Source organism: Bufo gargarizans, chromosome 10 (genome assembly GCF_014858855.1).
Source record: "Bufo gargarizans isolate SCDJY-AF-19 chromosome 10, ASM1485885v1, whole genome shotgun sequence".
In the NCBI taxonomy this organism is placed as follows: Eukaryota; Metazoa; Chordata; class Amphibia; order Anura; family Bufonidae; genus Bufo; species Bufo gargarizans.
Genome location: NC_058089.1, coordinates 41,744,082 through 41,803,327, shown reverse-complemented (window position 1 = coordinate 41,803,327; position 59,246 = coordinate 41,744,082). Strand labels below are relative to the sequence as shown.

General features: G+C 45.8%; 1 protein-coding gene across 5 annotated transcripts; it reads right to left on the bottom strand.

Annotated features, from left to right (window-relative positions):
* Positions 1-338: 338 nt before the first annotated feature.
* Positions 339-42,731, bottom strand: LGALS12 (galectin 12). 5 transcript variants are annotated; one of them, XM_044270178.1, is made up of 10 exons: positions 42,613-42,731; positions 37,407-37,495; positions 25,896-26,109; positions 22,959-23,078; positions 22,807-22,845; positions 19,668-19,694; positions 4,741-4,832; positions 2,949-3,111; positions 1,798-1,842; positions 339-1,513 (listed from the first exon to the last, which is right to left on the bottom strand). In XM_044270178.1, the coding sequence occupies exons 1-10, from the start codon at positions 42,655-42,657 to the stop codon at positions 1,361-1,363; spliced, it is 987 nt and encodes a 328-aa protein (XP_044126113.1). In that variant the 5' UTR covers positions 42,658-42,731; the 3' UTR covers positions 339-1,360. The 5 variants fall into 5 exon arrangements, with proteins under 5 accessions (XP_044126113.1, XP_044126114.1, XP_044126118.1 ...); XM_044270179.1 differs by having other exon boundaries at positions 4,741-4,829; XM_044270183.1 differs by having other exon boundaries at positions 42,591-42,684.
* Positions 42,732-59,246: the final 16,515 nt, after the last annotated feature.

The following is a 59,246-nucleotide window of genomic DNA, read 5'->3' as shown; positions in this document are numbered from 1 at the left end:
GTAGGGTAATAGGAGGACGCCAAAAGTAAAGGACACTGTATATTTCATAAAGATGTCTATAGGAAAAGAAGAGAGATCTCTCATAAATTGCATCATGCTAAATATTTTGAGAGACCCAGTAGCGTCAAAATAGTTCAGTGGTCATATATAGGCAACCGTTCTTATTCATAATTATAGAAAAAAAATGTAAGGTATATGGTCTACCAGCTTCATAATTGGCATAGACAGCAGAGACCAGTGAGTTTTGACATAACTGGAAATATCCCTATGTGGCTTGTGTGAAGAGATGTATTCATGAGAACAGCAGTTTAAAGATTAAACGGAATTATAATCCTTCATTCACTTAACTCATTTATTACCAAGCACCAATATATTTTTCAAAGGCAAATTCCAATTCCAGGTATAAAATGCACCCAATGAAATACAAATAAATTTCAGTCATACAGCATTTGATATGGGTTATACTTCAGCCCGGTAGGTGAACATAATATGACGCAGACAATGTGTGGAGACATGCTGCCAGCATTGCACTGCTGTAATCCCATAGCATAGGACCTTTGCCAGTGAACAAAGGGTTAAGCAGCACGCTCTCTTGTGAGGAGTACTGAGCCGATTAAGGATGATTAACTGGGAATTGGGGACAGTGTGACAAAGCAGAAAAATACTTAACTGTTTCTTAGCTGATACACAAGTGAAAATCTATCCACAAAATTTAGGATTTATTGCCTCTACCCATTATACATTGTTAAGTAACGTTGGAAAAATATACCTATAATGCTTATAGGATCTTCTACGCAATAGATAATGGGTTTGATTTATAAAAATTTGGGCCTTTGGCTGTCAATTTCAGTTATTTTTCCATCGGGTACAAAATGAATGCAGTTAAACTAATAAACAGACCAGAAGAACCACGGAGGAGATCCAGCGGCTGCTTTTATCTTCTTCTTATTTCCTAGGCAGAGATGGCAGTCCCATGATAATTGGCACATGTATCTACTGTATATGTATTTTCTTGGTCATGGTAAGTAGTTTGCTTGAGAAAATGAAAAATTATTGCAGATCTTACAAAGGCACATCATGAAATTGTACCTGAACATCCTCACCAAAAGTCCTCGACAGGACTGTATTCAGTGACATGAACAGGTTTACATGGAAGTGGAATGAAATGATGTAGCATAGCTTTGTGCATAATACTTTTAGTTGCAAATATTGAACAGTGTGAAGTTCAAAGAGAACAATCCAGATGGTCCAAGTGGTTTCATGGCTGAGTTTGCAGCTTTGTACAATTTTATTTGACTATCAAGTGAAGTCTTCATTGATGAAGCCACATTTAGGCGACGGACTGTACTGATACATAGAATCAGCATTTTACAGAATATATCAGAGCGCTACCAATACCATTTATCTGGAACTCATCAATGGATTTCAGATCTAGTGCAGGAGGACAGAAGTCGCCAAGTGGGGTCCCGTTGATGGCTAGCCTGAACACACCAGATTCAGGAAGAACTAGAATCTGAATTTAGGAAAAAAAAATAAAAAATTAATTTTTTAAATTTTATTAGGTGCATACTCCATACAAATATATATATATATATATATATATATATATATATATATATTAATTATATATATACACACACACACACACACACACACACACCGATACATACATATTCTCTACATTGGTATCACCACGGATGCTGTATGACTATAGCAGTTTACAAACTATTCATTACACATTCAGAAAACCTTATGGGCAGATTTATCAATGTGTCACAACTGTAGGGAATTATATACCGTATACATGGCAAAGATCCTGTTAAGCTGCATACCATACAAATCCTATATGGAAAAAAAATTGGCATGGTTCATTGGCTTCTACAAATAATTCTTAATAAATACAACATCCAGTAGATCATGGAAATGAACAGAAAAAACAAACAAAAAAAAAATCACTGGATACTTCCACGTTGGATTCATACAGAGGTAAAGGGCCCATGTACTTGTAGGGGTGGCCTAGTTTCGGCCATGAAAACAGTCTTGGAAGATTTAAAGTTCCATAGAAATGAATGGCGCTGCAGTGCATATGCTTGACAGCTGCTCCATTTTTAGTGGGGGACCCCCATTCTCATGATTACTAGAGGTTTCAGTAGTTGGAACTCCCCTCATCCCCAATGAGACACATCTCCTGGATAGGTTATAAGTTTAAATCTTGGGGCAACCTCAAAACCAATCCATGTAATAGACTTATAAACCAAACCCTTTATGGTGAAATACTTCCTTAAAGGGGTTGGCCTGACTTGTACATTGGGGGCATATTGCTAGGATATGCCCCTAATGTCTGATAGGTGTGGGTTCCACCTATCTTTAGAATGGAGCCTGCAAAATGAAGTAGGGCGCACTGCGCTCTCGCATCCACCCTACATTCATTGCTATGGGGCTGACTGTTTCACCCTCCCTCACTTTGTGGGCTCTGATCTAAAGATAAGTCTGAGTTCCAGAGGTAGGACCAGCACCTAGCAGACATTGGGGACATAGCCTAGCGAAATGCCCCCAATGTACAAGATGGGTCAACACCTTCAAGTTTCTGGTTCTCAATATCTAAAAAATGAATAAATAGAAAAAGTACTTGGTTGTGGTGGGGTGGCTCATTCCTTCCCAGAGATCTATATATTGAACCATGTATAAATTTACACTCTGTCATAGAAATTTATGGACATGTAAAACAGGTCAGCCGGGGGAGGGGGTACAGCTTGTGTCCGCTTCCTTATAGTTTTTAGCACTTGAGATATACCTTATGAATGTGCTACAATAAAATAATGCCCCATATATTACTCTAGTTGGTATTTCATGATGATAGGAGTTGTTGTTCACAGTATTGATACATTCGAGACATGCTACATACAGTATGCATCAATACAACTCTGTCTTATAGCCAAAGATCTTACCTCAAAATATCTCTCTGCATGAAACACAAAGAAAGGAGTCTGGATTTTTTGTGGGTCTCCCCATGACTCTCCTATGCAGTAGTTGTAGTACAAAGATTCATCTTTGAAACTTGCAGTCAGTTTAAAAGGGATGAGATTTTTAGATTTCAATGAGAAAGTTAGCCTATAAGAAAACATAACACATTTCACATATCTCTCCTTGGGGAGAGAGCATCTTAGTCGGAAATGACGAGACTTATAGGTCATACATGCTCCTCTGAAATTCTGACTGGCCTATTTAAAGGGTTGAACATTGACATATAGGATAGCTGCCTTACATCTGGTGGCATTAGAGGAAGAGCTCATAAAGAGCTCATTGCATCTCTACATGTCAGATGTGGATGAAAAGCTCCACATCTTCCAGTATGAAGATGGTAAAATCAGCTACAATGCACCTTCTCAGTACTGTCCACTCAATGGTGATCTGGTCATAAGTAGGGATGAGCGAATTTCATATTATGACGTTTGTGTGTGGGTTCGTGTTGTTGTATCTACTGAATTGCGTTATGGATTCCGTTACCACGGACCATAACGGAATGCCTTTACAGTATCTCCAGTCTTACATAAATAGAAATCACTGTTTCATGCCTTTTTACAGAGACAAAAAAATAAAAAGTGCCTCATCTGGAGGTGCAAAAAATAATTTAGGTCCATAAGGATTTCAGTGCTACCCTGATGCCTGCATGAGGTCCCAGATGTATTAGGAAGTAAAAAACGTATAACTGAAAAATAATTGAAAGCAATTGATTTCCGTGTAATTCTGCAGCAGCACAACTAGTGAAAGTTAATCACAAGGTGCCACAAAATAAAGTAGATATGAATTTTTTGTGACCGTCAGACTGAAGCAACATGAGGGTTGCTCATGGGACCCCATTTACTTTTGCTAGTTGTGCTGCTGTAGCACCAAATTGTGACCATTTTTTGCCGGGCGTCAGAGTTGCTGTGTAGCCCAAGCCTTATGTCAGTAAGTTATAACCATAAGAGAAACATCTAAAAGGAGACTGCTTATATTGATGTACTAGGCGCTGCGAGAGGCTGTGCAGACAGTGCAAATGGCTGAAGGCCCATTTACACTGGCTGACCAACAAGTGATTGTAGGAATGCTTGTTACAATGATCTGTCGGTGTATAAGTGCCACTGATTACCCTATGAATGAGCAAAATGCTTGTTCAGCGAGTCATATGATCGTTTGTGCAGTCACCTAAATCATCATTTTCCAGCAGTGGATCGTACTGTCTAAACAGCCTCTGCCGCTGGCAAACAATAATTCTGTATGGGGACCAGGGATGTCATTAGCGATCACTTCACTATGGGAGAGATGGCTGCATGTAAATGCAGCAGTCTCCTTCACTGATGAGCAGGCTCTTAGAAAAAAATCTGCCTGTTCTTGCAAACCCTATGAAGTATTTATGATTTACATGGAAAAGAACAGAATTTATACATTTATTTAGCTGAGAGCAATACGTGTCTAGGTAGCAAATGTTCCTAGAGCCTGGAGCACAGGGCATAGTTTTAGGTAGTGAAGCAGAAGCAGTTGAACCTGTACCCTGGAGACTGAGGGTGGCCCAGTGACCCCTCTGCCAGATAAGAAGACACCAATGTTACACATAGAACATGGTAGATCGGGGGCCAGGTTACATATTTTGCACTGGGGCACAGAGAATTCAAGCTACTCCTCTGAAGAGTACAAAACACAATATTATAGGAATCCATATGATATAATGAACAGCATAATAAATTATAGTCAACTGACTCTTCTGGGTTACCAGTCACCAAACCACGTGCCAAGATCATGTGGCCTTCAGACAAGCCCAAGGGCAATCTCTTAGAGATGGGAAGATTCTGCTGTTAGGAAACGAAAAAAAGATAATTCTAAGAATATATAAATGCATTTATATATACACACAGGTGCATATCAATTAATTAGACTATCACAGAAAAGTTTAATTTACTTCAGTAGTTTAATTGAAATACAGAAACTCATAATATATACAGTATATTCATTACATACAGAGTGATCTATTTTAAGTGTTTATTTCTTTTAATGTTGATGAATATGGCTAACAGCTAATGAAAACCCAAAAGTCAGTAACTCAGAAAATTATTGTGAAAAAGTTCAATAGATAGGTTTCTTAAAGGGGTTGTCCCACTTTGCTTTTTCAATCTTACCAGCAGTAAATGTCCTGATAACTTCCTGGTTTGGCTCCGGCAGTTGAGTGAAGGCCGGCCACGCCTCCTCATGACTCACCCTGAGAGCTCAGTCCTTGCGTGCTCGTTCATGTGGATGAGTCATCCTTCTGGAGCCGACAATGTATGTGAGGCCCCCCCCCCAGTATAATAAACATTGAGTGCGGCCCCCCCCCAGTATAATAAACATTGAGTGCGGCCCCCCCAGTATAATAAACATTGAGTGCGGCCCCCCCCAGTATAATATACATTGAGTGCGGCCCCCCCCAGTATAATATACATTGAGTGCGGCCCCCCCCCAGTATAATATACATTGAGTGCGGCCCCCCCCAGTATAATAAACATTGAGTGCGCCCCCCCCCCCCAGTATAATAAACATTGAGTGCGCCCCCCCCAGTATAATAAACATTGGTGGCGCAGTGGGAAGTGCCAATGAGGGCTAAAAAAAATAAAATAAAAAAATTAACTCACCTCCACCAATTGATCGCGCAGCTGCCGGTCTCCTGTTCTTTCTTTAGAACCTGTCAAAGGACCTGTGGTGACATCACTGTGGTCATCACATGGTACATCATATGATCCATCACCATGGTAATGGACCACGTTATTAGCTCAGTGACGTCACCACAGGTCCTGAAGCAAGAACAGGAGACCGGCAGCTGCGCGATCAATTGGTGGAGGTGAGTTAATTTTTTATTTATTTTTTTAACCCTCATTGGCACTTCCCACTGCGCCACCAATGTTTATTATACTTGGGGGGGCCGCACTCAATGTTTATTATACTGGGGGGGGGCCGCACTCAATGTTTATTATACTGGGGGGGGCGCACTCAATGTTTATTATACTGGGGGGGCCGCACTCAATGTTTATTATACTGGGGGGGGGCCGCACTCAATGTTGATTATACTGGGGGGGGGGGCCGCACTCAATGTTTATTATACTGGGGGGGCCGCACTCAATGTTTATTATACTGGGGGGGCCGCACTCAATGTTTATTATACTGGGGGGGGCCGCACTCAATGTTTATTATACTGGGGGGGGCCGCACTCAATGTTTATTATACTGGGGGGGGCCGCACTCAATGTTTATTATACTGGGGGGGGGCGCACTCAATGTTTATTATACTGGGGGGGGGGCGCACTCAATGTTTATTATACTGGGGGGGGGGCGCACTCAATGTTTATTAGCAGCACATCATGTCATCATCTCTTATAGATCATAGCAGTGTATCACTGTATTCCGGCGGCAGGAGGGAGTGCACGGCGTCCTCGGTTGCTATGACGCTGTGCGCTCCCTCCTGCTGCCGGAAAACAGTAATACACTGCTATGATCTATAAGAGAGTATCACTGTATTCCGGCGGCAGGAGGGAGCGCACGGCGTCCTCGGTTGCTATGACGCCGTGCGCTCCCTCCTGCTACAAGAAAACAGTAATACATTGATATGATCGGGCGCCCGCGCATGCGCAGAACTATGCGATGTGCGCGCTCACAGTGTAAGTGAGAGGCCGGCTGTAGGATCGCAATAGTTACCAGTGCGCAGGTGCGGCATGGATGCGGCCGGCGAGATGCGGCCGTATCCATGGGATACCAGCACAAACAAAGGGGAGTGAAAGGAGCGTTTTTAGGCTGAATGCTATGTTTTTTTTTAATGACATGTATTAGAAGAAATGTTCAGTGGGGGGGCAATGATTTAATGTAACCCTATTTAATGAAGTGGGACAACCCCTTTAAGCCTTTAAATGGTCCTTCAGTCTGGCCCAGTAGGTAACACAATCACGGGGAAGACTGCTGACTTGACAGTTGTCCAGAAAACAGTCATCGACTTCCTCCATAAAGAAAGTAAGCCCTAAAAGGTCATTGCTGAAGAAGCTGGCTGTTCATATAGTGCTGTATCCAAACATATTAATTAATAGTTTAGTGGAAGTAAAAAGTATGGTAGAAAAGGGTGCACAAGCAACATAGATAATCATAGCCTTGATAGCATTGTCAAGAAAAGGCCATTCAAGAATTTGGGGGAGATTCACAAGGAGTGTACTGTGGCTGGAGGCAGTGCTTCAAGAGCCACCACACACACACAGACGTATCCAGGACATGGACTACAACTGTCACATTTCTTTTGTCAATCGTAATAAGAGAAATGTTAATGGGAAGCTACCCACGTAACAGTGACAGTTCTTTGGCGCAACTTTACAACCAAAATGGTGTAGAGATATATCTTTTTTATTTTTAAAAGGATGACAACACGCAGGGGCGTAGCTAGAAATGCATGGGCCCCATAGCAAAAAAAATTTTTGGGGCCCCCCCCCCCTCACATATCTATCGGGCCTCCCACCACCCCTTCCAGAGCTCCCAGGCAAACACCCATCCTAGATCTCCCACCGCCATGAGCATAGAAAAGTCAGAGGAAAAAACAAATAAGTATATGAACCTTTTAATTCAAAATTGAAAACCATTAAGTAACTGATAAAGTGGCCAATCTGAAACATGAAGAATTGGAAAAAAATAATAATTAGTAATTGTATTTAAACATAAAGTGTGTGTGTGGTGGGGGGCATGACTTGAAGTCATGAGGAAGGACCGATATTTGTTAGTGGTCTGAAATGTGTAACCGAACATTCCTGTTTTTGTCGAAGATTTTATGCCGCAATAAAGCTACGAATTTTCCACCATTTTTTTTAGCTGGATTTCCTACTTTTCTAAATCATGCATGACTGTACCCCCCAGGAAGGTGTTTCCTTTAAAGAGGTTGTCCATGCTTTCAATATTGGTGACCTATAGGTCACCAATATCTAATCGGCGGGGGTCTGACACCCAGTTGTATGAGGAGACAGCGCCCGCAGTGTGCACATGCCTTCTCTCTTCCTGCTCTCCGCTGTATGTCTATGGGACAGCAGCAGTGGACAGGAAGACAGAAGCGCGCGCCGTCTCCCCATACAGCTGGTCGGTGGGGGTGCCAGGTGTCAGACCCCCACCGATCTTATATTGACGACCTATCCTGAGGATAGGTCATCAATAGAAAAAGCCCGGCCAACCCCTTTAACTAATCCCTAATGTGTATGTGTTCATGTGGGCTCAGCTACATACTATAAGGGGGTCCGATTCTGAGAACCGGGACTCTTATGTTCCTGTCCTGAATTGAGCGGCAGGGCATATACCCAGGCTGCCACTCTATTCATTCTCTAGAATGGCAGGACATTTGCTTGGCCTAACGCTCTATCAGGTTGAGAACAAGGGACCCCCGTTCTCAGAATCATCGGGGTTGCGACCCCTGCCATTCTGCTTGTTAGCCTCTATTCTGTGGATAGGGAATAACGTTCACACTTGCCATAATGACTTTAAGAAAAACATTAAACAGTAAAATAAAATCTTGACCAAAAAATTTCACATCAGTAGTATCAACGTGAACGGTTGGCTATTCACAGAAGCGTTCAGCAATGTACTGTACTATTCACCATATTGACCTTATTCCAAGTCTAGTTGTAATTCATTTCCGTAGTACGCCCCCCGTTCCGGCCCCCTCCACCGCGTCCGCCGACCGCCAGCCTAGTACCCCTACCTCATGTTCTCCAGAGTGGTGGTACTGGTCTGGTAGGCTACAGTTCACTTCTGAGTTGCCGTCCTGTCGTCCTGTCGTCCTGTCCTCCTGTCCGCCTTCCGGCTTCCGCCTTCCTTCTCCGGGCCCCAGCCAGGCCAGAGCCGCGGACCGCCCGCGCCCCGCCCACTACACTGGGCGGGCGGTCCCGGGCCTGGCTGCTGGCTGCCTGTTGTGTGACTCCGGCTTCCGCTTTCCCCCCCCCAGCCAGGCCCGAGCCGCGGACCGCCCGCGCCTCGCCCACTACACTGGGCGGGCGGTCGGGCCTGGCTGCTGGCTGCCTGAGTGTAATAAAAAAATAAATAAAAATTATGCAGTCAGGACGGGCGGGCCCCCAGTGGCGTAGGGCCCCATAGCAACTGCTATGGTTGCTATGGCGATCCCTACACCACTGACAACACGTTACGGAGCCTCAGAGCTCCTTTTTCAAGTCTGTATTGCCGAGCCGGAGGATGAGAAGCGAGAATGCTGCACGCGCTGCACGGCTAGAACCTCCTTTTGTCAAGACACACATGACCCAAAGACAACGTCAGAAGTGCCTTACCAGGGCAAAGGAGAAAAAGGACCGGACTGTTTGTCAGGGGTCCAACGTTTTCAGGATGAAAGAAAATTTTGCATTTCATTTGGAAATCAAGGTCCCAGAGTCTGGAGGAAGAGTGGAGAGACACACAATCCAAGCTGATTTAAGTCCAGTGTGAAGTTTCCACAGTCAGTGATGGTTTAGGGAGCCATGTCATCTGCCATTGTTGATCCACTGTGTTATATCAAGTCCAAAACCAGCACAGCCGTCTACTAGGAAATTTTAGAGCACTTAATGCATTCCTCAGCTGACAAGCTTTATGGAGATGCAGATTTCATTTTCCAGCTTGACTTTGCACAAGTGATAGATGGGAACCGCGCGTTTGCAGCAGGCCCATTGACTTTAACGGCAGGCGAACCTGAAAAACCTTCAGGTCATATTTGCAGCCACCAATTACTAGAAGTGCAAATAGTCCCACAACATAGACAGTGACATACCAGAGGGGGATCATTGGCAAAAATTCCCACAAAAAATCTGTATTTTAATCAGGGCAGGGACATTTTATGCGTCTTAAAGGGAAACTCTCAAAAATGTGCCCTGCTGGAGCCTAGAAAGATTTTATTTTAGGCCACGGGAGTACAGGCCCTAAGAATTAGGCATTCATCTGACAGAAAAGAACATGTGATTATGTGGCTGGAGGTACATTAGGCGGTCACTGGCTAAAAATCTTACTGTAGGCCAGTACAGGCCCCGAAAATTAGGCTTTTTACTTGACAGAAAAGAACTTGCGATTATGTGGCTGGAGGCACATTAGGCGAACACTGGAACTCTGCCAGCACCCGCAACAGCAGAATGCAGCATCTCTCGCAGCAAGGCCTGGAAATGCTGCATTCTGACAGACCTCTGTGATGCTGGCAACATGTCCACCATCTTGTGTTTGTACCGGGGGTCTAAGTACGTTGCTACCCAGTACTGGTCTTTGCCCTTTATGCTTTTTATACGGGGGTTTCTCTTCAAACACTGGAGCATGAAGCATTTGTACTAAATTGGAAACGGTGGAGCACCCTGGCTCCTGCTCATCGCCCAGGAGAATGTCGTCCTCGGTCTCCTCCCCCCATCCACGGAAAACACCAGGGATCCCGGAAAAGTTTAAAGTCCCCCTCAAAGCCTGCTCTTCTTGCTCCTCCTCCTCCCCCCAGCAACCATCCTCCTCTGACTCCTCTTCAGACTCCTCAGATGGATTAGCACCCCTGGGAATTCATTCAGCATTGTGACTTCCTCATCTTCCAGCTCCTTCTCCTTGACGCTTGATCAATGACACAACGCAATGCACGCTCTATAAAGAACGTGTAAGGTACGATGTCACTGATGGTGATCTCATCAAATGGCCGCATAAGTCTGCATGCGTCGCGCATGAGCAGCCACTGGCGCGGTGAAAAGAAACCAAGCTCCCCAGAACCTGTCCTGCTGCAGAGTTCGTACAGGTAGTCGTTAACTTTACGTTGCTGCTGGAGCAGTCTATCAAGCATATACAAGGTGGAGTTCCAGCGTGTCGGGCTGTCACAAATCAAACATCTGACGGACAGGTAGTGTTGCAGCTGAACGTCAGCAATGTGAGCCATGGCTGTGTAAGATCTTCTAAAATGGCCAGAGATTTTACTGGCCTGCCGCTAGACGTCCTGGACCACGGGGTATTTGGCAACGAATCGCTGCACGACTAAGTTCAGGACGTGTGCCATGCTGCCCTGTTTCAGCATCCTCAGCAGATTTGCACCATTGTCAGCACACCACTTTACCAACTGTCAAATTGAGCGGGGTTAGTCACTGATTGGCCTGTGACCGCAGAACTGAAAGAAGTGCAGGACGAGTGTGGCTCTTGGCTTCCATAACAGCCACAGCATTGCAAATTCTCACCTAGCACGTCAAATAGGTTCTGGGGAGCTTGGGGGCGCAGCGGAAGAGGCGGTAGCAGTGGAAAAGGAGGAGTCAGCCGAGGAGGAGACGGAGGATGGAGTAGGAGGAGAAGAAGAGGCAGGCCTGCATGGAATCTGTGGCGGTAACACCAAATCCACAAGGGAGCCACAGGTTACAAGCTTGACGGCCATCAGAAGGTTCACCCAGTGGGCAGTAAAAGTTATGTACCTTCCCTGCCCGTGTTTGCTAGACCACGTGTCTGTGGTCAGATGCATCTTGGCACCGACACTGTGTGCCAGAGATATATTCAATTGCAGCTGAATGTGGCCATATAGCTCTGGGATACCCTTCTGGGAGAAATATTTCTTCCGGGGACCTTCCATTGCGGTTTTCTAAAGGCTTACGAGTCCACCAGTTTATATGGCAGTAGTTGGCGGGCTAGCAGTTCCGACAAGCCAGCCATTGGGCAAGAGGGTTATCCGGCGTCATGAACTTTTTGCGCTCGAACATTTGGGCCACGGAAGCCTGCCTTCTGCCAGATGAAAGTGACGACGGCACGGTGGAAGGTAGAGTGGAGGACTAATGGGAGGAAAGAGGTTGTTGAAGTTGAAGAGACAGGACGTGGAGCGCCGGGAGTGTGGCTTTGTGGGTTCTGATGGCATTGCTCTCACTGGGCTCGGTGATGGGAGGCCAGGTGCCTTCTTAAAGCGGTAATCCCTAGATGAGTGGTGGGCTTACCGCGACTTATGCGTTGACAGCACAGGCTGCAGATGGCAACACTATTGTCAGCAGATGACACGTTAAAAAAAGCCCACACTGCGGAGCCATGTGCCGGCATCCTGGGAGCACCAGAAGTGACCATGCATGATGGATGGCTCGCTCCAGATACATTTAAAGTCTGCATTTTGCCTCCTGTGACCTGCGAGCTCTGCCTACTTCTCCTCCCTCTCTGCTGCTCCGTCTTTCCCTCTGAACTCACCTCCTCTTCCTCTCTTGTGGGCACCCACATGACGTCCATCGACACGTCATCATCAGTCACCTTCACCACCACTGACATTTGAGATCTCGGAGTAGGCAGCAATAGCGGGGACCTCCCGCCTTGGGCTGATCTAGGTACTGTCGTCAGACCGCTGGGTGGTGGCCATTGCTACCTCCTTTTCCTCATCCGATGTCAAGAAATGGCTGTGCATCGGTAAGGTCTGGGAATAAATGGGAGGGACTATGGTGGTGATGGTGGTGTCTTTGGGGGTGCACACAGCAGAGAGTGAGGAGGGTGCAGATACAGAGGATGAGGAGGGTGCAGAAGCGAAAGGCTAAATGAGCCACTCAATAAACTCTGGTGCGTTCTTTGAAGTAATCGCACGCACCTTCTCCATCTTCCCAATTAGGCTCCGGCCTGGGGCACCTGCCCGATCCCTAGCACCCCTTGCGGAATGGCTGGCCTGCCTCTTCCTCTGCATGTCATTTTCAAAATGACCCTGTGCCTAAGTCCCTAAAGAAGAGCAGTAATTGTGGAAGCAGGTATATCGCAGGCCTCAATCAATATTTGGTGGAAACAGGTAAATCGAACCCCTTAATCGGTATTTTGTGAAAGCGGTTATATCGCAGCTCCCATTCAGTATTTTGTAGAAGCATGCATCTCGCAGGCCTCAATCAATATTTGGTGGAAGCAGATATATCCATCCCCTTAATCAGTATTTTGTGGAAACATGTATATCGAACCCATTAATCAGTATTTTGTGGAAGCAGGTATATCGGAGGCCTCAACCAATATTCGGTGTAAACAGGTATATTGAACCCCGTAATCTGTATTTTGTGGAAGCAGGTATATCAAACCCCTTTATCAGTATTTTGTATTTTGTGGAAGCAGGTTTATTAATGGAAAATAGATACAATTTCAAAATTTAACATTTTTGGCAGATTTTCCATTTTAATATTTTTTTCCAGTTACAAAGCAAGGGTTAACAGCCAAACCAAACTCGAACTGTATAGTTCGGGTTCGTACCGAATTCTGGGGTGTCCGTGACACGGACCCGAACATTTTCGTAAAAGTCCGGGTTCGGGGTTCGTCGCTTTCTTGGCGCTTTTTGAAAGGCTGCAAAGCAGCCAATCAACAAGCGTCATACTACTTGCCCCAAGAGGCCGTCACAGCCATGCCTACTATTGGCATGGCTGTGATTGGCCAGTGCAGCATGTGACCCAGCCTCTATTTAAGCTGGAGTCACGTAGTGCCGCACGTCACTCTGCTCTGATCAGTGTAGGGAGAGGTTGCAGCTGCGACGTTAGGGCGAGATTAGGCAGTGATTAACTCATCCAAAAGACTTCATTCAGTGATCGATCTACAGCTGTGGATCATTGAACTGCTGCTATTCAACTGCTCACTGTTTTTAGGCTGCCCAGAGCGTTTTTCATTCACTTTTTTCTGGGGTGATCGGCGGCCATTTTGTGTCTTGTGGTGCGCCAGCACAAGCTGCCACCAAGTGCATTTAACCCTCCATAGTGTGGTTGTTTTTTGGCTAAATCCTACATCAGGGTCAAGCTGTCACACCAAGTGCATTTAACCATCAATAGTGTGGTTATTTTTTGGCCATATACTACATCAGGGGCAAGCTGAGCCTGTCACCAAGTGCATTTAACCCTCAATAGTGTGGTTGTTTTTTGGCTATATCCTACATCAGAGTAAAGCTGTCACACCAAGTGCATTTAACCATCAATAGTGTGGTTATTTTTTGGCCATATCCCAGTCTAATTCTGTCTGTAAACCTATACCTGTCACCCAGCGCCTAAATAATAGGCCTCAAATTTATAGTCAGCTAAATGTGTGGTTATTGCTGTGGCTGGGCAAGTTATTTTGTGTCCGTCAAAGCACAGTTTTTGTTCTGGGTTGAAATACAATTCCCAATTTAGCAATTCTCTAAATTAGTGGTTTCTGCTGTATCAGGCCTACTTTAAATGTATCCCTAAAAGGGTATATTAGATTCAAGGTGCTGATAGGGTCATTCTCAATAACTTCACACACACGCTACTGTGCATATACCAGTCTAATTCTGTCTGTAAACGTATACCTGTCACCCAGCGCCTAAATAATAGGCCTCAAATTTATAGTCAGCTAAATCTGTGGTTACTGCTGTGCCTGTATTAGTGTAATGCGGTACCTAAATAGATAGCCAGATAGTGTTAGGCGTCTGTAAAAAAAGGCCTGAATTTGAATTCAATACATTGGGCCAAATAATATTTTTGTTGTTGTGGTGAACGATAACAATGAGGAAAACATCTAGTAAAGGACGCGGACGCGGACATGGTCGTGGTGGTGTTAGTGGACCCTCTGGTGCTGGGAGAGGACGTGGCCGTTCTGCCACAGCCACACATCCTAGTGTACCAACTACCTCAGGTCCCAGTAGCCGCCATAATTTACAGCGATATCTGGTGGGGCCCAATGCCATTCTAAGGATGGTAAGGCCTGAGCAGGTTTTAGTCAATTGGGTGGCCGACAGTGGATCCAGCACGTTCACATTATCTCCCACCCAGTCTTCTGCAGAAAGCGCACAGATGGCGCCTGGAAACTAAGCCCATCAGTCTGTCACATCACCCCCATGCATACCAGGGAAACTGTCTGAGCCTCAAGTTATGCAGCAGTCTCTTATGCTGTTTGAAGACTCCGCTGGCAGGGTTTCCCAAGGGCATCCACCTAGCCCTTCCCCAGCGGTGGAAGACAAAGAATGCACTGACGCACAACCACTTATGTTTCCTGATGATGAGGACATGGGAATACCACCTCAGCATGTCTCTGATGATGACGAAACACAGGTGCCAACTGCTGCGTCTTTCTGCAGTGTGCAGACTGAACAGGAGGTCAGGGATCAAGACTGGGTGGAAGACGATGCAGGGGACGATGAGGTCCTAGACCCCACATGGAATGAAGGTCGTGCCACTGACTTTCACAGTTCGGAGGAATAGGCAGTGGTGAGACCGAGCCAACAGCGTAGCAAAAGAGGGAGCAGTGGGCAAAAGCAGAACACCCGCCGCCAAGAGACTCCGCCTGCTACTGACCGCTGCCATCTGGGACCGAGCACCCCAAAGGCAGCTTCAAGGAGTTCCCTGGCATGGCACTTCTTCAAACAATGTGCTGATGACATGCACGCTGTGCCATCAGAGCCTGAAGCGAGGCATTAACGTTCTGAACCTTGGCACAACCTGCATGACCAGGCACCTGCATGCAAAGCATGAACTGCAGTGGAGTAAACACCTTAAAAACAAGGAAGTCACTCAGGCTCCCCCTGCTACCTCTTCTGCTGCTGCCGCCTGGGCCTCTTCTGCTGCTGCCGCCTGGGCCTCTTCTGCTGCTGCCGCCTGGGCCTCTTCCTCTGCCTCTGGAGGAACGTTGGCACCTGCCGCCCAGCAAACAGGGGATGTACCACCAACACCACCACCTCCGTCACCAAGCATCTCAACCATGTCACACGGCAGCGTTCAGCTCTCCATCTCACAAACATTTGAGAGAAAGCGTAAATTCCCACCTAGCCACCCTCGATCCCTGGCCCTGAATGCCAGCATTTCTAAACTACTGGCCTATGAAATGCTGTCATTTAGGCTGGTGGACACAGACAGCTTCAAACAGCTCATGTCGCTTGCTGTCCCACAGTATGTTGTTCCCAGCCGGCACTACTTCTCCAAGAGAGCCGTGCCTTCCCTGCACAACCAAGTATCCGATAAAATCAAGTGTGCACTGCGCAACGCCATCTGTGGCAAGGTCCACCTAACCACAGATACGTGGACCAGTAAGCACGGCCAGGGACGCTATATCTCCCTAACTGCACACTGGGTAAATGTAGTGGCGGCTGGGCCCCAGGCGGAGAGCTGTTTGGCGCACGTCCTTCCGCCGCCAAGGATCGCAGGGCAACATTCTTTGCCTCCTGTTGCCACCTCCTCCTACTCAGCTTCCTCCTCCTCTTCTTCCACCTGCTCATCCAGTCAGCCACACACCTTCACCACCAACTTCAGCACAGCCCGGGGTAAACGTCAGCAGGCCATTCTGAAACTCATATGTTTGGGGGACAGGCCCCACACCGCACAGGAGTTGTGGCGGGGTATAGAACAACAGACCAACGAGTGGTTGCTGCCGGTGAGCCTCAAGCCCGGCCTGGTGGTGTGCGATAATGGGCGAAATCTCGTTGCAGCTCTGGGACTAGCCGGTTTGACGCACATCCCTTGCTTGGCGCATGTGCTTGGTGGTGCAGAAGTTCATTCACAACTACCCCGACATGTCAGAGCTGCTGCATAAAGTGCGGGCCGTCTGTTCGCGCTTCCGGCGTTCACATCCTGCCGCTGCTCGCCTGTCTGCGCTACAGCGTAACTTCGGCCTTCCCGTTCACCGCCTCATATGCGACGTGCCCACCAGGTGGAACTCCACCTTGCACATGCTGGACAGACTGTGCGAGCAGCAGCAGGCCATAGTGGAGTTTCAGCTGCAGCACGCACGGGTCAGTCGCACTGCGGAACAGCACCACTTCACCACCAATGACTGGGCCTCCATGCGAGACCTGTGTGCCCTGTTGCGCTGTTTCGAGTACTCCACCAACATGGCCAGTGGCGATGACGCCGTTATCAGCGTTACAATACCACTTCTATGTCTCCTTGAGAAAACACTTAGGGCGATGATGGAAGAGGAGGTGGCCCAGGAGGAGGAGGAGGAGGAGGAGGAAGAGGGGTCATTTTTAGCACTTTCAGGCCAGTCTCTTCGAAGTGACTCAGAGGGAGGTTTTTTGCAACAGCAGAGGCCAGGTACAAATGTGGCCAGCCAGGGCCCACTACTGGAGGACGAGGAGGATGAGGAGGAGGTGGAGGAGGATGAGGATGAAGCATGGTCACAGCGGGGTGGCACCCAACGCAGCTCGGGCCCATCACTGGTGCGTGGCTGGGGGGAAAGGCAGGACGATGACGATACGCCTCCCACAGAGGACAGCTTGTCCTTACCCCTGGGCAGCCTGGCACACATGAGCGACTACATGCTGCAGTGCCTGCGCAACGACAGCAGAGTTGCCCACATTTTAACGTGTGCGGACTACTGGGTTGCCACCCTGCTGGATCCACGGTACAAAGACAATGTGCCCACCTTACTTCCTGCACTGGAGCGTGATAGGAAGATGCGCGAGTACAAGCGCACGTTGGTAGACGCGCTACTGAGAGCATTCCCAAATGTCACAGGGGAACAAGTGGAAGCCCAAGGCCAAGGCAGAGGAGGAGCAAGAGGTCGCCAAGGCAGCTGTGTCACGGCCCCCCCTCTGAGGGCAGGGTTAGCATGGCAGAGATGTGGAAAAGTTTTGTCAACACACCACAGCTAACTGCACCACCACCTGATACGCAACGTGTTAGCAGGAGGCAACATTTCACTAACATGGTGGAACAGTACGTGTGCACACCCCTCCACGTACTGACTGATGGTTCGCCCCCATTCAACTTCTGGGTCTCTAAATTGTCCACGTGGCCAGAGCTAGCCTTTTATGCCTTGGAGGTGATGGCCTGCCCGGCGGCCAGCGTTTTGTCTGAACGTGCATTCAGCACGGCAGGGGGCGTCATTACAGACAAACGCAGCCGCCTGTCTACAGCCAATGTGGACAAGCTGACGTTCATAAAAATGAACCAGGCATGGATCCCACAGGACCTGTCCGTCCCTTGTCCAGATTAGACATTAACTACCTCCCCTTAACCATATATTATTGGACTCCAGGGCACTCCCTCATTTAATCTTATTTTTATTTTCATTTTACCATTATATTGCAAGGCAACCCAAAGTTGAATGAACCTCTCCTCTGTCTGGGTGCCGGGGCCTAAATATATGACAATGGACTGTTCCAATGTTGGGTGACGTGAAGCATGATTCTCTGATATGACATGCAGACTGATTCTCTGCTGACATGAAGCCAGATTCTCTGTTACGGGACCTCTCTCCCCTGCCTGGGTCTAAATATATGACAATGGACTGTTCCAGTGGTGGGTGACGTGAAGCCTGATTCTCTGCTATGACATGAAGACTGATTCTCTGCTGACATGAAGCCAGATTCTCTGTTATGGGACCTCTCTCCTCTGCCTGGGTGCCTGGGCCTAAATATATGACAATGGACTGTTCCAGTGGTGGCTGACGTGAAGCCCGATTCTCTGCTATGACATGCAGACTGATTCTCTGCTGACATGAAGCCAGATTCTCTGTTACGGGACCTCTCTCCTCTGCCTGGGTGCCTGGGCCTAAATATAGGACAATGAACTGTTACAGTGGTGGGTGACGTGAAGCCTGATTCTCTGCTATGACATGCAGACTGATTCTCTGCTGACATGAAGCAAGATTCTCTGTTATGGGACCTCTCTCCTCTGCCTGGGTGCCTGGGTGCCTGGGCCTAAATATATGACAATGGACTTACAGTGGTGGCTGACGTGAAGCCTGATTCTCTGCTATGACATGCAGTCTGATTCTCTGCTGACATGAAGCCAGAATCTCTGTTACGGGACCTCTCTCCTCTGCCTGGGTGCCGGGGCCTAAATATCTGACAATGGACTGTTCCAGTGTTGGGTGACGTGAAGCATAATTCTCTGCTATGACATGAAGACTGATTCTCTGCTGACATGAAGCCAGATTCTCTGTTAAGGGACCTCTCTCCTCTGCCTGGGACTAAATATCTGACAATGGACTGTTACAGTGGTGGGTGACGTGAAGTCAGATTCTCTGCTATGGGACCTCTCTCCAATTGATATTGGTTAATTTTTTATTTATTTTATTTTTATTCATTTCCCTATCCACATTTGTTTGCAGGGGATTTACCTACATGTTGCTGCCTTTTGCAGCCCTCTAGCTCTTTCCTGGGCTGTTTTACAGGCTTTTTAGTGCCGAAAAGTTTGGGTCCTCATTGACTACAATGGGGTTCGGGACGAAGTTCGGGTCGGGTTCGGATCCCGAACCCGAACATTTCCGGTAAGTTTGGCCGAACTTCTCGAACCCAAACATCCAGGTGTTCGCTCAACTCTAGTCATGGGTCCTTAAGGACTCGGGAACCATGCCGTACCGGTACGTCATGGGTCCCTAAGGGGTTAAATATCTTTTTTTTAATTGGTCTTATGCAGTATTCTAATTTTCTGTAAAACTAACCTTTGGATTTTCATTAGCTGTAAGCCATAATCATCAACATTAAATTATATAAACATTTGAAATAGTGTGTAATAAATCTATATATGAGTTTCACTTTTTGAATTGAATTACTGGAATACATTAACTTTTCAATTACCGGTATATTGTACGTTATTAAAACTTTGTGTGGACACCAGATGCAGAACTAAACATGATGCTTTTTATCTGTCCCCTTGTCTATGCATAGGCAGACACTTACATATACTTTTTGGCAGGTTATGATTTCTCTCTTTAGGGCAGTGTTTCTAGTGTATAAATGATTTATACAAAATTGTGTATATAATAAGTACTCACCAGATCTAAATTTCCAGGTTTTAACGGCTTAAAGAGAATGTAATGAGAAAATATAATTAATAATTGATATTCAGTTATGCACAAATTTTATAAACAGAATTAGTAATTCACCCAATATAATTGTATGCAGGGGTGGACATAGACAGCACATGACTCCTGTGTAACAATGGTACGGGGACCCCTCGCTCACCAATAGCTAACTCAAGATCCTTTTATACTTGTAAGCGATTGGCTCCTTTTACACGGGTTATCATCATTCTGGAAAGATTGCCAATATACAATAAGTCGACCAATCCTTGTTTAAAGAGACTTTTATATAGGCAAATGCAAACTGTATGGCGTTCCTTCCCGATCATCGGTCCCTGTAACAGGACCTTTACAAAGAGTGAGGCGCACTTTATAGAATCTATCCTTCTCTAGTGGATCACAATCCACTAGTTACCTGTGAGTCGGGAAGAGTACAGTTATTCCAATGTAGCAGTCAGTAGCCCTGGTATTTTCTGGTCCAAAAACAAACCTCCTGCCTAATAATAACCCTCTAAAAAGTTAGTATTATAATTATTAGGTCAGAACACAAATACCTGTAGGTTGTTAAAGAATGTGTATCTGAACAGAACGGAAGGTTGCATTCAATTTGGCCATACAACTCTATATATCCTTCACTATGACATCAAGTTCTGATCTAGTCTGAAAGTTAGATCAGTGCTTTTAGAATTTTAATTTTTTTAAATATTTTTTGCAGTTTGCATACAAATCATACAGAAATAGTGACAAGGCCTGTAAGACCAGAAGCCTTATGTCAGAGCATGGAGGCTGTACGGCCGAGTACTGGCCTCTGCCCTGTGGCCGAGCTCTTATCCTCAGGGAAGTTTCACAGGCAGTGTTGTTTGGAAAAACACACCGCACTTTGTGATGAAGAATACGCACATGGAGGATTTTTCCACAGGAAAAGAATATATAATCAGCTGCAGAACATGCAGGAGAATTTCTTATTTGACCTTTGGATTTCTAAACAGGATTTGTATTAACTGCCGCAGAGCTGCACATGGTTTACTACCATTCAAAATGGGGCTAATCTGTGACCTTACGAATGGCAATGCAGATTATTCATTTTAAATACGCTTATGGCTTTGACTCAAAAACTGCAGTGGCCTTTTTTCCAAAAGCACTGTGTGTGAAGCCAAACATAAAGGAACCCGTCACCCTGAAAACAGAATGTAAGCTGCAGGCAGGATGTTATAGAGCGGGGAGCTGAGCAGACTGATATCAAGTTTTATGGGAAAAGATTCAGAACAGGGGCGTACATAGATCTCATAGGGTCCCATAGCAAAACTTAGTATGGGACCCCTGCATCTAGTTTCCCAGTGTATGTGCATCAATTACTCCCAGACAAAGCAGACTAAGGCTACTTTCACGCTGGCGTTTTGGCTTTCCGTTTGTAAGATCCATCATGGGCTCTCACACGCGGTCCAAAACAGATCAGTTTTGCCCTAATGCATTCTGTATGGAAAAGGATCCGCTCAGAATGCATCAGTTTGCCTCCGATCATTCTCCATACTGCTCTGGAGGCAGACACCAAAACGCTACCCGCTTGACGAAAACTGAGCCAAATGGATCCGTCCTGACACACAATGTAAGTCAATAGGGACGGATCCATTTTTATTTGACACAATCTGGCACAATAGAAAACTGATCCGTCTCCCATTGACTTTCAATGGAGTTCATGACGGATCCGTCTTGGCTATGTTACAGATAATACAAACGGATCCGTTCATGACGGATGCATGCGGTTGTATTATTGTAACAGATCGTTTTTTGCAGGTTCATGACGAATCTGCCCAAAACGCGAATGTGAAAGTAGCCCAATTTATAGGTTTTCTTTTTAATAATTAAGTAGAAGAAATTTTCATTAAATACAAATTGTAATTTAAAAAAAAGTTCTGTTTTGCCTCACCCACTTTATTCAGCTTTTATGTCGCAAAAAGGGTGAAGAGGTGCTTTAAATATATGGCGCTATGGCGCTCTTTCTTAACACCATATTTCTCAATGTGTTTACACCAGAAAATTGGCAAAAATACATTGATAAATCTCCTTTTTCTCTTGTATTACAAAGCTACCTGGCTGCCTGCAGCCACCACTAGGGGGAGCTCAGCGAATAGGAATTATTACAAACTACCATCGAAGCTGGAATAATCTCTTTGCATTGAGCTCCCACTAGTGGCGGCTGTGTGAAAATGCAGTGTTTGCAATCGCGTGGCCTGCCTCTATTTCAGGTATGTCACTGCAGTACAACTTCTATTTTATACATTTATATTCCTGCTCATTCTGGCTCTGAACTCCAGGACTCGGTCCTATCAGTGACTGACAGCCGTCCCTCTATGACTGTGTATACAGAGAGCTGTCAATCACTGATAGGAGCGCCTCCTTGACTCCAAAGCCCAGAGCGAGCAGGAATTTAAATGTATAAATTATAAGTTTCACTGAATCTTCTCCCATTCAACTATATATCAATCTGCTCAGCTCTTCCTGCTCTATTACATGTCATCTGCAGCTCAAACAACATGTTCAATGTGACAAGTTTCCTTTAGGCCTCATGCACTTGACCGTGTCCGTTTTGCAGTCTGCAAACTGTGGATCTGTGCGTTCCGCATTTTGCGGAACAGAATGTCCGGCCCACAGTAGAGCAGTTCTATTCTTTTCTATGATGATTCTTGTCCATGATACGGCTCTGATGCAGACCCAAGCCACGGTCGTGTGAATGATGTTGGCCATATACGTTATATAGCTGTTTGCTGTAGCCATTCCTCTCAACCAGTATCCACTCTAAGCTTCGCTCTCTAGAAAGGAGAGGGTTAAAACAAAATACTAAGGAGGATTAATGAACCCAATCTCAGCTTTACCTGCTGCAGAGTTTGACTTTTTTAACTCTTTCAAGTCCAGCTTAGAGGGAACAATGCTCCCGACTCCACATAAACATTCACCCTTGGCCAAGGCAGCATGTGTTCTGAATGGGGAGGGCGGCGTAACCCGCTGTCAGTCATCTCCGAAGTAGAACTGCTTTTCAAGCCATTAATATTGAGACCAATGTATTATGTCAGGGAAGCTGAATCTAGTGAATAAAGCGTAAATTACACATTACCTGGCACAGCGGGTATTCTGTCATGGTATCGTGATAAGGCTGTTGTAATGATAAAAATAGCTATTAAAGGGCGTCATATACAGATGAATGAAAAGAAAATGACAAGGTTTGTATACAAAAAGACAATGGTAATATGAACTAAACCAACCTACATTACTGCTGAGAAATGAGATCTCTTTCACAGTGACATCTCCAGAAATCCCTAATGTGTCCACATCCTGGAGCGGAAGACGATAATGGAAGTCCAGGAAATGCTGTCCACCAACACTGACCTATATTGGAGAAGAAAATGTCCTCAAATAAGAACGCACCCACAGCTGTGTTCATCACTCCTTGTGTCCTAATCCCTATAGGGTTCTCTACTAACAAGATATAAGGGATATATAGAAGGTCCAGTAGTACATACAATCTTACTATATGTATACAAACAGTAGTAGTTGAAATTAACTGCAGTTATCATGGTAGTTATGTGCAGCGAGCCCAGGAGTAGCGGATGGAGGACCGGAGAGGTAGTGGTAGTTATACCAACAAATCACAGTCCATACACTGGCACTCACTAGGGCTATGCAGTGACAGAAGGGAACATGCTTTCTTCCCTCGAGGCACTCACTGGTGTTTGGGTTGTGCCTGGTGATAGGTGGGGTGCCCTTGATGTTAGGTGATGGTCTAGGGGCAAGGCAGGAGAGCAGGTGCAGTCACTGGCAAATGCTAGATGCAGTAACCTTGCCAGTTAGTATCAATAAATAAGTCTCTCTTTACTAAAGTGCAAGATAGGAGCAGTAGTACATCCAACAGTCACAAGTCGCAGTTCCAGGTATGTCACAGTGCATTCTCTCCCAATAGCAATGCGTGGACAGCAGTAATGATGAAGGTTGTAGTACTCATTCTCTCTGCTTCAAGTTTCTTAACAGAACCGTAGGCAGCAATGAGGTTCTTGTTAACTATTTACGCAATTCACGGGCTGAGGGGTGAATATTTAAGATAAATCTGGCCAGGGCATCTGAAAGTATGGCAGGGTCCATTAGCAATATTCCCACTCACAGTGATAACGTCTTTCTGCCATAAACATGCACAATACCTTGCTGACTGACTCCAGTGCATGGTCTTATAGATTATGGACCTTCTGATTTTTCTTCTCTCTGGAGCACTTTTCATGATAAAGTTGCTTCCTGGGCTGTAGATGTCTCAGAGCTGAAGGCTCTCTGAGGGGCTTGCCCATGTAGCACAGCTAGAACTCTCTACTGACTAACCAGGGGGTGGACCCAAGTCCATCTCCTGGCAACCTAAGAGGATGAGTCAAGGTGCTTAACCATCAACTGTCCATACAGTGCTATTAGGTATATAAATACATCAGAACATTTCACTTTACAATATAGCATTTACCCTTTTGCAGTAGTCCTGTTCTGGGGTACTGTATATGTCATACTTAAAAGGGACTGCCTCATTAAGACAATGCATTTACTATACAAAGGATAGGAGATAACTGATTGTCAAGCGTCCGACCTCTGGGTTTCCTTTGATCATGAGAATATTTGCTCATGGTTCCCATTTGAATGGAGCCACAAACTGACGTGCATGTCTTTAGCTCCATTCAACTCTATGGGGCTGCTAGAGATAGGAGAAAAACAAAGAAAGCAGGAACATTGAGGCTGGAATCCCATGCTGCGGCAGCATCTTAGATTCTTGCCATGGTTTTCATATATTATGGCAAATACGCTCTTGTTGTGCTTCGATTTCTGGAAGAACCGCACTGCGGACACAATACACTTTAGTGGCACACCCATTCCACAAAGTAACATACTTGACTGTGCTTGGTTTACTCAGTTAATAATGTTCTCCATTCATTTGTGCTTCCTTCCATTTTAGGTTGGACTGACTGGAGGAGAAAAGGTTACTGATGTTTAATATGTTTATTCATGTTTATTTAAAACTGTGCAAACTAGTTATACTAATGTGTATTTAGAGGGCGGTTCTGCTGGAGCTGCTATAGGAAACTAGAAAATAGGGTTGTCTCCTACCAAATTGTGTGTGATGTATGCTGCAGCGAATGTGACAGGTGGATGAGAAGTGAAGACCTGGTTACAGACTGGATGTTTGGTCCACTCCTCAGTCCCAGAGAATGGGTTTGGCTGGATGGAGAGTGACAAATTAGCCATAGAGAAAAGGTATGGAGAGGTGTCACCATGGATGAGAGGTGCGGGAGACCAAGATAGCAAGCCTGATAGTGTAGTGCAGAGGGTCTTGGGTACAAGGCTGAAATGAGGTGGTTCCGACATTATCCTGTAGGATACCCTACTAGATATATGGATGGAAAGTTGCCATTAAAAGTACTTTTTGAGAGATTGTCACCTGTAAAGCACTGAACCTTTTCATAGCCTCACCTTGAGACCATTACGTTTAGGAACCTCTTTGTAGTAAAGTCCTGAGTTAAGTTCTCTCTGCCTGCCTGTGCCCCCTATACGCCCTCAGTATGTCACCCCAGCTCGAGACATGTTTGAGCAAACGAGGCTATGAAGCTGGTGGAAAAGGGTCATCCAATGTGGGTTCTGCAACAACAAGTGTGCCGACTCCTGTATAATATTAGTACCAAGTAAATCCATGCATTACTTTGGCTATCCCCAGAAGCCCATTCATTGAAAAACGCAGGGGAACCGCCTCATTTAATGGCAAAAATCTTTTATATCAAAAGTTGCACAATCCCATTGCATGGCATCTCAGCATATAGCACAGGAGCAGACTTTTCAAGCATTTTGCTTCAATCCATTCTTGACAAAGGGGGAGGAATTCCCAAACACGTCGCTTCATGTCTACTACAAGCGCACTATGCACTGTATCCCCTCCGTCACTCAGCTTTTGGACTTTTAACTGTACCAAGTATAAATATATTGAAGCTAGATTGAAGCCAAAAATGGAAAATTCTGACCCTGTATCCTGTGCTAGATGCTAAAATGTTATGGAATTGTGCATTTTTGATGTTTAAGATTTTTGCTATTAAATAAGGCGGTTCTGCTGCGTCATCCAATGTGGGTTGCCATTTCTGTTTTGTGGGATCTTAAACTTTACCAGATCACTTCCCATATGTCTCTTACCTTTACTTTATCAGCAAGAAAAAGGAAAAGGAGCACAAAAGACTCTCCTTTTCGAAGTGGCAATCCTGAGAACTTCGATTCATCCAGCCACTGGTCTTTGCGTAGCGTATTGCAGATTACATGTGCATCAGAAGAAGAAAAGCGTGGATTGAAATGAAAGGCAATGTCAGAGCGAGGACGAGTGCTGCAACCACACTGAAAGTCAATTTGGAACCTGAGAATCAAAAGCAGATATTACTAAAGTTGTCCATGCCACCATGATGGCCTACAGAGCAATCAAGGTACTGTAGATGATTGTGTCAGTGGAGGACATCACAAATCAGTATTTGTAGCTGATGAAATGCCTTTTTTGGTATACACTGCAGATCCTCATTAGCTATTCCTATATAATCATAGGTATGCAGAGGTACAATTTGAGCCCTTAGCAGTCTATGGTCACTTTATTATGGATCATGGCACACCAGAATTGTGATTACCACATGCACAAGGTCTAAAACAGATTTTTCTGCAGTAACCTAGTGTTTTTCTGCCTGGTTTTCAAGGATGCACAGAATTTTAATTGCTTAAGGTAGGAATCTCAACTTTAAAGTACATTCACTACATTAAATGTCCGTCCCCTCCCCCCCCCCCCCGATTTAACTGTTTGTAGGAAAGCTTTAAACTGTATATAAATGACAAGTTCTACAACTTTTTAATATACATTAACGTTCTCAGTTTTTGTTCACATACCTAGTGCTGCTCTCAACTGAGAACTTGATATAACTGTATCCATTCTAGGTAATGCTCTCTAACCCAAACAGCCTAGACACCCAACTGATACATTGTAGCACTCTACATAATATTTGCAGCTGATGTGTCTAGTTCACAAAACATTGACTAGACTGCATACAACGGAGTCCACTTCGCAGCTGACAACAGAACAGGTTATGTGGTCTTATTCACTGGCACCAAACAAATATGGGGATGTCACATTAAGATAACATCTCTCCTATCCACAGGATAGGAGATAAGTGCCTGATTGGTGGGGGGTCCTACTACTGGAGCCCCGTCATTCACAAGAACAGGAGTCCGCGTTTTCCTTTTGAGTGGAGATTCAGAAATGCACGTCAGCCACTCCATTCAACTCTATGGGACTGCTGGAGATAGCCAAGTACAAGCACTTCTAACGGGTATGGGGGGGGGGGCCCACCAATAGTGAGGAGTGCAAAAACAGTTTAAATACAACAACCAAGGAGCCAGAGAGCTTAGAAAACCGTAATGAAATGCACATCCAATAGATATAAAATCAGTAAAGCAATTTTATTGGATAGGACAAACTTAAAAAAAATTGTATACAATGAACAATGTGCCGGTATAGGTGAAACCAGGCACGGATACACAGCCCACCAAGGTCCACAAATATGCCCTCAGTCCGGGATAATTTAAAGTCCAATTTAATGCTAAAAAGAAAAAGTTATATATAAAAAAATAATGTAGCATCATGAATACAGACCAATACATGAAGAGAATAAAGTGCAAAAAGTATGAAACCCGGACATGTATGTGGGCCTATGTCAAGAAACAAATCGCCCCACCCGCATCACCGGGAAAGCCCCCGAGGAAGCTGGGCTTTCCCAGCAATACGCATTTGTCGTGCCCTGGAGCATGAATTGGACAGTAACTGAAGTGGCATTGGAGTGGCAGGGTATCAGTGAGATGACTAATTATAACTTTTTAATTTTTTTTATCCATTCTGTCCCCATAAAAAAAAAAAAGTTAATAAAAATCATTCCCCTCAAAAACCTCTATTACGATGGGTTTACAGAATTTTGTTAAAGGGACCCTGTCATCTCCCAAAACCATCCCAAGCCGCCAGCAGCGCGTTTCTGATGGTGCCTTTCTTCCTGAAGGCAGATGCAGCAAAAGTACTGAAAACGTTCCTTTATCCCCTGCCGGCGCGCTTCTCCACACATGCTTGAAGTCAATGAGACAGCGGCCTCCTTGTTTCAAGTCACGGTAACCGCACCCCCTTCCCTGTCCCTTCGCTGTGACTGACAGCGCTTATGCAGAGAGTTCAGCAAAGCCAGCCGAACTGCCGGCTGTCAGTCACAGCGAAGGGGCGGGGAAGGGGGCGTGGCTACCGTGACTTGAAACAAGGAGGCCGCTGTCTCATTGACTTCAAGCATGTGTGGAGAAGCGCGCCGGCAGGGGATAAAGGAACGTTTTCAGTACTTTTGCTGCATCTGCATTCAGGAAGAAAAGCATCATCAGAAACACGCTGCTGGCTACACGCAGGTACTGCTGGCAGCTTGGGATGGTTTTGGGACCTCTTAAGTAATTTAGAGATAAAGGTTATTCGAGCACAAAGTGAAAGCAGGATTCATACAGCTAGAAAAACCTTTGTGACAGAACGGATCAATATTTTTAATAAAGAAATTTTTTATTTTTTTTTGCCTAAAATGAGTAAACTGCAATCATAAAAATTTGCTCCCAAAAATGTACATAGCCTTTAAACAGGGACTGTTGGTGGTATGGAATTTGGCTGGTTAGGTTGGGGGGACAATATACATAATATAGCTGTTCTTGCCTGCAAGCTACTACATGTTATCAGCTCTGGCATACCCACTTCATTTTTTAACACGTGCAGCTGCCATTTTAGGAAAAACTGATTTGTTGTCAAAAAGCACGGGGAACTTCAGATTAGTTGCAAATCGAAGTTTTCTGAAACTTCGGACTGAATTCTGCTTCAAATCCCTTGCTTTGCTCAACACTAATTATGGCTTACAGTTAATGAAAAGCCAGAAAGTTAGTATCTCAGAAAATCTGAATATTATAATATTATGTAAGACTCAAATCAGCATCTCCATAAAGGTTGTCAGCAAAGGGAAGCATGACATGCTCTAACATTTCCTGGTAGAGGGCTTTGCTGACGTTGGACTTGATAGAACACAGTGGCCCAACAAAATTGCATTTGTAAACAGGAATTTGGACTCCTGAGTAGCAGTCCAGTCTTTTTTCTCCTTATTCTAATAGTTAAAAAATGTGGGCATTTTCAACTTAATGTGTAGATAAAAAACATATAGACCATCCTAGGTGGCGTAATTGCCAAGTGTGAGTATATGGTCAGCCATTCAGACCCAAACCTAGGACTGTGTATATTACAAAGTGAGCAGATAGGGGACTTGTTGCAGTGAGAGCTCCTCTACCTACATTCCCCCAACATACAGCAAGTCACCCAGAATCAATCTATATTAGTCTGCAAACCTTTGTCTGTAAACTAATTCACCTGGCTACATATATGTGTCGCTTCTTACATAACGGCTAACCCCCATCTCATTCAAGGTGAATAACCTAACTCGCTCGCTCGATGCGTTTCTTTGGCTTCTATTAGGTGTGCAACCAAATCATCAGGAGTGCTTTAGAACACAGAAAGTGCTACACGCTCTGGTACATGGCATGCAGCACGTAGCCTGCGGCACTGGGATGGCCGAAGTGCGGCCACCCAGCGCTGCAACTAAAGAAGAAAAAGCCACGCCCCCTAGGCCGGCATTAGCAGTGCAGGAGCCAATGAATCAGGGGCACCACCGAGCATCGGCGCTTCCCTGCCCCGCCCACTCGCATCACTAGAGAAGGCATAAGGGTTAGGTATAGTACATAGGAGTGACTCTTGGGCGGTCTCATTGAATCAAGGACATACCATCGCCCACTGGACACACATACTAGGCACCCTGACGGGTGACAATCAAACAGGAATAAAATCAAGTGGTGTAGTTACATCAGCTTCCAATAAATCGCTAAACCTACATAAACATACAGACACAGTAGCCACACATTGGTGTTGCGAGGATGAAAGGGAAGCCCACTGAAGTTCTATCAATGTCACCACATATGACCTATATAAACAGATACCTTATAGATCGCATACTGTGGGGGATTAGCTCTTTTCCGGGGGTTGCAACCACACACTTCTTCACAGACACCAGGATTTAGGGGCCAAACTGTGCTTTATTGTGGCACACGGCATAAAGAAAAAACACACAAAGCCAAAACAAAATACCTTGCCCGTCATGGCCCTATCCAAAAAACACATAGGTTTCCCTGACTCACCTAAAGCGTACCCCAGTTCACACCCGTGATGAGATGCAGCTTTCCCAGCCCAACCTCCAGCAGCCTCCAGGCTGCTCCCACACCAGTGTCTCTTGGGGGACACACAGAGCCACTCCAGCCTTCTGTGTGCAAGTCCCCACCCGCTCTCTCTCCGAGGATTCCTTTATCCCCAGGTGATTACTGCACCTGGCCTTTCTTCAGACCTGAAGATTCTGGGGAAGACACAGCAAATCCTGCCATATATCTCCCCTAACAACCATGAGGCATGTCACTGCCTCACAATAAACAAATGGGAACAGCCACTATAAAAGGGCTCACTTGACCTCAGGGAAGTCGACTCCGGTTGTGGCAATGGATACTGAGGCCATAGTGTCATCAGTAGTAGAGGGTAGGGCTGACATGCTGAAAATGTTCACAAGGCTCCTAGGAGATATGGCCCATGATTGGTTTCATTTAGTGACATCAGTGTATGAAATAAATTCATTTAGTCCACGGGGCTCAACGGTCTGGAGGGTTAAAGTCCATTGAGCCTCTTTTCGGAGGAGGCGATTATCCACATCGCCTCCTCGTGCAGATGTTCTGACATGCTCAATTCCCTGAAATCTAATACAGTCAGTCACATCAGAGTGAGGTTTCAAAACATGCTGGGCAATTGGTGTATCGGCTTCATTGGAAATATCCCGCAGATGTTCACCAATGCGGCATCTTAATTCACGTTTTGTTTTACCTACATACTGCAAATTACAAATGCATGTTGCTACATATACCACTCCAACCGTTCTGCAATTAATGAAGGACCGGATCTCATATCTCCTATTCGTGGTTGTGCTTACCACTATCTTCCCCTTTTTAATGACTTTACATGCCTTACACCCACTACAATTAAAAGTACCCAATAGTCTATTGGGTAGCCAAGTTTCCAGTGTTGGAGTGTGTAACAGACCGTTCAGCACACAACTCCGTTCAGACGATATCCTCCTTTCAGATTGACAGGCAGTTACTGCAAGCACCAATTTCCCAAACTGCAAGCACGTGAATACTCCATACTCGCAAAGGGAAAACACATAAAGGCTGTATACAGCCGAACAGGAAAAACCCTATGAACAGTTTACACTCCTGGCAGTCGCACTGTAACAGCATACACTCCTATCCCCCCCAAGAACGAGACGACACTTCGCTTGAGGGTTAAGCAGAACACTCTGTCCAGAGCATACAGCCTCTTTTATTTTACCTTGTCAGTCCAGAGGAATACCCCCTGGACCTATACATTAACCAATCAACATATTACAACACATACAATGCAAGTACAGCAGCCCATCTGACACAATGGGACAATAGAAACACACCCAGCATATTCCTCCCCTCTGTCTAGGAGATAATTGAGTCAATTTCTGTATCTACTCAATTATCTCCTAAGCTGAAACGTTACACTTCTTATAAATTGTTACAACTTTGTGAGTTTACATCGTACATACAGTACATATAACTTATATCAATTTAACCAGTATAACTTGGGGATAAACCTATCCAAAATTCACTTGAATAGGTTCAGGGGTTTAAAAGTTAGTAAAAGTCTCATTTTTATCACTTGCAAGCATAGCTTTTACTGCCCAAACCAGTATCTTAAAAGGGCCGTAATCCAGGGGCAGGAGGCAGGCAAACAGCCCCCTCCAAAACACCGTGGCGAAGTGGCTTTCGCCACAGAGTGGAATAAGCACTATGTACTAATTTGTCCCTAAGATTCCCACCTCTGTGAAATGTGATAAGTGGATAATCTGCCACTAGGTGCTCACTACCAGATCTGACTGCAAGAGGCCCCAGCTGCCTTTTCTTTTAGGACCTTCCGTATCTCCCTATGCGCTACGTCAAACGTGCCAATGATGCCGACTTTGGAACCATCAGCAATGGCAGTTTTTGGATGCAGCAGACTTACTCTGTTACATGCGGCCGCATGGTGATATGCCTTTCTGAGTGGTTTCACTGGATACCCCCTCCAATTAAATCTGGCCCTCAAGTCATTTGCAGCGATCTTGAAATCAGCCCATTCAGAGCAATTCCGCCTCACCCGCAGATATTGTCCTTTTGGGATACCACGCTTCAATGGGAGTGGATGACTACTCTCCCATTTAAGTAGTGTGTTTGTGGCCATAGGCTTCCTGTATATACTGGTTGTGATCTTCCTATCCGGACCAATCTTAATAGAGAGGTCAAGGAATGTCAATTTAGTGTCATCGATCTCACTGGTAAAGTATAGGCCTAGATCGTTCTGGTTCACAAAATCCTTAAACGCAGAGGAGGTATTGTCCCACAATATAAACCCGTCGTCGATGAACCTCAGCCACAACGTAATGGACGAGGCCCATCAACTCATTCTCTCTCCAAAGACAACCTCTCTCTCCCACCAGCCCAGGTAGAGATTAGCGAATGTGGGGGCACAGGGGCTGCCCATCGCAACTCCCCTGAGCTGGTGGAAGACCTGCCTGTCAAACAGGAATATGTTGTTTTTCAGAATAAAAGTCAGCAACTTGATGACAAACTCGTTGTGCGATCCTAGGTGTGCTTCTCTTTCTACCAGAAAAGCCCTCACAGCCTTACATCCTCTATTATGTGGGATGGAGCTGTAGAGGGCTTCCACATCTAAGCTGGCAAGGAGTGTGCCACTATCGCATACCACGTCATTAAGATGGCTGAGCACATCCATCGAGTTTTTAGGGGGGGGGGGGGGGTTCACCCCTTTATGTATTTTAGGTAGAGCATAAAAACACTGGCGTGATGGGGTTATCGGGTAACAGGTAGATATATTCGGTCATATTAACCAGGCCTTGTCTTTTAGCCTCACTTAGCAACTCTGCCAATTCAATTTTAAGGGCATCAGTCGGGTTAGAACGAAGTTTGGCGTAACACGATCTATCATTTAAGATACGTATACACATCTCCCTGTATGCTTCCCTTCCTAGGACTACTACATTTCCTCCTTTGTCTGAGGGTTTTATAATGATCTCTTTATCATTCTGTAACACTTCTAGGGCCGCAGATTCACCCGAGGTCAAGTTGTTCAGTCCTTGCTGATATACATGTAGTGTCCTTAGTTTCTCTGTTACAGTCATAAGGAAAGCCTCCAGGGGGGAGTATTCACTACCAGGGGGATTCTTCCTAGAGGGTAGTTTCAAGTGGGTTAAAGGACTGATACCAATCAGTCTTTGCCCTTCCTCGCACAAATCTGCCAAGAGGCTCATATCAGCCAATTCTTCCTCAACTATGCCCATCTCCGGCATTGGCCATGGTCATGAGTGAGGAAGAATTTCCTCCATTTCAGTTTTCTAATGAAAAGGTTGATGTCTTTTACCCAATTGAATGGGTTATATTTGCACACTTGGACAAAAGACACCCCCTTACGTAAAGGTTCCATCTCAATCTCTGTCAAAGACCGATTGGATAGATTGATTCAGTGTTCCTCAGTGTGCCTCAATGGAGTTATTTATTTGTCCTGCTTCTCAGAGGATATTCTGTGCCCATTCCTAAAAAAAACACCTCTGTCACCCCTGTCAGTTCTACTTCTGCCTCGATTTCTATTTGGTCGCCAACTATGTCCTCTACCTCTATTTCTAACGTTCGCAGTTGTCGCCGATTCGTTCTCAGCGTCAATTTCACCCTCTGATGAAATATCCGTCTCGCTTTCTGTATTTATTTTGCTTTTTCTACCTGTTCTTCCTTTCCCTTATATACCCGGTGAATTTCCCAACTCACTGCTGCAATATTGTTTCCCTTCTCTCAAAGTCTGGAGATTGTGTGAATTTCTTTGCTGTCTCAATATGTTCCTTTAATTCAGTAGTAGTCTTGGCTACAATGTTCTTCTCTTCCACTAGTAGTAATCTCATGAGGCGAGGATTCGATAGATTCTTTTTTCCACTTTTTTATAAGATTTTCTGACGTATTGGGTAATAATTTCGTAGCCCCCTAGGAACTATTTTGTTCTTAAGATACGTTTCTAGGGTCTGTGCCTCCCACCATGAATGAACGTGGTCTTTATAGACTATCGTCAGATTTTTTAATACAGAGGAGATGCTAGCCTACTGTGATGAAGTAGGAAATTCCTGTCCTGAGTATACTTCCTGCGGGTTACCCTGCCATTTATCAGAGCTGATGTCACTGGATAGAAAACCTGCCGTCACTCATACAAAATGTCAAGAGATAAAATAAGTATTCACTCAATAATATTGTGGGCGATAGGCGACTAACAGGAAATTGACGTTTCACTATTAAAGTGTTGTCGCTAAAATATAACTATTATTCAAATAGTTAAAAAATTTGTATATTTTCAACTTAATTTGTAGATAAAAAACAAACATAGACCGTCCTAGGTGACGCAATTACCAGGTGTGAGTATATTGACAGCCACTCAGACCCAAACCTAGGACTATGTATATTACAAAGGGAGCAGATAGGTGTCTGGAAGTTAGGGGGTGGGATTGTTGCAGTGAGCGCTCCTCTACCTACATTCCGCCAACATACAGCAAGTCACCCAGAATCAATCTATATTAGTTTGCAAACCTTTGTCTGTAAGCTAATTCACCTGGCTACATATATGTGTCGCTGTGGGAGGAGACATCAGCTTCTCTCCCTGGCTGTAGCGCTGTCCAATCGCAGCGCAGAGTGTCACAGCCAGGAAGAAGGAACGCCCAAGTAGAGAAGTCTCCTCCCTGGTGTTCCCATAGTAGTAATTAGCATACAGCGCGGGAGACGGCAACGAGGGCTACAGCCGGCGAACGGAGCGGCGCCCAGGAAAAATAGTAAGTGCAGGGAGATCCCTAGGCACCACTCTACATGTCCTGCTACTTAGTTAAAAAAAAAAAAAAAAATTCCCCCTTCCCCCATCATCATATATATATTTTTGGATTCATTATTGTGTTTCTGCATTTTTTCTTGGTATCGTGCACTATTACTCATGCATTCTATATGCACATTTGCACTTTACATTAATAAATATATGTGTTATCATGTAATACTATAATTGTTTGTATCAGCACAAAATGTATTTACACTAATGTACTTATGACTTTACATGTCTCTGTTTATGCATTCATGTACAATCACATGTATTTACACTAATGTGCTCATGACTATTTACAGGTCTCTCTTTATGCACTTATGTATAATCACATCATGTATTTATTATGTATTATTATATTCTTTTGTATTTTGTGCATCATTCACTACCATGCTTTACATATTCAATATTTAAGAGAGGTGCATATAACTTATGTTACATTTTGCGCAGATAGTCAATTTATATAATGTGGTGTATGTGGTTATTCTTCTCCTCCCCTGTGGGGTGTGCGCGCGGTGCACGGCACTGCCCCGGGCGCCTCTCGCCTGTGCGTCCTTCTGCCGTCATCGTCCGATCATGTGGCTTGGTCACGTGATGTGGGCGTGTAGGCGGGACGCTGGTCGGGAGGTGGCTGGGCGTGGTTTGACTGGAGCCCCGCGCGCCAGCATACATGCACAGGTGGGGACAAGTACGTACAACTAACATCTGATTTGTGGAGAGAGCCTGCAAATAGATGATTCACAGTGATGGCGTTATCCTCGGACAAAGGCACGCCGAAACGCGCGTTGGGGTAATGCCATCCTGGGTGATATAGCACACAGTCTTTTCTGGCGAGTCTCTGCCTCCTTTTTTACCTATACAGCATTAGATTCAGGCAATTTGATACCCGGTTATTATTGGGGTTTGCTGCACTTGCATGCAAACCCTGTCCATTCTTGCCGTGTAGGTATCTTTTTGATTGCTGACTCAACCGATAGCCATGTTGTATTTTTTGTCAATGGCCAGTCACTGTACCATATATAATCTATTTCATTGACCATCATGTTTTACATTTGACATGTGTGCTATCCCAGGGTGGCGTTCTTTTTTCTGCTTCTTTTCACTTTTTAATGGTATATTATTTATTGCTTCATATTTTATTCATGTCATAATAAAATTATATATTTTTATACACGGTACTATGAGCTCCGTTTCCTTGTTTTTTTGCTTGTTTCACTCGGGAGCTAGTACCGAGTTACAATTACGGGTGTCCTTTTGGTTCCATTGGGTGGACACTGTTTTCTACTTTTTACCAATTGGCCACCTTTGGTCTTTTTTGTTCTTTCTACTTAGTTAATAAAGTCCAGACCCATGAAAGGTCCTCTGGTTAATTATCATTGGTGGAACAGTGGCCACAGTTTCTCCCCTCCTCCGCCCACTCTCTCCTCATTGGTGGCAGTGGCTGGCCGGCAACACAGTTGAAAGGAAGGAACGCTCTCCTTCCTTCCCGCTGTACGGCCGCCCGCTGTGTGTAATTTGCATGTTGGGTGCGCATGCTCCTGGCGTCTCCGCTCCTCTGTTTTGCCGTGGCCCGGCAAACAATCTTCCAGGGCCCGGTCCTGCCGTTGGGGACCTCTGTTCTGGATAACTGACAAGTCAGCAGACTTCCCCATGATTATGTAGCCTACTGAACCAGACTGAGGGACCCTTTAAAGCAGGGGTGCACAACCTGCGGCCCGGGGGCCACATGCGGCCCTCGATACCATTCTGTGCGGCCCCCAACCATCTGGTAACAGACATGTATGCCTATGTCTTGTGGCTGCCCACATGTATTTTTCATGTATTTCTCCCATTAGATGGGAGTCCTGGAAGTGTAACTAGACATTAATGGTATATAATGTGTGTTCAATATTCCATAAGTACAAAATTTAAGTTGTTAATACACCTTTAAATTTTAATTTCGTCCCTCGTCATTGGTTCAGTCTCGCAATGTGGCCCCCAACCAGAAAACGTTGTGCACCCCTGCTTTAAAGACTTAGGAAATCTATGCAGGTGTTTCGTGTTGATCAGCTGATTAGAGTGGGATACCATTCAATATTGAACTTTTCACAATATTCTAATTTTGTAACCCATAATAAAAAATAATAAACATTTGAAATAAATCACACTATGTCTAATGAATCTCTAGAATATGAGTTTCACTTTTTGATATTTTAATTTATTGAGATGTATTAGTGATGTTTATGGAAATCTCCCCACAAACATGAGTGAACAAAAACACCAGAACATAAGTGTGTATGTAGAGGCCCTACACCTTATGTACAAAGCAAACACACTTGGATCTTACTCCAGGACGGGTACAATTCGTTTTTCACATAATGCTCCTTCTTGGGCATCTAGCCGCAACAGTACCGATAACTGCAGGGCCACGCTGAGCAGGGTCCATCATATGGCCAACCAAGTAACCTCACTCAAGAAAGAAAGTCCTATCCCTGGTTACAAGTTGTACATTATACTTGAGAGATAATTATATGCCCTATGTGCAAAGAAGAGAAAGTAGGATCTGTTTACAGATAAACTACAAATGGCAGCAGAAGAAGGAGCACTAAGACACATACCTAACAGCACTGATGCCAACGGTTCCTTGTACAAGGATCATTCGTCCATGTTGTAGACCCCCAAATATTGTACATGCATAAGGAACAACCTGGATAAACACATGTGATAAAAGAAATAAGTAACACAAATGCACATACAGTAAAGTAATGTATAAGAGAATTGAACGTCAGAGTCATAATCAAATATTTAAAGGGGTTGACAGTCTTCTGAGCTGAACCTGGACATATCCCCATTTTCACCCAGGCAGCCCCCCTGATATGAGCATCAGAGCAGGGTTCTCCATGGGGACAGATGTCACCGGCTCTGATGGGCCGGCTTTAGCTCTTCCCTAGCCTCTGATGATCATGTCAGTGTGGTGAAAATAACCCCTTTAATTGATTTTTTTCTACAAACAGGAGTTCCTTCATATATCTAGAAATATTCCCAAATATAATGGGGTCTAGGCTCTGAGACCCCCACAATTTCTATGGCTCCGCACTAGTCATGCATAGCAACTACTCTGGATTTTTTCCCTATGTTGAGGTCTATAGACTTCATGTAAATAGCATTGCGTTGTTGTCAAGTGCACAAAACCTGCTTGGGAGCGCACAATACAAAGAAAGAGCCACAAGGGAATTGGCCCTTGATTCTGGGGATCAACAGTCTGACCTCCCCCAAATATGCAGCAATGCCACAATATATGAACATAGCCTCAACCTACAGTATATCCTAAGTGATCTGGGTGAAAGGTTGCCAGCTATGCTGGGTGGATCCGGACACATGATACTCTATGGAAAGTTCAACATCTGCTTCATAAAGACATGCTGCGCTGTATATGTACTAAACCGTGAAAGAGAATTCCAACTTTAAGTGAGGCTGAAATATGGCCAATCTGAATTGTCAGTGCTGTACAGAACATATATGGCAATATCTTGTAATACAGCGATTGATTACTTACAGGAAATGTCACCAACATTTTTTTTCTGTTGGTTTAAATCAGATAGTAACACATATTCATTTTTTCTAATCTCTTTTTATTTTCAGATTATTTTTTAAATTCTATTTCCTGAACATATTTACGGGGGCTATTATCTTGTCTGATCTGTTCTTAACAGCATTTACACAGCATTATAAAAATTGCTTTGTGGAAGCCGCATGGGTCATGGTACAATAGTCAGAAGAGGACCTCATTGACTTCTATGGGAGAGTTTTCTGGACATGCTCTGTGACCTGTGCAGAGGTCATTGTACAAGGCAATAATGGATAGGCTTTGACAATCACCTATTGTGAATGGTGGATCCTCTCTTATCTGTCATTCTAATCCTACCTGTAATGATATCACCTCTGTGTATAGATAAGCAGGTAACTGCAATAAAGTACAGACCAAGAAGTGGTGCCTATTATTAGGCTTAGGGGCCAGTGCGAAAACTGCAGGATTTTATGTTTCTTGTTTCAATATATATAGTGATACGGAAAATTTTAAAAATCATCAATAAATTCTTTGAAAATATGTTAAACATAAAAACTTGATTTCAATAATAGATCATTTTCTGAGGACACATTTCCTTTACAGTCGCAGGTGACGCTAGGGAGGTGCGTCCCCGTCGCGGCCTGCTATTGGCTGCTCCCCCCTTTGCCGGATGTTTTGATCCGAGCGATAGGGAGATTCAGTGGCGGCAGGTAAGTATATGCATATGAGGGGCCTGGGCATTACAGGGGTCATTATAGGTTTTGGATAACCCCTTTAAGGCTCAGAACTGTTGTGTAAGTGCCCAGCCTGTTGGCATGACTGAGAAATAGTAATAGCAGAGTTAAGGCTCATGCACTTGATCGTATTTTTCTTCAGTGTGCCATCTGTATTCTTTTGCTGATAGCACACTGCCTTATTCTTTCCTATCGGGCCATGCACACATCTGGATTTTTGCAGATCCATGTGGGCATTCAGCAAATTTAAGAACAGGTCCTATTTCTGGTCCATTTTGCAGACAGGAATAGGCATAATTTGGAATGCACACAGAAGGTATCTGTATTTTGTGGATTCAAGGTTTCTGGACCAAAATACAGTTATGGTTGCGTGCATGAAGCCTTAGGCCTCTTATTCAAGTCTGTGGTGACATCCATAACAAGGTGGTCAGTGGTTCATTCATGAAGATGTCCATGAAGCATCCCTGTTTAATCCTAAGTGTCAGTTTTTAGCTCTTAGTGTGTCATCCGTTTTCCATGCCAGTCTAGACACTGCTAGGCTAAAAAGTAATTTCAAGGCAGAGTATATTCCTGCCTGGATTGAGGTCACCTTGCTGGGGTCGGTAGGCTCAGATATCACTTAATCAATATATACAGTGCCTTGAATTTTTTTTTATACCACTTGAACTTTTCCACATTTTTTTCCCATAACATCCACAAGCTTAACGGGAACCTGTCACAGGGATTTTGGGTATAGCGCTGAGGACATGGGTTGCTAGATGGCCGCTAGCACATCCACAATAGCCAGTTCCCATAGCTCTGTGTGCTTTTATTGCGTAAAAAAAACGATTTGATACATATGCAAATTAACCTGAGATGAGTCCTGTCCCTGACTCATCTCACGTACAGGACTCATCTCAGGTTAATTTGCATATCTATCAAATCGTTGTCTTTACACAATAAAAGCACACAGAGCTATGGGGACTGGGTATTGCGGATGTGCTAGCGGCCATCTAGCAACCCATGTCCTCAGCTCTATACACAAAATCCCGGTGACAGGTTCCCTTTAAATGTAATGTATATTATTGGGATTTTATGTGATAGACCAACACAAACTAGCAAGTACAATATGTGTGAAGTGAAAAGAAAATGATACATGGAAAGTGTGCCGTGCATTTGTATTCAGCCCCCTGTACTCTGATACCCCTAAATAAAATCCAGTTACCTTCAGAAGTCCCCTTATTAGTAAATAGAGTCCACCTGTGTGTAATGTATTCTTGGTATAACTACAGCTGTTTTGTGAAGGTCTCAGAGGTTTGTTAGAGATCATACATTCATTAGTGATCATACAGCCTCATAAAAACCAAGGAACACACCAGACAGGTCAGGGATATAATTTGTGGAGAAGTGTATAGCAGGGTTAGGTTAAAAAAATAAATAATATCCGAAGCTCTGAACATTTTATGGAGCACTGTTCAATCCATTATCAGAAAATGGAAGGAGTATGGCACAACTGCAAACCTACCAAGTTATGGCCATCCACCTAAACTGAGAGCTCAGGCAAGGGGAGTTATAATTAGAGAAGCAGCCAAGATGCCCATGGTCACTCTGGACGAGCTGCAGAGATCCACAGCTCAGGTGGGAGAATCTGTCCACAGGACAACTATTCGTCATGTACTCCACAAATCTAGCCTTTATGGAAGAGTGGCTAGAAGAAAGTGTTTTTTGAAAGCAAGCCATAAGAAGATCTGTTGGCAGTTTGTCACAAGCCATGTAGGGGACACAGCATATATGTGGAAGATGAGACCAAAATTTAACTGTGTGGCCTAAATGCAAAACGCTATGGGCCAGATTTATCATTAGCTCAGGTCAGAATAATGGAGTGAAAAAGTCCCCAACGCTAAAACTGCGCACAAATTTGTGACTTTTTTCTGCTCTGCACTATGCTCGCCAGTTTTCTGAAAGGGGGCGTGTTTTCTTATGTAAATGAATCTCTAGACAGATTTACTATTGGGACTATTTAAAAAGTCGCAAAAAAGTCGCAATTTCACTCCAGTGAGGACCATGCTTATCTTATGAGACTTTTTAATAGAACGTGCAACATTTTCATAAAGATGTGCGACTTTTGTAAAGCTGCTTACTGACGGATAAACCGCTACCGTCAAACCACATTTATTACAGTCGTAAAGGGCCGATCATAAATCTGACTTGGATAAAACTGACTTTAGCCATATGTTAAAGTGGAGTGAGCTGTCAGAGTCATGATAAATCTGGCCCTATGTGTGGTGGAAAACTAACACTGCACATCACCCTGAACACATCATTCCCTTTGTGAAACATGGTGGTGGCAGCATCATGCTGTGGGGATGCTATTCTTTAGCAGGTACAGGGTAGCTAGTCAGAGTTAAAGGGGTTGTCCGGGTTCAGAGCTGAACCAGGACATACCCACAATTTCACCCAGGCAGCCCCCCTGATGTTAGCATCGGAGGATCTCATGCTCGCACAGGGCAAGGGCTCTTTTGTTGACTATAACACACTGCTGGGCGGAAGCTTCCACCCGGCAGGATGTTTGGTGACGTCACCATTTCTGATGGGCGTGCTTTAAAGGGGTTGTTCAGGATGAGAAAACATAGCTGCTTTAACCTGTCCATAGATTGTGTGTTGTATTGCAGCTGAGCTCTATTTAACTTAATGGAGCCGAGTTGCAATACCCTGCACAACTTGTGGACTGGTGTGGCGCTGTTTTTGGAACAAAGCAGTCATTTTTTTATCTTGTCCAAAGCATTTAATCTGCATCCTCCCAATGCACACGTGATGACCATCACACAGCCTCATTTTAACATTCGTATTAAAGCTGTAACACACATATTTCCTGCAGATTTAGGCTACTTTCACACTGGCGTTTTGGCTTTCCGTTTGTGAGATCCGTTTCAGGGCTCTTACAAGCGTCCAAAACGGATCAGTTTTGCCCTAATGCATTCTGAATGGAAAAGGATCCGCTCAGAATACATCAGTTTGCCTCCGTTCAGTCTCCATTCTGCTTTGGAGGCGGACGCTGCTTACAGCATTTTGGTGTTTATCTGACGAAACTGAGCCAAATAGATCCGTTCTAACACACAATGTAAGTCAATGGGGACGGATCCGTTTTCTATGACACAATAGAAAACGGATCCGTCTCCCATTGACTTTCAATGGTGTTCAGGCTACGTTAAAGATAATACAAACTGATCAGTTCTGAATTTATCTATGAAGGATCCGCACCAAACGAGAGTGTGAAAGTAGCCTTACTCGCAGCACTCAGATCACCACAGGATGCTACAGCAATATGAAATGGAATCATTGCCATAACCCCAGCAGCTGAGACATTGGAACTAGTTCCCACAACCCCTGCATGTAAACAGGCATCTTTACCCCTCCCGCCTGATACATTTGGGACAGTAAGCCATTAGCCTCTCCCACCCATTACTTGTTACACATGTCTAGCTGTAAAGACACACATGACATATGGCTTCTTATCTTACTGCAGGATTATCCTGTACACACCGGGTAGAAGACAGGCGGTTGTAACAGCAGGGAGAGGGGATCCATAGCTGTATGTATCAGAGCGGATGAGTCACACTGCTGGGGAAGTACTCTCAAGTCTCAAACCACTCCTTTCTTTCACTTAACCCTTCTACTGCTGGAAACTTTGTAGGTGTCTCCAACATTGTAACAGATCTAGAAAAATTACTTCACAAGTCATTGCTGGTGTTACGGTCTGTTCCATATTCTTATAAAGTAGCAGAGCTTGTGATAAATGCATCTAATACTGCAGACTGTTATGAAAGAGGAACAAGACGTGCGCCAGGCCCGGACAGTCCCCCACCCCTTAACACTGACACCCCCCTACAGTGCCCCGCCACTTTAAAATGGGACCTTCACAGCAGCCCATCCCCTTAACTTTGACTTTCACAGCAGCCGCCCCTTTAACAGTGAGTTTCACAGCACCCCACTACCTTGAGAGTGACCTCCTCAGGGGCCCGCCCCTTTAACAGTGACCTCCACAGTACACCGCTGCCTTAACAGTGACCTCCACAGAAGTTGCCCCTTTAATAGTGGCCCCTGCCCCCTTATCAGTGACCTCCACAGTGTCCACCCCTTTAAGGCCTCTTTCACACTACAGTATGTCCATTTCAGTGTTTTGCGGTCCGTTTTTCACGGATCCGTTGTTCCGTTTTTTTGCTTCCGTTGTGGTTCCGTTTCCGTTCCGTTGTTCCGTTCCGTTTTTCCGTATGGCATATACAGTATACAGTAATTACATAGAAAAAATTGGGCTGGGCATAACATTTTCAATAGATGGTTCAGAAAAAACGGAACGGAAACGGAAGACATACGGATGCATTTCCGTATGTGTTCCGTTTTTTTTGCGGACCCATTGACTTGAATGGAGCCACGGACCGTGATTTGCGGCCAAATATAGGACATGTTCTATCTTTCAACGGAACGGAAAAACGGAAATACGGAAACGGAATGCATACGGAACACATTCCGTTTTTTTTGCAGAACCATTGAAATGAATGGTTCCGTATACGGACCGTATACGGACCGTATACGGAACGCAAAAAACGGACCGCAAAACGGAAAAAAAAACGGTAGTGTGAAAGAGGCCTAACAGTGACCTCCACAGCGGCCTGCCCCCTTAAGGCTCCATTCACACATCTGCAATTTCGTTCCACACTTTGCGGAACGGAATTGCGGACCCATTCATTCCTATGGGGCAGCACGACGTGCTGCCTGGACACCGAATTGCGGATCCACACTTCCAGCTCCGCACTTCCGTTCCGCAAAAAAATAGAACATGTCCTATTCTTGTCCAACAAGCATATTTTATTAGTGCCTGCAATGTGTGGTCCGCATAATGCGGAATGCACATTGCCGCTTTTCGTGTTTTGCGGCTCCTTTTTTGAGTAATCGCGGAACATACATACACACACATATATAAGTCCTTCTTTATATGTATAGACTAGCTGATGACCTGGCATTGCTCGGGTATTTATTAATTGCAATTTTATATTAAATAACAGTAAAGTTCACAATGGCCACCCCTTTAATGGTGACCGCCCCTTTAACAGTGAATTTTACAGTGGCCACCCCTTTAACAGTGACTTTCACAGGGGCCACCCCCTTAACGGTGACTGCCCCTTTAACAGTGACTTTTACAGTGGCCGCCCCTTTAATAGTGACTGCCCATTTTACAGTGACTTTCATAGTGGCCCCCCCTTTAACGGTGACGCCCCTTTAACAGTAAATTTTACAGTGGCCGCCCCTTTAACGGTGACTGTCCCTTTAACAGTGACTTTCACGGTGGCTACCCTTTTAACAGTGACTTTCACAGTGGCCGCCCCTTTAACAGTGACTTTCACAGTGGCCACCCCTTTAATGGTGACCGCCTAACAGTGACTTTCACCGTGGCCGTCCCTTTAAAAGTGACCGCCCCTTTAACAGTGATTTTCACAGTGGCCGCCCCTAAACAGTGACCACCCCTTGAATGCTGACTTTCACAGTGACCGCCCCTTTAACAGTGACTTTAACAGTGACCACCCCTTTAACAGTGACCACCCTTTTAACAGTGACTTTCACAGAGGCCGCCCCTTTAACAGTGATTTTTGCAGTGGCCACCCCTTTTACAGTGACCTCAATGGGGACCGCCCCTTTAACAGTGAACTCCACAGCGCCCGCCAGTTTAATAGTGGCCCCTGCCTCCCATGCATGTAGCAGTGTAGTTGTGCCGTCATACGTCATATGACTAAATATTTCAGGACGTGCAAACTACTAAAACCTGCGATCAGTTGTTATGGCAACCTGGAGTAGGACCTGCGAGCCTCTATTGGCTGATGAGGGACATGTGACCGTGTGAAAGGCTGGCAGGCTTGTATTGGATAATGCAGGTCATTTTTGGGGAATATTTGGGGAACGGTACGTCCTAGAGAGCTGAGAACCCCACAAGATTTATTTCCAGGTAGCAAAGGATGTGTATACCAAGTTTCGTGGAAATGGATGGTTGCGTTTTTGAGTTTTCACGGAACATACATTCATACGTCCTTTTTTATATATATAGATTAGACTGGCATAGTGGATTAGCCTGTCATTATTTTGAATAGTATTTAGGCCTTACGCACATATTCCCAAAGCATCTAATATCAGTCTTCAGTGGAAAACAGACGTCCTATAGATGCCATCCGTGTTTTGTCCATGATTTTAATGGACCCAAAGACTTCAACGGGCAGGTTTGGTCAACATCACAGACCAAAGTAGTGCGTGTCTCTGTGATTTTTTTTTACTGAAAAAAATTCGGATGTGTAAACCGGCACATTCAAATCAATGGGTACGTGTGCTGTCCGGAGAAAATGCGGACCACACACATCGGTGAAAAACGGAAATGTGGACGAGGCATTATAAAGCGTCATACAGCAGGCGATGAATTAGGAGATGCATCCTTGTATTCATCAGGGCGCAAGTGGATCGTGTGCTATCAGACTATTCATTGGTCCGCTCAGACAGCGAAAAAGTCGCATACTAAATTTCAAAAGTCGTAGCCATATACATGTTTGTGAAAAGGCGCACCTTTACATGCCAATGAGACTATTTCCTTTCAAATGAGATAGTCTAAGATAGAAAAAAAAACACTATAATAAATGATCCCCATTGCATCAGATTCCTTCCATTTTTCACGCAGGCCCCATTCATTTCTATGGAGCCAGGGCCGCAGTGTGAGGATGCCTGATGTACAACATGGTGCAGAGATGATCAGTAAGAAACGACGCTCATGTGAAATGAATGGGTCACAACTCAGTCCAGATGCCATGCACTCATTACACGCCTCGTATCCGGACGGAAAGCTCGCTTGTGTGAAAGAAACCTGAAGATGCTGGCGCATGCTGTGGATGTGCTTTGTTTTTGATGTGGCAAAAGAAAAAAATAAGAAAAACTGCATAAAAAATGGTGTGGTTTTTTGCAACAAAATACCTGCATTTATGGGGCCTTCTCTTCCAGCAATGGAAACACAGCAAACCTGAATTACATTAATGTAACTCTATTTTATAATGAATGGAATTCAGCTTTGCTGTGTGCTTTGTGTTTGCTGGGAGAAAACGCACCATAAATGCCAGTATGTTGTTGCAAAAACTGCATGCGTTTTTTTGGTACTTTTTTGGCCGCACCAAAAATCCAGCATAGCCGTGACGTGTGCCAGCACCCTTAGGCCTCATGCACACGACCGCCGGCCGTGTGCTCCCCGCATCACGGATGCGGACCCATTCACTTGATTGTAAAAGGTGAAATCTGCAGCCAAAACTGCAAACATAATTGACATGCTACGGATTTGGAAATACGCACAGAAGGTCAATTTCTGCACAGAAAAAATGTACATGAGATTAGTGTAATGGCATACACTTTGCTGGTACTGTACAGCGCTTTGGTTTTTCCTCTCGAAAATCTGCGTGAAAATTAATCCGAATCGTATGCAGGTGGCTTCAGGGTGCTGACGCACATTCAAGTTTTTTATGCAGTTTTTCAAAGCTAAAGCAGAAGTGGATTGAAAAAAGTGAAAAAGTTCTATCTGTCCCTAAGGCTGGGTTCACACCTGAGCGTTTCTCAAACGCGCGTTTTACGCGCGTTTTTGTCGCGCGTTTTTATGCACGTTTTTTGTAATAGTAAACGCGCGTTTGACGCGCGTTTGTGTGATTGACTGCAGTGTCCTATGGCCACAAACGCGCGTCAAAACGCCCCAAAGAAGCTCAAGTACTTGTTTGAGCGTCGGGCGTTTTACAGCGCGATCGTACGCGCTGTAAAACGCCCAGGTGTGAACCATTCCCATAGGGAAGCATTGGTTTTCATGTGTTGAGCATTTTAGAGCGCGTTTGAACGCGCTGTAAAACGCTCAGGTGTGAACCCAGCCTTAGGGCTGTTTCACACGAGCGGATGCCATGCGTGACATCCGCTCCGTGAATGACAGCCAAGACCCGATGCGGACAGCAGAAGCACGGAGCAGTAACATGATTGATAATGCTCCGGGCCTCTCTGTGATCTCTTTACTACGAAATCACAATGACAACTTTATCTCACTGTGATTTCGTAGTAAAGAGATCACAGAGAGGCACGGAGCATTATCAATCATGTTACTGCTCAGTGCTTCTTCTGTCCGCAGCGGGTCTTGGCTGTCATTCACGCAGCGGATGTCCGCACGGCGTCCGCTCGTGTGAAACAGCCCGAACGCTGGGTTCAGACCTGAGCGTTCGCGATGGAGCGCTCTGTATGCGCGATTGTACGGGCGCTTGCAATCGCACATACAGAGACAAGCGAACGCCCATTGTCGCGCGTTCCCGCTGAAGTCTATGTACGGGAACGCGAGACAAGACGCCCCAAAGAAGCTCATGTACTTCTTGGGGCGTCGGGCGTTTTACAGCGCGATCGTACGCGCTGTAAAACGCTCAGGTGAGAACCATTCCCATAGGGAATCACTGGTTCTTGCCTGTTGAGCGTTTTACAGCGCGTAGGAACGCGCTGTAAAACGCTCAGGTGTGAACCCAGCCTTAAGGGATTCCCTCACTTCAGCAAGTGGCATTTATCATGTAGAGAAAGTTAATATGAGGCACTTACTGATGTATTGTGATTGTCCATATTGCCTAATGACATACAGAAACGGAATGCACACGGAGAAACTTCTGTTTTTGTAGACCCATTGAAATGAATGGTTCCGTATACGGTCCGCAAAAAAAACGGAATGGATACGGAAAGAATATACGTTCGTGTGCATGAGCCCTTTAGGGCATGTGAAGCCCGTGCCCATGCTGTGGACCGCAAATTGCAGTCCGCAATGCACGCGCACCGACTGTGGCCCAGCCACATGAGGATCACGGACCCATTCACTTGAATCCGTCTGTTCCGCAAAAAGATAGAGCATGTTCTATCTTTTTGCGGTGCGGAGGCATGGAACGGGACCCCAGGAAGCACTCCGTAGTGCTTCCGTAGTGTTCCGTTCCGTGCTTCTGTTCCGCATCTCCGGATTTACGGACCCATTGAAGTGAATGGGTCCGCATCCATGATGCGGAATGCACACGGAACGTTGCCCATGTATTGCAGATCCGCAAATGCGGGCCGCAATACGGCAACGGGTAGCACACGTTCGTCTGAATGAGCCCTTATGGTGTGTTTTTCCCTGATTGCAAATGAGCTCAGTACAATGAGATATCAGGAATCCTATAGTGACACCCCTCACAAACGCCATGAACCCAGTAAACAGGGACACTTCTACTCCTTTCTTTCATGACCAAAATCGATTCATTGAACTGTGCTGGTTACAGGCTTCTGCCAGTCAGAAGGGCTCATTAACTAATAATTGACCATTTCTCCCATAAACATTATATGACAAGCACTTTCATCCACCATGACTGGTCCTACAATGGGATTTTTAAGACTTTGCACAGAAAATTTGGGAATAAATCATGTCTGAAATTATTTAAGTGCATCATACAGCCTGTATATAAAATGATATTTTGTGCAACTCATGTGTGAATACAATTGACAAATTAGTACAATGGGGTTTTCCATGGCAACCAATAGGAAGGCATCTGTCTTTTCAAAAGCTGGGACACCTTAAAGGGGTCTTCGGGTGTTCAAAATTGATGGCTTATCCTCGGGAGAAATAAAAAAAATATGGAAAAGGATCAGCTCATCTTAATTTTCTTATGTGCACGAATGCTGGGCTGATTCCCAGAAGTCATAAATAAAAAATGTGGAGATGTTCAGCACTTGTAAAAAGATACAAAAACTAGGACATACAAAAAGGATTAAAAACATCTTGCTTATGCGTTTCTGCTAAGACTAAGCAGTTTCTTGCTATGACTAAGGCCCCTTTCACACGAGCGAGTATTCTGCGCGGATGCGATGCGTGAGTTGAACGCATTGCACCCGCACTGAATCCCGACCCATTCATTTCTATGGGGCTGTTCACATGAGCGGTGATTTTCACGCATCACTTGTGCGTTGCGTGAAAATCGCAGCATGCTCTATTTTGTGCGTTTTTCACGTAACGCAGGCCCCATAGATATGAATGGGGTTGCGTGAAAATCGCAAGCATCCGCAAGCAAGTGCAGATGCGGTGCGATTATCATGCACAGTTGCTATGAGACGATCGGGATGGAGACCCGATCATTATTATTTTCTCTTATAACATGGTTATAAGGGAAAATAATAGCATTCTGAATACAGAATGCATAGTAAAATAGCGCTGGAGGGGTTAAATATAAAAATAAAAAATTGAACTCACCTTAATCCACGTGATCGCGCAGCCCGGCATCTCTCCTGTCTTCTTTCTTTGCTGTGCACAGGAAAAGGACCTGTGGTGACGTCACTCCGGTCATCACATGGTCCATCACATGATCCATCACCATGGTAAAAGATCATTTGATGGATTATGTGATGACCGGAGTGACGTCACCACAGGTCCTGTTCCTGCACACAGCAAAGAAAGATGCCGGCTGCGCGATCAAGTGGATTAAGGTGAGTTAAATTATATTTTTTTTTTTCTTTAACCCCTCCAGCGCTATTGTACTATGCTCTCTGTATTCAGAATGCTATTATTTTCCCTTATAACCATAAAGGGAAAATAATACAATCTACAGAACACCGATCCCAAGCCCGAACTTCTGTGAAGAAGTTCGGGTTTGGGTACCAAGCATGCCGATTTTTCTCACAAGAGTGCAAAACACATTACAATGATGTTTTGCACTCAGGCAGGAAAAATCGCGCATGTTCCCGCAACGCACCCGCACATTTTCCCGCAACGCCCGTGTGAAAGAGGCATAAGGGTATTCTCAACACAAACTTGTAAGCAAGTGCTGAACATCACGTTTTTTAACTATCCTCAGAATAGGTAATCAATATCTGATTGGTGGGAGGTCTGAATGCTGGCCCCACTGCCAATCAGCTGTATGAAGAGGCTGTGAAGCTCCGGGAAACATTGTGGCTTCCTCACAGCATTATTGGGGGGCACTGTGGGAGACATTACTGGAAAGAGCTTGAAAGGGGTTGGATACAGTATTAGGACTTGTGTGTTACACACAACTTTTCAGAGCTATTGTGGCACTTTCGATTTATTTTAAATTGAATCTGGCAACTAATTAGTGTGAATCTCACCCCAGACAAATTTAGAGATAAATCTCTATGTATTGTGGGTGCTCTGGTAGTTGGGACTAGCAGGTGCAGTATTGAGGCAAAGTACACAGTTCTTGAATCAAACAGCGGTGTTTATTCACACATTGGTGTATAACAAAATGCAGATAAGGTGTATCACAAAACGCAGGTGGCTTGGTGTTTGTTCACACACAAGGAAAGTCCATAAACAATAAACGTCACCTTTTCTCCTGGGTGTTAATTCACACCCTGTCAGCAGTTCAGCCTCATCAAGTCCATAGGCAGTCTGTTCGCCTTTAGAGGGGCCTGAGTCCTCCAGACCGGCTCAAACCTCAAATCCCAGCACAGCCCTCAGTTCACAGCACACAGACTCCTGAGCTCCACTATCAGAGGGAGGTAAATCCACACCTGGAAGTTCTGGCTGTTTTTTATGTCTGGCAAAACCCAGCCTGGAACATGGGGAGTAGTCACTCACCCAGCACTTTTACTACTCCCAGTAAGAGCTGTCCTGAATCAGCTATGACAGCCATGCTCAATCTCATGATGTCAATTAGCAATAGCTGCTGCTGACACATAAAATACCGGCTCTTACTTCACCGAGGCCAGGAACCTCGGTGACACATTGTCATGGAACCATGAACCAGACGTACAACAAGAGATAAGTGGAAATAAGAAGGCTTTATTGAAAATAAAGCTGTAAGGCAAAAGTCCAAACGGATGGCTAAACCGAAGCAGGGTCTTGCGAAGCCAGAGGTCAGGAACCAGAAGGGTAGTCAGACGAAGCCTGGATCAGGAACCAGCAGGGTAGTCAGACGAAGCCAGGATCAGGAACCAGCAGGGTAGTCAGACGAAGCCTGGATCAGGAACCAGCAGGGTAGTCAGACGAAGCAGCAGCAGTCTTGGAAGCATGTGAACACAGGAGGACCAAGCAAGGAACTGAAGCCACAGACCTCCTATATATATGAGCTAGGCATCCAGCTCCTCCCAGTGGGAAGGAGAAGCCGCAGGGTGGGAGGCTACAAGAAACCCAGAAACCAAGATGGCCGCCAGCACATGTCAAACGAAGGAGAACAGCAAGAAGGTAAGACCATGACAGTACCTCCCCCTCAAGGGCCCCTCCTCCGCGGAGTAAAGAACGGTTTCTGAGGGAAGCGTGCGTGGAAGGCTCGGAGCAAGGCAGGAGCATGGACATCTGTGGAGGGAACCCAGGAACGCTCCTCTGGACCATAACCACGCCAATGGACCAAAAACTGCACCCGACCGCGGACCAGGCGTGAGTCCAGGATATTGCTCACCTCATACTCCTCACGATTGCCCACTTGGACCGGACGAGGCCGAGGAACCGAGGAAGTGAAACGATTACACACCAGTGGCTTCAACAGGGAGACATGAAACACGTTGGAGATCCGCATGCCAGGAGGAAGCGCAAGGGCATAGGCTACCGGGTTTACCCTGCGAAGCACTCGGAAGGGACCAACAAAGCGAGGCGCCAGCTTGGGAGTGGGCACTCGAAGGTTGAGGTTGCGGGTGGACAACCATACGCGGTCTCCGACCTGGTAGGAAGGAGCGGGCGCTCGTCTGCGATCAGCCTGGAGTCTCTGGCGCTGCGCAGAGACCTCAAGGGACCTCTGGATCTGTACCCAAGAAGCACGTAGGACGGAAAGGTGATCCTCCACAGCCGGAATATCCTGGGGAGAGAATACCTCCGGTAACACGGCAGGTTGGAACCCATAATTGGCCATGAAGGGAGACGTCCCAGAGGAAGAGTTCACCGCCGTGTTCCTGGCAAACTCAGCCCAAGGCAGGAGGTCAACCCAATTGTCTTGGTGATCTGAGACATAGCAACGAAGGAATTGCTCCAAGGCCTGATTGGATCGTTCTGCGGCCCCATTGGACTGAGGGTGGTAGGCCGAGGAGAAAGAGAGATGAATCCCCAACTGGGAGCAAAAGGCGCGCCAGAACCTGGACACAAACTGACTCCCCCGATCCGACACAATCTCCTTGGGCAAACCGTGCAACCGGAAGACCTCCCTGGCAAAAATCGAGGCCAACTCTTGTGCAGAGGGTAACTTCTTGAGAGGAACACAGTGGCACATTTTGGAAAACCGATCCACAATCATGAGAATGACCGTATGGCCTCAGGATGCAGGGAGGTCCACAATGAAATCCATCCCCAGGTGTGACCATGGACGCTCCCCGGTGGCTATGGGTTGCAAAAGGCCCAACGGAAGGTGCCGAGGGGACTTACTCTGGGCACAAACGGAGCATGCCGCTACATATGCGGCGATGTCGGAACGTAGAGAAGGCCACCAGAACAGACGTGAAACAGCCCAGGACAGCTGATTCTTTCCAGGATGCCCCGCGGCCTTGGAGTTATGGTAGGTTCGCAACAACCGAGTGCGCAACTCCTCAGGCACAAAACATCTGCCGTTGGGTCTCCCAGAGGGAGCACCAGATTGAGCCGCCAAAATCTGCTCACCCAGGGGAGAGGTCAGGCTGGTGCGAATAGCGGCCAGGATCTGATTCAGAGGTATGACCGAAGTCGGAATCGACTCCTCCCCGGACAGCTCGGAGTACTGCCGTGATAAGGCATCCGCTCTGATGTTCTTGGAACCGGGTAGGTAGGAGACCACGTAATTAAAACGTGACAAGAACAGAGCCCATCTGGCCTGACGTGGTGTCAATCTCTTGGCCTCAGAGAGGTAGGTCAGATTCTTGTGGTCCGTCAGGATGAGAACCGGAACCACCGAGCCCTCGAGCAAGTGCCTCCATTCTTTAAGGGCCTGCACGATGGCCAATAACTCCCTGTCACCAATCTGATAGTTGCACTCCGCGGAAGACAGTTTCCGGGAGTAAAACCCACAAGGAAGCAGAGGACCCTCTGGTGTTCTACGCTGAGACAGGAGGGCGCCTACTCCCGTCTCAGACGCGTCCACCTCGAGGACAAAAGGCAACCCAGGGTTGGGATGCGACAGAATCGGAGCCGACACAAAGGCGGACTTTAGAGCCTCAAAAGCTCGGATGGCCTCGAGCGGCCAGACCTGGGAATTACTGCCCTTCCTGGTCAGATCCGTGAGAGGCTTGGCTAGCATGGAAAAGTCCCTGATGAACTTCCGATAATAATTGGCGAAGCCCAAAAAGCGCTGCAGGGCACGAAGACCACTGGGCTGGGGCCACTGTAAGACAGCCGAAACCTTCTCAGGATCCATGGAGAACCCCTCAGCGGAAATGATGTAACCTAAGAAGGTTACCTGGGATCGGTGAAATTCGCATTTCTCAAGCTTACCGAACAGCTTGTTCTCTCGTAACCGTTGCAACACTCGTCTGACATCCAGAATGTGGGCCTCCATGGATTCAGAATATACCAAGATGTCATCCAAATAGACCACCACACACTGCTGCAACAGGTCACGGAAAACATTGTTGATGAATTCCTGGAAGACTGCGGGCGCATTGCACAACCCAAAGGGCATAACCAAGGATTCATAATGACCGGTCCTGGTGTTAAACGCGGTCTTCCACTCATCGCCCGCCTTGATCCTTACCAGGTTATATGCCGCCCTCAGGTCGAGTTTGGTAAAGACCGTGGCCCCTTTGAGGCGATCGAACAGCTCGGAAATCAAGGGTATCGGGTAAGCGTTCTTGATCGTGATGCGATTGAGACCCCTGTAATCGATGCAAGGCCTCAACTCACCGCCCTTCTTTTTCACAAAGAAAAATCCAGCCCCTGCCGGGGACGAGGATTTGCGAATGTGTCCGCGTGAAAGCGCCTCCCTCACGTACTCCTCCATGGCCTCATTCTCCGCTACTGACAGTGGATAGACTTTGCCACGAGGAGGAACGGCACCAGATTGTAACTCTATGGCACAATCGTATGGGCGGTGCGGAGGTAGGGCAACCGCACGCACCTTATCGAATACATCCCGGTACTCCTCGTATTCAGGAGGCAACAAAGAGTCCGAGGAAGTACACAGCAACTTGACAGGCCCATGGATGCAACTAGCCCCACACTGCGGTGACCACGAGAGGATCTCGGCCGATCTCCAATCGAAAGTCGGATTATGCTTCTGGAGCCAGGGGTACCCCAAGACCACCGAGTAGTGTGGAGACGAAATAACCTGGAGACAGACCGACTCTCTGTGAACGGCACCAATGGCCATCCCCACTGGAAGGGTCTCCTGAGTCACGTGTGGCGGCAGAAGGGGTCTGCCGTCTATCGCCTCAAGAGCCAGTGGGGAACCTCGAGGCTGCAGAGGACTGGAATTGGCGGCAGCGAACACACTATCAATGAACAAACCACCAGCACCAGAGTCCACCAACGCCTGGGTCGTCACCGAGCCCCCGACCCAGGAGAGGACAACAGTAATCAGTGGTTTGTCAACACGGGAAACCGGGGACGAGGAGACTCCACCCAAGATCTGCCCCCGACAGGATCTCAGGTGCGAGCGTTTCCCGGACGGTTCGGGCATGCCAACCGAAAATGCCCACCGAGACCACAGTACATGCATCGGCCCTCGCGTCTCCGGAGTACCCTCTCCCCCTCGGACAGGCGAGCAAACCCCAGCTGCATGGGTTCACCCCCAGACAAGTCATCCCCAGGAGGCGTGGGAGGAGAGGGAGGCACGGGTGGGACAGCAAACGTAGGCGCCAATCTGTTAGAAGACCTCCGCAGGCTCTCCTTAAAGGAAGGTCTCTCCCTGAGTCTGGTGTTAATCAAAATCAGGAAAGAAATAAGGGACTCGAGCTCCACTGGTAGGTCCTTAGCTGCAACCTCATCCTTCAAGGCATCCGAGAGACCATGAGAGAAAGCAGCGACCAGAGCCTCATTATTCCAGCCCACCTCTGCTGCCAGGGTACGAAACTCAATGGCATATTCAGCTACGGATCGTGAACCCTGTCTGATGGACATAAGGAGCTTCGCAGCAGAGGCAGCACGAGCCGGCACATCGAATACCTTCCGAAGAGAAGCAACAAAACCGGTAACTCGGCAACCACCGGATTGTTGTTCTCCCATAAAGGGCTGGCCCAGGCCAAGGCCTTGTCCGAGAGCAGCGAGATCAAGAAGCCCACCTTTGATCTCTCAGTAGGAAAGGCATGTGGCAGCAACTCAAAATAAATGCCCACCTGGTTAAGGAAACCTCGGCACTGAGTTGGCTCTCCCCCAAAGCGCTGTGGAAGGGGGGCAGAACCGGTCATACCCCGAAACACCGCAGGCGCAGCAACAGGTGTCGGGGTAGACTCTGGCGCAACAACCGGAGTGGCAGTAGGAGCGGGCCCAGGAGCGACAACCGACCCATCGGCAACGGAAGCTAAATGAGCCGTGCGTTCAAGCAGGGTTTGCAACGCCACAGCGAACCGACCCAACAGGTGATCCTGCTGATCAAGTCTGGCAACCAGCGTAGGTAGCGAGGATGGCCCTGTACCGTCAGAATTTATGGCTTGGTCCTAATGTCATGGAACCATGAACCAGACGTACAACAAGAGATAAGTGGAAATAAGAAGGCTTTATTGAAAATAAAGCTGTAAGGCAAAAGTCCAAACGGATGGCTAAACCGAAGCAGGGTCTTGCGAAGCCAGAGGTCAGGAACCAGAAGGGTAGTCAGACGAAGCCTGGATCAGGAACCAGCAGGGTAGTCAGACGAAGCCAGGATCAGGAACCAGCAGGGTAGTCAGACGAAACCTGGATCAGGAACCAGCAGGGTAGTCAGACGAAGCAGCAGCAGTCTTGGAAGCATGTGAACACAGGAGGACCAAGCAAGGAACTGAAGCCACAGACCTCCTATATCTATGAGCTAGGCATCCAGCTCCTCCCAGTGGGAAGGAGAAGCCGCAGGGTGGGAGGCTACAAGAAACCCAGAAACCAAGATGGCCGCCAGCACATGTCAAACGAAGGAGAACAGCAAGAAGGTAAGACCATGACACACATGCCTTCCATCCACGATGATTCCAGGTACCTTCTTACAGTATTTACAATTTTTTCAAGGTTCTTGCTGAGATTTTTGTAATTGCAGTAAAACGTATTCATTTTTTTTAGCAATAACGTAAGTCTCTGCAAAAACCTCGCAAAGAATGGCTCATGTTAATACATACTTAATATATGTTCACATATTAGGATCATACACAGGGGCGGACACAGACAGCAGAGGGCCCCTGTGCAAAGAATGTGCCTGGAACCCCCCACCCAAGCCAAATTCTCAACATAACCTATTCCGTCCTAACATTACTTATAGCAATACAAAACATACAGGGTAAGGAAACTTTCACACCTGCGGCACTATGCTCCAGCCACCTGATCTGGTGTAGAATACAAGGAATTAGCCGGACACAAACTCAGGCATGTAGCGGTTTGTGTCCCGCTGATACTGTGCTAGTGTGCCCACCAAAGTAACAGTGCTCCCCAAAGTCTCACCAATAGAAATAACTATCTACCAGACAACACATAGTAGTAATAGTGCCCCTACAGTAATAATGTCCCCACTGTGTCCCAGAAGTGATAATGCTCTCATAGTGCTCATACTAGTATTAAAGTTTCTCATAGTCCTTCAACTGTAATCATTACTACTAAGTGTGCTCTGGCAGAGAATTATTTCTATTGGTGGGATTTTGGGGAGAACTATTACTTTAGGGGGCACCCTGGCACAGTATCAACTTAGCACAATTATTTTTGGGGGACATTATCTTTATACTATTAGTGTCTGGGCGCAGTTATTTTTTAGAGCACTGTGTGCCAATAATTGTTGAAGGGGGCACTATCCGTGTGGTAGTAGTATTTCCAGGTTGACTGGATGTGAAGATGATGGAAATGTGGGAAACTAATGTCTGTTTGTGAATCTCTGCAGAGACGGGAGATGGCTGAAAAATCATCATGGCGGTCTGGTCTGAATGGAGAAGATGAGGAAAGAGAACGTCTACAACAAAGGTGACATCACTGGATGTAAGAGGTATGTGGCACTATGTAGGAGAGGAGATGCTCCGGCTCCTCCCCCTGCCATTTGCAGAAGCAGGATTCAGAGCAGGATGTCCAAAGGGGGCAGCGGGCCACGGGCGGGTGGCAGATGGTGGGGGGAACCACAGGCCTTGAGCAGGATCTAGGGAGGGAGGAGAGTGGAGGAGCTTCCTGGCTGTAGCCTGCTGTTTATTGTATTATGTGAAGCAGGCAGTGCAGCCAGGACAGGCCTCTCCTTTCCGTATGATGTGTAGAGACAGGCCGCAACTATAGAATGTCAGCTGTACAGTGTTTGTTGGGAGTGGCCTATTATATGTAGGAGGGGCTTTTAATAATGGGCGGGGCTAAAATGTTGCGCTGCGTGCGCCGCATTTTTCCTCTCCTACAGAGCTTTTAGAAATGGCCAGGCAAAAAATTCAGCGCAACACACTATATGTGCCGCATTTTTAAATATGAAGGGAGTATTGAAAAATGGGTGGGCAAAAGAATTGGCACAGCGCGCTACACGTGCCACATTTTTTGCCTTTCGGGCCTCCCCTAGACAAAATTCCTGGGTGCTCCCCTGCCCCCATGTCTGTCAATATATAAAATAGGGCCCCAATAGTACTTCCCCCCTCCATAGTGCCCTCCATGTGTGTCAGAATTTAAAGGGAACCTGTCACCTGGATTTGGGGTGTAGAGCTGAGGACATGGGCTGCTAGATGGCCGCTAGCACATCCGCAATACCCAGTCCCCATAGCTCTGTGTGCTTTTATTGTGTAAAAAAACTATTTGATACATATGCAAATTAACCTGAGATGTGTCAGAGCTTGAAAATATGACTCTTCTCTGGTCACATAAGTAAGATATGACTCTTCTCTGGTCACACAAGTAAGATATGACTCATTTATGTTAATTTGCATAAAAGGCGGGAAGTACATAAATGCATAATACTTATTGAATTCCTCTGCAAATGAAATTAAAAGTATAATTTATATGTTTAGGGTAACACAATGAACATTTAGAAACGCTCAGTAAGGGTAGCATAGTAGAGGTGACAGGTTACCTTTAAAATAGGGCCCCCATAGTGCTCCTCCTCCTCCATAGTGCCCCCCATGTGTGCCAGTACATAAGATAGGGCCCCCAGTAGATGCCCCCATGAGTGCCAGATGGGGCCCCTAGAGAAGTGTAAACAAAAAATAAAAAAATACATATACTTACCTCCTTGGCGCTTTCACCGATGTGATGCAGGCCTCTTCCGGCCTGTGTCTCACGCTGTACGGCTGGGGCAACGCTATGACGTCATCGCACCGCCTGCCCCAGCCTCTGATAGACTACAGGCACTAGGCCTGCAGCCTATGAGAGGACTAGGAAAGGGAGACGCCTCTCCCCTGCCCCGCCGCAGCATCCATCTGTATCGTCGTCCTAAGGATGGCGATAGATATGAATATAGAGAGATGAGCACTTCCACAATGGAAGCGCTCATCTTCCCCCGCCGCCGGTAAGAAGGGGCCCCCTACTGCACTGGGCCCCTGTGCAGCCGAATTGGCTGCACAGGCGGTATGTCCGCCCCTGATCATACATATCAGTCTCTTTTTCTTTTACTGTGTATAGAATGTATTTTGCAGCTGACTTTCTGCTTTAGAATTTCCATCTGTCATTAGTCACACGATTATTAACTCAGCCACGTGGCTGTCTTCTGACTCCATGTAAACTGTGCAAACATAGAACAAAATGACATCCTTTATGCTACATGTTTTTTCTGTTCTTTGTTAAATAAACTAGGTCATAGGAAATTATCCCTGAATTATCTCATTGCTTTCTGTTGACCAACAATACCAAATTAATTTTGGAATTAACTTTTGAGCTAAAAAAAAGGTACCTTTCCTTTATTTTAATCATACACTGACGAGCAAAAGGGTAACAATGTTTTAAACTTTTGACTTTCAGGCTCCATATCTTACCATCCACTACAGCTTTGAACTTGAGACTACCTTCATTTTATAGACAATCATCTTAGTTATCTCATACATAAATTGGACTTGCAACTATTTTGCATATGTTAAGTTATGCAGATTCT

Excerpts from the sequence above, each read along its gene's own strand:
- LGALS12 (XM_044270178.1), bottom strand. The coding sequence starts at position 42,657 with ATGGATCCCCTCTCCCTGCTGTTACAACCGCCTGTCTTCTACCCG. Across the intron at positions 1,843-2,948 it reads ATGCAGAGAGATATTTTGAG|GATTTGTATGGTATGCAGCT; the intron begins GTAAGATCTTTG and ends TTTTCCATATAG. Across the intron at positions 1,514-1,797 it reads GGATCTTTGCCATGTATACG|ATTCTAGTTCTTCCTGAATC; the intron begins GTATATAATTCC and ends TCCTAAATTCAG.